This window comes from Trachurus trachurus, assembly GCF_905171665.1.
Source record: "Trachurus trachurus genome assembly, chromosome: 11".
Lineage (NCBI taxonomy): Eukaryota > Metazoa > Chordata > Actinopteri > Carangiformes > Carangidae > Trachurus > Trachurus trachurus.
In genome coordinates, this window is record NC_139904.1 from 21112813 (window position 1) to 21171299 (window position 58487).

The 58487-nt window shown below is 42.6% G+C and overlaps 6 protein-coding genes across 6 annotated transcripts; 2 read left to right on the forward strand and 4 right to left on the reverse strand.

The window, feature by feature from the left end:
• Positions 1-2672: 2672 nt before the first annotated feature.
• On the reverse strand, positions 2673-6218 carry txnl4a (thioredoxin-like 4A). Its single transcript, XM_083981801.1, has 4 exons — positions 6094-6218; positions 5685-5864; positions 3642-3745; positions 2673-2975 (listed from the first exon to the last, which is right to left on the reverse strand). Exons 2-4 carry the CDS (start codon positions 5835-5837, stop codon positions 2804-2806), a joined length of 429 nt encoding a protein of 142 aa, XP_083837927.1. The 5' UTR covers positions 5838-5864; positions 6094-6218; the 3' UTR covers positions 2673-2803.
• A 991-nt stretch (positions 6219-7209) lies between these two features.
• LOC310993677 (E3 ubiquitin-protein ligase znrf2-like) lies at positions 7210-12923 on the reverse strand. Its single transcript, XM_083982106.1, has 4 exons — positions 12195-12923; positions 10523-10618; positions 8678-8783; positions 7210-8131 (listed from the first exon to the last, which is right to left on the reverse strand). The coding sequence occupies exons 1-4, from the start codon at positions 12520-12522 to the stop codon at positions 8074-8076; spliced, it is 588 nt and encodes a 195-aa protein (XP_083838232.1). The 5' UTR covers positions 12523-12923; the 3' UTR covers positions 7210-8073.
• Positions 12924-14039: 1116 nt separating this feature from the next.
• On the reverse strand, positions 14040-21242 carry mturn (maturin, neural progenitor differentiation regulator homolog (Xenopus)). The gene is made up of 4 exons (XM_083981600.1): positions 21044-21242; positions 20676-20915; positions 16765-16887; positions 14040-15589 (listed from the first exon to the last, which is right to left on the reverse strand). The coding sequence occupies exons 2-4, from the start codon at positions 20838-20840 to the stop codon at positions 15482-15484; spliced, it is 396 nt and encodes a 131-aa protein (XP_083837726.1). The 5' UTR covers positions 20841-20915; positions 21044-21242; the 3' UTR covers positions 14040-15481.
• A 1416-nt stretch (positions 21243-22658) lies between these two features.
• Positions 22659-35132, forward strand: sh3bp5a (SH3-domain binding protein 5a (BTK-associated)). The gene is made up of 9 exons (XM_083982725.1): positions 22659-22999; positions 23430-23492; positions 25841-25969; positions 31085-31249; positions 31404-31534; positions 31837-31879; positions 32023-32239; positions 32374-32757; positions 33865-35132. The coding sequence occupies exons 1-9, from the start codon at positions 22916-22918 to the stop codon at positions 34035-34037; spliced, it is 1389 nt and encodes a 462-aa protein (XP_083838851.1). The 5' UTR covers positions 22659-22915; the 3' UTR covers positions 34038-35132.
• Positions 35133-37637: 2505 nt separating this feature from the next.
• LOC310993486 (digestive cysteine proteinase 1) lies at positions 37638-46733 on the forward strand. The gene is made up of 11 exons (XM_083981842.1): positions 37638-37830; positions 38452-38511; positions 38609-38701; positions 39437-39609; positions 40271-40529; positions 40617-40812; positions 40980-41173; positions 41271-41362; positions 43232-43393; positions 45707-45896; positions 45990-46733. The coding sequence occupies exons 1-11, from the start codon at positions 37785-37787 to the stop codon at positions 46175-46177; spliced, it is 1653 nt and encodes a 550-aa protein (XP_083837968.1). The 5' UTR covers positions 37638-37784; the 3' UTR covers positions 46178-46733.
• Positions 46734-48179: 1446 nt separating this feature from the next.
• On the reverse strand, positions 48180-53773 carry LOC310993227 (solute carrier family 22 member 6-B; the record flags this gene model as incomplete). Its single annotated transcript, XM_083981542.1, has 10 exons — positions 48180-48282; positions 48596-48808; positions 48895-49003; positions 49092-49303; positions 49382-49488; positions 50195-50309; positions 50462-50630; positions 52273-52427; positions 52913-53016; positions 53435-53773. 10 exons carry the CDS (start codon positions 53771-53773, stop codon positions 48180-48182), a joined length of 1626 nt encoding a protein of 541 aa, XP_083837668.1.
• Positions 53774-58487: the final 4714 nt, after the last annotated feature.

Consider the following 58487-nt stretch of genomic DNA (forward strand, 5'->3'; position numbering starts at 1 on the left):
TTTAGCCCCAGATTTCATATGGTTATGCTTAAAAAATGAATGGCACTCTCGAAGAAAAACAGAATTTTTCTGGTTTTCCCGAAAAGTTGATTTTTTAGAGATTATGTGGGGTTTTTTTGGCTCCAGAGCAGCCAAGTGTGGTCAGAGCGTTTTGTTTTTGCAGCAGCCGCAGTAGTTCCTGGACACCTCTCCCCTCTTCTCCATCGTTTCCTACAGACGGCCAGCTGTTGTGCTTCCAATCCCCCGTCTCTGGCCAGCCCTCTGGGGCAGTTGGAGAGCCAGGTGGGTCGGGGTGGGGGTGGGGGGGCAAAGAGCTCAGGGAGGGCATTTTAACAGCAGAGATACACGGCACACACACACACACACTGACTCTGAGATTTGAGGTTTTATCCCAAATGACTCCCAACTTGTCTCACTCAGGGGAGGTGAGGAGGTCAAGACTATTTACCCCTGTGTGTGTTTGGTCCAAACTCACACTCACTCTGTGATATAGACAGAGACAGAATTTGTCCATTTCACCTCATCCATCACTCAACAAATTGGACTCAGTCTCCCATGCAGTGTGGCATCTGATTATAAGGAGCTGTAAGAGATGGAGCTGACAGCTAACGGATATTAATGAGACTCATCTACTGATATTTCTCTCACTCTCTCCAGCTCCTTTGCCTTCTGTTGTCTTTGTCTTCCCTTTCTTTCTTCGCCCTGTTCATCATTACTCTCAGTGTTTCTATCATCCTCGCTGATGGATAACGACTGGCAGGCTGTGGGCTGATGAGGGAAACTGGTGGGGGAAAACAAAACAAGCAAGACTGAAAGGCTGTATTAATTATTCTGCTTTGTTATCGTCCTACAGAGGAGTGTTTTACATGGCTTTGTCGCTGCTTTTTGAAGTGTGCAGAGATTGTGGGTTGAGAAAACACATGGTGGTTCATTCATATGCCAGTAGTTTCTAAACTTCAATGCCACTGATGGTTAAATTCTGGGCTTACACCGGTGAGAATAATACATGTTAAATCCTCTGAAATCTCTAAAAGATAAACAATAAATAACAGTGAGATAGAGTATACGGTGTAGCTCACACATCTGGTGCTTCTGTCAGATCTTTGGAGACAAATAGCATAGTGGATGTCCGCTGTTCATCACGCACACTTCACGCCTCGGCCAAAACTTTCCTGAATTTCTTTCCCTCTGGCGCTCACTGTGTCAAAGAGCAGTGAACGCCAACACAAGCAGACGCACGAGCTGTTTCTTCCCACAGGACATCACACTCATGATCACTTCTTCACGTGAATGTCTCCCCGCAGCGTTTGAACGGCACCCAGCAGTTAACTGTGAAATCACTATTGTTATAGCTGTGTGTGTATAGAGTATTTATATAGTTTACTGTACATAATATTCCTCTATTCCACACTGACTCATAACACAGCTTGTGTACACATTACATAGACTGTACACACGGAGACCTCCATATTTAATTTACAGTAGGCTACCACTAACTTCATCAACTATTTATTCCAATCTGCTTCATGCTGCTGCACTTCCTTTTACAATTTGCAAAACTACAAATCCCACCACCTCAACATATTTAGTCTTGTGTTTGTTGTTGCCTATTTGTCTGTTTAATTTTTACTTCTACATGTAATCGTGTATTCAGCCTTTTGCTGTATTTGTTTTGGCACTATATAGCTACTGGGAGCAACTAAAAACCAGTTGAACATTCTTGTATGTGCAAGCATATTTGTCCAACATTGTTTGCTCTGATGGATCACTCACTGGAGCGTTCAGTCATCTGAGTCTTGACTATTACATTAGTGCAAACAGGCAGACTGAGAAACCACCAAACCTGATGAATACCTCTGGCTCCATCTGTTGGAGATTATCTGGCATTGCATTCTGCAGCTAAAAGAACAGATAGTGTGGGGTGTTCACACACAAAAAACATTAATTAATAGACATTTCACTGTTTCTTTTCAGATCAATATGATATGAAATATAATTTTAAAATGGATTAATTTCCATAAAAGATAACCAATTTGTTGTCTTTTTCTATTAGATTATTTCTGACTTTCTGACCTCTTTGCTAGGTGGTGTTGTTGGCATCACCTGTGGCCCTGTGTTTGCAGATGTAAGTACCAACTGCAACCATCAGCTCCTTCCAGCTGATTTAATGCCATATGGTGCTGTGGAGTTTGTTCTGTACACTTGAGTGTACTTCTGCAGCCCTCACCTGTATATTCTTCCTGGGCTTTATGATACTAGTATGGGTGGTTAGGGAGTTTAGTGGTGTTTAAGTCTGTTGATGGGTCCATTTTGTGGTATGGCACAATTTTCAGGTCCAGGTCAGACATTACATACCCAGAACTTATCCACATGACAGACTCCTTTAAGTACAAGCTCTACGTTTTGTCACCTGCCCTATAATAAATGTACAAAAAAACGATTCAATACAATTAAAAATATCAAATAAACGAAGACTTTTCTATGTAAATATCCATGTTTATTACAACATTAACTATGAAGACTTGTTGAATGCGTCTGGTTTGCTCAGCACTTGTTTGAAGAGAAAAGAAAGCAACTCAATGTCAAACAAATCTGATAAAATATTCTACACACACAGAAAAACACAAATGGCACAACATCACACAATCAGGACCGTTCATAAGAATATTGTCTTGGTTTGCAAGTGGAAACAAATAAAGTTGCGAAAGGTCTTCCTTGACTTCTGTAACTTGTAGTCTCTGTTTTTTTTATGTCACAAGAATCAAGGACAAAAAGACATCTCAAAAAAGTTGAAAAAAAAAAATCAATATCTGTATTTTGTGGAATAATCCTTAGGCGACACCACCAGACCTCGTCCTTTTCTTGCGCCTCTGTAGACTGTTTCAACAATGTCTATCATCTCCTGCTTGTCCTCCATGGTCCAGTTGATCTTGTTGTTATTACCGGTGCCCAAATCAATCATGATGTGTTTGTTCCTGAGGAAAACAAAATGAGAAGGTTAAACTGGGATAGTAAATAATGGTATGACTAAACTATGAATGGTTAAAGCGATAGTTCAACATTTTGGCACATTTTTTGGCAGAGCTACGCTACGGAGGCTAATGGGATTTCTTGGTTTCCCTCATCAAACTCATCAAATACACAATCCAACAACTCCAAAACGCTCTGGTGGACAAGTTGTGACACATTCACCACGCTATGAGATGATAACGGAACGTTACGAGACAGAGTCGTTTCAGAGGTAAATTCGTGAAAAACTGCCTTCAGGGACAATTTTTCAGCAAGCAGTCTCTGTATTTACCTCGATAACAACTCTGTCTCGTAACATTCCATTATTATCTCATAGCGTGTTGAATGTGCAGGTCACAACTTGTCCACGAGACCGTTTTGGAGTTGTTGGATTGTGTATTTGATGAGTTTGATGAGGGATACCAAGAAATCCCATTAGCCTCTGTAGCGTAGCTCTGAGCAGCTCGCAGCTCTGCTCCGCCGTTCTAAAAATAGCTTGCACCGACAATTAAAGGTAACGAACCTACTCCTAAAACTATAGAGATTATGGCAATGGGCCAATTTGCCAAAATGTTGAACTATCCCTTTAAGATAGCACCATTGTGAGGGCAATGCCGGACACTCAGTCTTACCTGAAAAAGAACATGACAGTGCAGGGGTCGTACAACTCGTACATTTTGTTGAAGTCAGGCACTTCAGTGATGTCCACCAAGTAAATGACAGCAAAGTTCTTTACCTGTTAGAAGACACGTAGACAAGCACAATGTTATAATGGTTAACTATGAACAGCAAAGTACTTTCAACATAAAAGGCACAACAGTGTGACGAGGAAGGGTCTGCTGCTGCTGAGGTAAACAAAACAAGTTTCTTGGCCTGTGGATTCAATACAAATTACAGATCCTGGTTTGTCAGTTCATTCATTGCGTAACACTTTAACTGGCAACTTCCTAACCAACATTTAAAAGTTACATTTTAGCCTGAAGCTGATGCTAATATGCTTGTCATTGAGAAAAACTTCCTCTGCCTTTTCACAACTTAACAGCGAGAAATTTGTAGATATGCATAAAGGAGAAGTGCCGTTTTTTACAACCTGGACCTTATTTCAATCGTTCAAGTCAAACGATAAAACTGTGGTGCCCATAAACATAATGTGTGAATTTCACAGACTATTATTATTTTATTATACAAGGTGGGTGTAAAAATACTAAACCAAGAAAGACTAGGTCAAACATAGAAGGTGACATGACCGCCTATGGGTCAAATGATGATTTTATAACTGCAAATGAGAAGAAAAAGATTGAATTTGACTTCAGCTGTATTAACTGTAAAATGACCCCTCAAACCTTTGACATGATTTTCAGGGTTGGCCATTTTGCCATGTTTTCACTTAAGTCAAGTGAGCATAATGACTCCTCTTTCCCCCTCACTATGAATGAATGAATGAAAATGTGTTTATTTCGGTCAGGTCATTCAAAGTTAAAAGTCCAACAAAACAAAAAAAAATCAGCTCAACTAGAAAAGAGCCGACCGAAAAGGAATAGGCTGAAGCTCTCACTTATTTTTGCCTACCCTTCTTACATGATCAACTTCATCAGATCACATCATTCAAAACATCAAACAGAAATAATATTGTTTTGCACAATATCCCAAAAACATAATTCCATAATAGTGTCAGTTACGTCAACCACATCTCTCATATTTATCAAATACCTTTTTCTTGAACAAACGTTTGAATTCATACATTGACCGGCACATTTTCAAATCATCGTCTAGTGCATTCCATATATTTACACCCCTTACAGAAATACACTGATCTTTTATTTTAGTCCTGGACTTTGTTTTTTCCATCATACGTTTCCCTCGGAGCTCATATTTACATTCCCTTTTTTTAAACATGATTACAATTTTACAAGGTAACAACTACTGTCTCACATTCAGTTTTTCCTCTGCATCCTTGAAATCATAGGGCTGATGAGGTCCTGCTAAAAACAACTAATAATTCAGCATTTAACATCTAAGGTCAATTACTCCCTGTGGCAACAATTATCCAAGCTAAGAAACTCCCAGTGGAGTTTCAATAGCGCCAGACAGAAGCCTACACATCATTTACAGTCTTTGCAGCTGGTAGAAGTATTTTCTGTGACTTTTTCAACTTGTGGTCACAATATCCATTATATTACATCAATGAAAGGTTCCTGCTAACTGTTTTTACATGTTCTGATATTTTGGTTCTAAGACAGGCATGTCCAAACTATTCCTCAAAGTGCTGTGTGGTTGCTGTTTGTTCCAACCGACCAAGAGCACACACAGTTTGACCAATCAACTTCTTGAAGATCGGTGTGGTGCTGCTACTTGGTTGGAACAAAAACCTGCAGCCACACCGGCCCTTCGTCGGATAGTTTGGACATGCCTGGTCTAAGAACTCATTTCTTAATGAATGAGCTGGATGAGTTTTACTGAGATATAAAGGTCTCGGGCTGGTCTCTGTTGCTGTACCTACATATTTGACTCAAATGACCCCCTGTAAACAACCAGAGGGCCTCGTGTTTACATTTGTTTTCTGACATTATTGTGCATGTGTTACTACAGACCAGCAGGTGAAGCTATTCAGCGCGTTTACACTGTTTATACGCGGAGGGAGAACCAATGATAGTGATGATGGATAGTGATCAAACCTTTTCTGCAATGCTGTACAGGACTTCGTCCATTTTCATACATGTTGGGTCCCAGTCGTGTCCGAAGCGGATCACGAGGACTCGGTCCTCCTCAGACAGGATGGCTTGGTCAACCTGCCAGCCATTGTGCAGATGTGGGAGCATGTACGACATCTTGACTCTAAGTTGTCGTCCCCCAAGCTGAAATTAATGACATTGAACATTAGCTTCACATAAAACAAAGGGTTAGAGCAACGTTAACACCCAGAACAATCGGGACTTCGGCTTGTATTAGCCTTAGCTAGCCTGCTGATACTAGCAAGCAGGAATTAGCCTTAGCTAGCCGACGAAAAGTCTGGATAAAGAGAGAAATAACTTTACTAGACTGGAATAAACCATATGTCATATAACAAAGAGACACTTATCTTACCCAAAAGTACAAAAAGAAGTTGGTTTAATGGCCAAGTAAATGTCCTATGTAGTAAAAAAGGTAGATTCTTGGTGAAACAACCTCGTTCGTCAATGGTACGTTGCGGTACGCGCGACGTCACCGACGAGAGACGTCGACGTGACGTGATGACGTTGTTTGTGCGTACAATTAATGAACCATAAAGTTTGTGTATGCTTCAAAATCTAAACGTTGTGGATTCATAAGATCGAGTTACAGTGAGTGACATTATGCATCAATTTTCATTCAATAACATTACATAACAACATTACAAGACGAATATTGACAGCAAATACACAAGGACCATCATTTACTCCCTTAATGTTCTTTAAGGGAGTGAAAGATTCTTCAATTGACAAGAGATAGGCCTAAGTAACCTATACCTCCATGGACTCCAATAATTCTCCAATGGAACAATAGAAATGTATTTCTATAAGATTGATTGGAATGAAGACAGCTTGTTATTGACAAATGTGAGGTGATTTTTAGTTTCTAACATTTGTCAAGTGAATATGACCTAAAAAGGTTATACCCATATTACTAAATTCATCTCCTTAATGAAGCGCACAATGAAGTTCATGTCATTTATTTTCAGGTAAAAGCTATCCTACAAACACTTCCTCCTCCTAGAGTCTTTCCCATTTGCCATTAGAAAAATACTTACAAAAAAAAATACAGAGCTATTATCTTTGTAAATGCTCAAGTAAGTTGAAAGACAACTTTTCATAAGACTGCTCATTTTGCAACATCGAGAACATTTGAACCACTTCATCCATGTTCCTGCATGCCCAGTGCCCACTCCTCGGGAAATGTTACTTCTCTTCACTCCTCTCTTCATAATTTTGGGGATCAGCTGTTTTGCTTGCATTGTGGCCTACTTCCTACTGGAAATATGTGACACCATAGGTTTCTGTGTCATGTTGGCTTGATCTAAATTCCTTGCATTTCCTCATTCCTCGTTCCTCTCATCTATTACTGCCCCACAGAAACAGTGCATAAGTCATACCATCAGTTAATTGTATTTTGAAGGATGTTTTCTTTTTGATTGGCATATTGATATATAGAGAAACATGGAATCATTTATGCAGGAAAGACACATACGACAAAACATTTATTGTTGTGCAACTCATTACAGTACAAATACACAGTACAATGACAACGGTTCAAAGGTTATAGGAAAACTTTCCAGTCTATCACATAGCAGCATATTATGGCACTCCTTAGAGAGAGTATATGAATCATCATTAGATATGTCTCAACCTATCCTTAATTTTACCACTACACTACACAATCACATGACGGTGGTTCTGAATGGCCAAATGATTAACAAAGTCCAACTATTTCATGTTAGACTATTTGGTCTAGGACATATGATTGTTTAACAAAAGATAGTGAAAGCCAATTTTTGCACATTTTTGCAATGAAATTAGGATCTAGTTCCTGACTACCATCAACACTGTAATCATCCCTTAAAGCTGATATGGCGTCTCTTTTATTCTGTATGGCTGTTTTCACATTGCACAACATCAGCCTTCAGCCTTCTAAACAAGTCTTTGAACAGGCATCCACCTTAATCTCTGCTGAACAGAGACTCTTCCACCATGCTGCTTATGCAGGTCCTCTGCTTTAAAACCACACCCTGTTAAGCCAAACAGTTCAGTTCAGATCCCTCTTTAAGCCAGCAGGTGGCAAGAGAAACATTCACATATTTTCTGGAGACAAAATGACTCCACCAGTGGTTCTTTGAACATCCACACGACGTCTAGGGAAATACGTATATCCAAAGTCCATCGCAGTTCCATGAGGCAATATGAATAATCCTGCAAAATAATGTCTCACAATCCCTGAGGAGCGCTGATGCTCGGCTGGAACAGACAGTGTTGGGATATGATCAGGGCACACAGTCGACAGCAATGATGCACAGTTGATTGAATCTGTACGTTAGCTTCTGTACTGTAGCTTCTAGTCGGCAGGATGCTCCGGACATGAGCGATTCACACCGAACCACTCATCTATACACCTGAAACAGGAAGCGGAGAACAGGGACTTTACCTCTTGTGGTCAAAGGAAGATTAAAAAAAAGGGCATAGGCAAATTTCTCTGTACTCACGTTATCTAAAGATAGTGGCAGTTATTTACTCTACTTGTCAAACCATTCCTTTAAGTAAATAGTTAAATAGGAGGGTTTTTGTAATAATTATTGCAATTACATATTCTATCACATATTTTTTTCTCATTGCGGTTCATCTGTTTGATTTGGTTTATTCACTGACTGTGGGTTCTCTACAAAAAAATTGGACATGTTTTGCATTAACATATTTTATCTTTGGTAGGAGTAGTGAGAGACGGACAAGTCAGGGCTTTGGGAAAAGTTTCAAATGGACTTTACAATGCATTTTGGCATCACCACCTATGGTCAGTGGAACAAACAGGGAACAAACACTTGTTTGCTTTCTTGAACAGTGTGATGAGAACATAGTGTTCCACAATAATTTCAAGTTAAAATCTGTTAATTTGTGATTTGTGTGTGTGTGTATGTGGGAGCATGTGTGCATCTGTTAGTTACCCCTTATGGTAGATACAGAGGCAGGGCAGTCTGGCAATGGTGTCTCCCTGCTCCAGCTCTTCTAAACAGATGGCACATTCCCCAGAGTTTCTGGACAGGATGTCCTCTGAGAAAGACAATACAGAGACAAACTGAGCAAAGGGCTGTCTCGCACACCAAACCCTGTATCAGATGTTCAGTCCAAGCACTAAGAGCAGCATAACCATCTGTTTAACCTTTGGTACCAAAGGTGTTCGGTTTGTGTGTTTTTATGGAGCACAGTTTCACTTTTATTCAATTGTGTATTTTAAAAACAGGAAGAGAAAACTGAGCCTCCGATCAGATGAAACTGAGAACAGGTAACAAGGCACATGTTTTTTCTGTGCCATAATCTGCATATTCAGCTTTGACAAGCTCTACAGTCAATACCTGAGGCCAAAGAGTATGAGGGAGTTTGAATATCTATATGCTGTATATCTATGTATATGTTGTTATGCTTCTGTGCAAGTCGTGTGTGTGTGTGTCTCTCTCTGCACATGCATCGACACTTGAAGACAAACAACAATCTACTGTTTGTATACTTGCAAGCACAGGAAGCCTCATCAAGCAGAAAGTGTGTGTAGTGACAACTGTATATCTACGGAGAGGATGTGTTTATCTTTCCCGGTTGTGCACATATAGATGGGTGTGTACTACACAGGTGCTCACACAGCAAGTCTGCACGCCTATGAAAGGCTGCATAGATGTGCAGCTGCATTTGCTTTGATCTTTTCATACTGCTTTTCATAACATCCTGGTGCAGATGCATTTCTATGGATAATAAGTTCTGCAAAACTTTTTTAGTCTATAATCTAAGACAAGACTTTTAATGCGTTTTAATATATATTCATTATCATTCTCATGACCCAGCTGCAGAAACAACTCGGCAAAAAAACTTGGGAAGTGAAGAGAGACGTGGAACATAAATTAGTATATTTTTATACTGCACTTTTTTTAAGGTTCATGTGACTTGATAACTTCCTGTCTGTGCAACCCTCTACTTCTCCATGATGTTTACAGAGGAAATACTGCAACTTCTACTCCATTATGTTTATTTGAAAGTTAGAGTTGACTAACTCTCAGTTAACTTAAAGATGAAAAAACTATCATAATCTAATGAAATGAATGTTACACTGCTGCATTTCGTCCCTCTTGCACTATATTGTTTTTTTTGTTTGTTTTTCTGTGCTAAAAGGCACACAGTACATATTTTGGAATTTGTGAGGCACTTTTGCACTTTAATACTTCTTTGCCAGATGCTCATTGCTATGGATAACTGTGTTATTATGACAATAACAATAAAGTATTGAATTGAAATCTGATTTAACTACCCGACAGTAAATATAGCAGAACGTATGGCAACATAAACCAACCATTTCAAGTAATATTCATTTGTAATTATAGAATGAAATATACAGACCCTCAAAGAAGTCCTTCAATGAGTATGAGGGGTCATAATAGTGCATGAATAAAAAAAAAGAAAGAAAACAAAACAATTGTCTGTCACTCAAAATCTACAGTATAATAATCTAGTATAAACATAAGACATCTGACCTGTGTTGATAAGCTGCAATGTTGACACCCATTTATTTTATGGGGTCATAAGGGGTCAAAAGTTGGAAACCTCTATAATATTTAATGATATAATCATTGTGGTATTGCTACCCTCTGAAGCAACTTCATTTATATAAGTCATTGTTTATTCTCACACGCTGTTAGTGGATTCATTTTTAGCCAAACAAACTGACTGAAGACTGAAGGATGCAACAGGTCACTGTGTCTAAAAACCAAAACCATACACCTCAGCTTCCAGTGCAGATTGCTTACTGTTGTAGGTGAGCCGTGTTTTGCTGAAACACATCAGAAGGTGCTTCTCTATTTCATCCGTCGCCATGAACTTGGAGCAGACAGGACAGTGGAAGCCTGGGAGGAAAAACACAAACATGAGGACCCAGATGTCTCCCAGCGTCACTTCACATAATCATTTATTGATATGTACACAAGAAAGGGCGTGGGACTGTCTGCATGATCTGTAACAGTCTTTAACCGTCCCACAGGTCCTAACACCTGCATGCACTTAGCAGCTGTCTGTCTGCTATACACAATCTGTAACAATCTGCTTACCTAAACATATACAATCTTAACGTGTCATTGCCATGAATCCATCCTCAAACTGAGCTGCCTTAATATTTATTGCCCCTTATTTGTGATTGTGTAAAAAATAAAATTCAAAGTAGATTCATTAGTTCGACCCAGATACACTTAACCTCACAACCCTCTGCATTTTCTCAGCTGCATCAAGATTAATAGGTCAGGAGCTGCTTGACCTGAGATAAGCTAACCTGCTGTTTAACGTTATAACACAGCGGTTGAGAAAACAACAAATGCAACCTATATGCAGGCAGTCATTATCTCTGCTGCTTGGCTGCCTGTGAACCTCATGTTTGTGTCATGTGTTTGTAGGGGAGGTGAGGACTGTAAAGTCAAGATCACATGTATCTAATGAACAAAGGTTATTGATGAGGTTACTTGTGATTACGCACGCTCGTCAAGGAAATGACCTGTGCCAGTAATCAGACGAAGGGTGGGGTGGGGGGGATTCTGGGAAAATATACAATACAAGTTCAGATCTGTTTTACAGAAGTGTTTTTTTTTTTTTTTTTTTCCAATAACAGGGGTGTTAGATGAGTCTACTGGCCCTGTTACGTGAGTTTGATCTTCTGTTGTGGTCTGGTCTGGAGACGACCCACCAGTTGTGAAACAGCTAGACTTGTGGATTCAGGAAGTTGTACATGAGTGTGTGTGTGTGTGTGTGTGTGTATGAGTGTATCAGGCAATGTGTAACCAGCAGGAAGCTCTTATCTGCTGACCTACATAGTGCACTCTTCCCTCTTAGCTGGAGTGAAAAACAAGTCAGTTTTGCAAGACACAAAGAAGAAGGAGAAAAAGAAGAAGAAGAAGACGACGACAAAGGGCTAAAAAACAACAGATCAGTGCAGCAGAACCACCTGTGGCTCCATGAAAAGTGCAGAAGTGCTAAACAAAGGACTCAGTCATCAGACAGTTACAAGTATATGCCAGGTATCACATGTCAAATGGAAAAATACTAAGCAGCTCTGGCAACTGATGTGTTTACGCTTTATGGGAACTTGAAGCAATGTCATAAACATATGGTAGCAAACATTCAGTGACATGTCAACGCTGAACAAACAGAGCTGAACAGAGCAGAAATATTACAGCTATGCCACACGAGGTTAAAAATGGAAGTGGAATGAGATAAGGGCAACAGTCAGAAGCCTATTAAGAACAATGGGCACTATATTGTAGAGGAGTATGATATGAAGTCTCTATTCGATATACTCTTGTGTATTTCAGGATCAATAAACAGGAGATTAACATTATCATGAAGGTATTATAGACAAGAGTCTAGCTTATTACTCTTTTGTGATGTTTCCAGATGTTTTGTAGGTGATTTGCCACCCATGCGTTATACCCTTACCTCCCAGCAGGTGAGGGGAAAGGTGGGCTGGTAACGACCCTATAAGCAGTCTGTGGCCGTCGGGAGGCAGCTGCTCCTCATCGTCACCATCTGTGCCATCGAGACTCTGATTGTGTCCACGAGACCCTGACCTGCCGCCGGTCGGTATACTGAGCCCGGAGCTGGTCGGTCCTCCGCCCGTGTACCGAATCCGGGGACCATCGGGTCCATTTGTGTACCTAAACCCAGCAATCCTCTCCCCGCCGCTGGAGTTTGAAGATGGGAGGTCGGAGCTGGAATAAGCCCGAGTTCTGCCGTCAAATACCTGGCTGCTCTGTTTGGCCCCCATGCTGTCTCAGGCTTTCCTCCTCAAGGTTTTTAGAGTGCGCTTTAAAGTTTTTAGCCACGGCACATGGTCGCAGTGAGTCCTGAAGATCTGACACCAACAGAGGAAATAAAACCTAACGCACGAACAACAATGCAGGCGAGCTGATCCAACATCTCAAACTTTCATACTGTGCTCTGTGCGTAATGTGCGCACTCACTGACGCACAACTTAATTTCCAAATGGTTGTTTTTCTTTTCTTGTCAGAGCCCTTCCCTTTTTTTCCAACAATGAAGAAATAAAGAAGGGTAATAATCTCTTCGGTGAAACGTCCTCAACGCCTCCGCCCCAGACGAGCACATAAGCTCAAGTGTTGACCCAAAGCTCGCCTGGTTCAAGTTTGTTTTTGTGCTCAACTGTGTTCGTCTGGAAAGAAAAATAAAAGCAGGGATTGCCCTCCTCCCTCCGCGAGACAGCTCCGTCAATTTACCCAGAAGTCCGCCAGAATGAGACCTATTCGCCTTCAAAGTAAAAGTAGCCTATTGGGGACACCATATAAAACTGTCCATAATATCCAGTAGTATCCTATACTGAGAAAGATATCTTCTCCAGCAGTTTTTTCCCCATAGTATCTCCCACAATGTATTTGCAGCAGCAATGTGTAGCCACTCTATAGTTTATAGCACTGTCCTTTCTTCGGCTTTTTTGCATTTAATTTTTAATAACCTCCTGGTGGCGAAGAAGATATTCAGACCTTTTCAATTATGTTCAGTTATACCAGTACTACCATACAAGGACACCTCTTTAAAAGTAAACAAGTAAATGCCATTAAATTATGGAATAATGAGGAAATGTAGTGAAAGTCATAGTAAATGTCATAGTATTTTATATTAGATTCTTCAGTTATTAGTATTGATATATCAATGTGCAAATAACATTTTACTGTTGTATGGTTGAGGTGGATTTGATTTTAACTATTTTCTGAACTGTTGCCGTTTCTGTTTCATGTGTAAAATGCAGATCGTTATGGCGAGGGACTAGTTGTCTTGTCCAATCAACAGAGTACTCTTAAAAATTGCAGAGTAGAGCCATAAAGTTATATTATATGATCTCAATAGAGTAGGTACCCCAGATTTGTACTTTAGTAACAGATAATGGTACAAACACTACAAATGCATCCTGCTGCCATCTGCTTGTGGCCAGGGAACAGCTGCCCCCTGAAATTCAACAGGCACCTTTCATGCTTTTACTTTGAAACACCAATAATTGCTTCCTGTCCAGGCCTCCCTCAGCCTCATGCTTGACGCAGGCTTGAATGGGCGCGTCAGGTGGCGCGTGACGTCAAGCCCAGTAACACCAGCGGGGCTGTTGGCACAGCAGCAGGTCACCAGTCCACTGTGTGATATGAAAAGCCCTCCATGTTGAACGCCTTGTGTCCCATTAACTCCAGGCCATTAAGACAAAAAAACACACACACACACACACCACCAACACACGCCTGTGGAGCACTGGCTCTGTTCACACGGTTTATTGAACAATTTCACACACATCGGAGGGCAAACGGAAGATACACTGCATGAGAAACATTCAAAGAGACAATAAAAAGACAAAAACATTTACAAGCCAAAGTAAACGGGCTAAAGATATAGATAAATCTGATGCAGTCTGGTATGTGGATCGAGTGGTCGAAGGCGAGGTGGGGGCTGGGGGGCTGAAGCATCACAGTGCACTGGAGGTGACATACAACAACACACTGTCAGATTAGAAATAACAGGGTAGGCGAAGGGAGGCTGATGATAATATTTTCTCTTCCCTGTGATAGCACTCGAAGGGGTGGGGGGGAGTTTTGGGTGTGCACTCATTAAATTTATGGTCAGGCAAAAACCTTGAAAGAAGCAAGTTCATTCAAAACAACACGCGCGAAAGAGATGTGGGCTAAATTCAGGAGTGTGTATCTCATCATTGAGAGGCTAAACTGTGAACCACCAGCAACCAGGAAGACTACAAGAACTAAGAGTGTCATGTGACAACGAGATACCCAAACCAGGAAGGGCCTTAAGCTGCAGCATGAGCCTTTGTTGTGATGGTCATGTGATCGTAACACTCATTAAAAACTTCTTTGTTAAAGTGACTTCTAAGTCTTGGAAACACTAAAGAGACACGCCTCCAAAATATGACCCATGCTACTGTAAAGCTGAACACTTTCCACATGAGGAGCCAATGTGTGAGATGCATTTTGACTGTAACCTATGCAACTATTGGAACAGTGGGTTGAAAACAGGTTTTAAGGATGAGAGCTGCCCCACCTGACTCCTCATCACCGCCACACATCCTCCGTCCCCTCCTTTCCTCCCCCTCTCTCCCTCTCTCTCTCCGAATGAGACGTTGTACCGCTTTTCTGTTGCCACAGCAACCCTCCTTCCTCTCCTCTTTGCGTCACCCCTGTTTGCCTCATGCTGGCCACAAACCGTCAGCTTTCACCCATTCATCTCTCATCTGGCGCTCACGTATCCTCCGCGCTAACAGACACGCGGGGAAAGTAGGTTATCTGTCACATTCATCTCCAAAGCCACGGGGGGAAGTGTGTATTGCAATAACATCGGACTGTATTTCTGCATAACAAAGCCAGCTGAGGCTGATGTAATATTGCTGTGCTGTGGAACTTTAACTAACCAAATGGTGAATGATTATGATTCTTGCATTGTACATGGCTACAGCTCACGTAGCCCTAATGTGTATGTGTGTGTGTGTGTGTGTGTTCATGTGTGTTTAGTAGGGGTCAACAAAGTGCAACAGAGTGCACTCTTTGGGAAGCAAAGCCACTGAGACATTCAAGAACATGGTGGTGCATTTTTTTTTTTAGCAAGTCGACTGTAAGTATGTGTGTGTGTGTGTTTGGATAAGAGTGTTTGGGCTGATGAGTGGAGGCCCAGGGCTCATAGGCAGCACTGCCCCGCAGCTGCAGGCCTCCTCGTGGGCCTCATCACTGCTGGCTGACCCCCATCTGCTGTTGGTCAGGCCCTGGTTCCCCCTCCATGTCAGTGTGGTAGTGCTCGAAGCTGTCGTCGTCTAGGTCTGGAAGACCCAGCAGCTAACAGAGAGAGAGAGACAGAGGAGCTGCTGTTAGAGACATGGATGTATCATAATGTGTGCAAATGGCCCTAATATGGTTTGGTTTTCTTATTTACTCCTGAAAACACACTTTCCCTTTCTTGCTGAGAGCTAGGTCTAGATATTGATGGTAGCTACAATATGAAGCCGCAGCACATTTTAAGCTCACAGACAAACATGTTATTGTTCGATCAACACAAATCAAGGTTAGAAAAAAGGGCGTCTTGTGGTTTTATATGGGGTAATGGGTGAGACTTTTGTTTGTTGGCTGGGTGAAGTGACTTCCTGGAGTCTCGCCATTACTGTGTGGCTGCCAGACGATCAGCTGAGACCCAGGGGGAGTTAGTGGGCCTCTCATATAATGTGTGAGCTCAGGTAGGCAGCATTTGTAACCTTAGAACAGAGCCGGGCTAAATGTAGCCCCCTGTCCACAGTCCTTATGCTAACATTGATGTCTTTATTTAATCTATATTTGGTATTCGGAAAGTTATTAAAGGTCCCACTACATTTAAGGGATATATGACTTTCCTTTCCCTTTAATTTACACATTCATATGATATTTATAAGAAATGTATCAATTATTGATTTGACAGATTTGGTATAAATGATCTCATTAATGTAGTCACCAAATGAGGAAATAAATGCCTAATAACCTTAACACTAAACATAACCCTTTCATAAATCTATTACTATTACAACGCATTAAAGGTACATGCTGTCCATTATAACATTATCCCATAAAAATTACATCATTATTGATAGGTACATGGGATTTTTATTGTAATACAATTTAGTTCCTTCATGATTTCATGGTGGTATGTGTACAATGATAACTTCAGGCAGAGTAAACCACTACCTCTCCTTGAGGTTTGTTGAAAATAAAATTACAGTAATATTACCAGATTGGAATATTCTCAGAAATAACATCACAGTCTTTTTATCCCATTCTAGTGTTGTATCATTTGCTGCCTGATAAGCAGGGCTACATGAAAGTTTTCAGAGTGGAGTTCAACACGATGTTTTGTCTGTGCAGTACCACCGAGAACAGAATGTATCAGGACTGTAAAAACTGCAGACACAGCAAGCAGAGGTCAGTGTGCTGCTCATCGTGCAGTGTGTGGCAAAGTAAACCATAACTCTGTGTTGGTTCCTTACAGGCCTGAAGGACGTGAAGACCTTCTCCAGCACCTCCAGGAGGGTCTTCTTCCCGCAGGAGGAGATGTAGTCCTGGGCCAGTTGTAGAAAGGGGAGGCAGTCCTCACTCTCGCTCCACACATGCTACACACACACACAGACACACACAGAAAAACACAACTATTAACAAACATCACTCCCGTTGCAGTTTCCAAGCAGCGATGAAAGAAACACCACATAAACTACTAAATGGGTGGAATTATACCACCACACCTGCTTCACCTCATGTGGACACAACTTACAGCAATAAGAGTAAATATACATAGAAAAGCTGGGTTACAGGCGATACTGCACAGAAAAACTAGAGCAAAGCAATTTAACCAGTTGAAGAGCCATTTGTTCAAGGAAAGGCAGCAAAGAAAGGCATGAAAACTGAACAAACACAAAATCCTGAATATTTACTAAGAAACAGATGAGGAGCAGACCTCTCAATAACAAAGTGCTCAACGAAGTCAGTAGGTCATTGATACACTGGAGTCAAGTTCCTCATGTTAGATAATGATAAATTACACAAGATGGACTGTGACAAGGGATGTTAATGAGCCGGTGTCAAATGATTAACAGTTTCTTCATGAATCATTAAATCAGAGACTCAATAAAGCAAAAGCAAAACTAATCACGACTTCCCTGTGCCACAGATATAATACAATAACTGTTTAAGAGAAGAGCACCGTTACTTCATGATGACTTCACTCCATTACTTATTGTCAAGGAGAGCAGACACAAGCACCACTCCAAACAAGAGGCTACTGAGCCTGGGAATCCACCATTAGCTCATGAATGACACACTTAGTCAGGATGTCTTTGTTCAGGACTTTGTGTTCCTTGTTGTAAAGTGTGAAACAATAACAACAGCTGCTTCCCTTTGCATTCATTACATAAATGTCTGTACACATATCACACATGTGCCAGTCAAGTGCACTGCCATTGTAATTCACTGTAGCCACGATAACTCTTTCTTACTTCAAGGTCTGTGTAATCTGATGGATGCAGCCAGTATGAGCCCTAAAGGCCGGTACAGGGAGATTATCTACATCTTTATGACTAACAACTAGCAATATTAAATAAATGACCTTAATAATAGACATAAAAGATCCAACCACACTTACAGGAATTGTTAGATAAACACAGGACAGGCCGCTGAGGCAATTCCACTTTGTTTTAGTGTTGTTTAATTGAAGTCTAAAGGCCAAACTGTTTGGTTATGTATTAAGTAATGTTATTAGGGACACCTGGCCAAGTGTGCAGAGTAGACTGACCTAGAGTAAATAACTGGGATGTGTAAAACATAGCAGATGCTCTGCTTTGTCAAAATGCTTGGGTGAGGCCGATGTAATACTGTTTTAATGATTTGAATATAACATTAAGAATCTGTGTGCACAGTTTTGAAAGGTTAGGAACCCACACAACATAAAAATGACATTACATGTATCAACTTTATCCTAAATCTTCACTTTAACTCATTGATTAGGTGATAAGTTAAGGTGTTTTAATACAATTGGATCCACACAGGATGGACTTTCTGTTTTTCTTGTCATCTTGATAATTTTTACTATAAAGTTGTTTTAAATCCTTTTAATTATTCATTGAAAACCTCCATTCAAACACTGTTAATAGGTAAACTAATGGAATTTAAGGTTTAGTTTCATAGGGTCACACCAGAGTCATGTGAAAAAGGCATGAAACAGTGTTGGGTAAAAATGTTACTAGCGTTGCAGAGAGGAGTAATGTCATGCTATCCTGCCCTGACTGTTCAGGGATGGCTGCTCCATGGACGGACTCTCCCACGAGGTTGCATCTCAGCACACAGGCCGAGCACACTTCCCAGCAAATCCCAGGTGAGCAGAGGAACGTCTTCAAGGCCATGTTGCAAAATCTAGTTGTTGTTTTCACTGTAACACTGTATCGTCACATGACCTGGATTACTGAAAACTACTAAAACGCACCCTGGGAGGAAATTACAGAGTTTAGCACAGTGATGTGCAGCTGTACTGTTGCAAGGGTGGGTGTGAGCTCACAGCACCCTCTAGTGGACAAACTCATGTGCTGGGTAGGTACACACCGCTCTGGGAAAAACAACATAAACTGACAAGGAATGCGTGTGTGTGTGTGTGTGTGTGTGTGTGTGTGTGTGTGTGAAAGAAAGAGAGAGAGAGGGGGAGAGAGAGAGAGAGAGAGAGAGAGAGAGCGAGAGAGAGAGAGAGAGAGAGAGAGAGGGAAGAGGGTAGGGGGAGACAACATGTGAGACATCCTGCTGATAGCAGTATTGATTGAGTGTAACCAGATCTCTAGCGTCCTACAGAGAGACAGAGAGTTATTCTAGCTAATTTGAGAGAGCATAGCAGACAAAGAACTTGAACGCATGTGTGTGTGTGTGTGTGTGTGTGTGTGTGTGTGTGTGTGTGTGTGTGTGTGTGTGTGTGTGTGTTAAAGCAGATAGTTGAGAGGAAGATACAGTGAAACAAAAGGAAGAAAGACTTTCAACAATTCACATGATGTACTGTATTTATACACTTGCATCTTGTGTGTATGACTTTGCTGTTTAACCCTTCGGTGTGCCGCCTCTCGGATGATATCCGTCTGTGATGCTTTGTCTGGTTTTATATTTTTCTCATTTTGATCATCAGCCATGGAAAGCCCCTGCTCTGCTGTGTGCGGGACAGTCCGAGCCAGGGCCTGCGAACACACAACGTTGGCACGCGTTGTGTGACATAATGTGTTACTGACTGAACAGACGCCCTGGCTCCTGGGTCATCTCCATCTGCTCCCCACCCCTCTTAGCCCCTGTCACTGTGCAGGGGGAGGGAGCAGGGCGGGGTCTGGCCTCCAGAGCTTTAGGGCTCATAGCACCACCACTGCACCACACTGGTATAGGATGGAGCCAGTGAGCTGTGTCAAGACAGTCTGTGGATGACTGGAGCAGCAGGGCTACAATGAGCTCATACAGTATCTCACTATTGTTTCTGGGAGTGAAGGGAATTTTAATCAAGTTGCAGCATTCGTTTTCAAGGCTGCTTCTGATAGTGCTTAAGGTTTTTAATGTGACCGTTTTATGCAAAACGAGTCCAACATGAGATCATTTTTCCAACTCTTTCCAAGTCTCTAGAGATAAACTATGAATTAAAACCACATTGTGCTATAGAATTATAGTATGATATACCAATACAGCAACAATATTACAAGTGGTGTTTCTCTAGGATCAGTTGTCCTGGTTCAGAGCAGACAAGTGGCGCCAATTCCTTCAAAATAATGTGATGAAAATGGGTTCCTTGTTAAATATTCAATCATTACCTGCATTACTCTTAAACCTTATAAATCAGTGACTTAACTGTGGAGAGAAGTGGCCTTCCTGAGTTTGAGCTTTTTGGCAACGAGTGTGTTTGCCTTCATGGCTAAAAATAAAACTGACAGTAAAGGAGAAAATAGTAACTGATCTTTTTCTTAGATCTCCTCAATTTTTTTTTATTTTGTTAGTTTGTGCTCCAAATTCAACACAGAACAATTGTTTGTGCGACTTTTATTTTGAAAGTTATAGGCCTCATGCATGGTTTTCTAACCTAGCTAACGTGGTGGTGTAGTGGTTCAGAGGGTTATCGCATTTGATAATGATGGAGGAAAACACACCACAGAGGGATTGAATGTTGTTGAGGAGGGGGGGCACTCAAACTGAGATGACATCATCGCCTCCCCTCTTGCCAAAAACCCCTTCCCCTTCCCCTCTCCTCCCCTCCCCTCCCCTCCAATGTCCATCAGCTGAAAAACCGGGACCTGCAGGCGCAACCCCACCTCCACCAACACCTATAAGAACACGCGTGCACGCGCACAAAATGCGCGCGCGCGCACAGCTAGAGGCCCTGCAGAAGCTCACTTACGAAACTGTCGGTGCCGCCGGGACACAGCACGTAGAAGGAGACGCCGGGCTCTGCGTAAAAGTCCAGCCGCCTCTCGTCGTCCTCTTCGGCGAAGATGAGGTCGAACGGGTTACCGTTACCGGAGCACCACTTCTCCGCCGCCTCCACCAGATGCTTGAACTCCATCCTCTGTTATCTGGTCTGCGGTGTCCCTGGCTCCGGAGCTTGATCTCGATCTCTCTGGCCGTCACGGCGATGATGCTCAAGACACAAATAACAGCTGATCGGACAGCAGCATCAGCAGCCTCCACTACCGCATCTCCTCTAGCGCACCGTCTGCATGGCCCGGGAATAGAGATAGCCTAACGCTGTGGGTGCATAGAGCCTACCTGGTCTGGTGCTCATTCGTTCTCAAAGCCCCATTCCTCTCTTCCTCCCCACGTTATGAAATCAGCCCGTCGGTCGCATACATGCATACGCAGGAGGACGCTGGAAAAAACGCGATGACGAACAGTGGAGCCGGGCAGCCGTCCATATCTGAGGCGCTGTATAGGCCTACTCCCAACTTTCTCACTGCAGGCTACATGGCTGTAGATATCATATAATTTTAACTTACTGACATCACGAAGGAGGCACGACATTATACTAGAGACAGACTGCTACAGGAGGAACATAATACAGCACCACATGGACATGGAGTATAAGGTCAACTAATAAATGAGTCTGCCATGGCATATTTTTATCCTCAGGAGTCATCAAAGAATCAGTTGACCCAAATCACAGAAGCATCTCCCCATGTGTGTTTAATTATTATAATAGGATGATCTATTTGCCAATTATAATTTTAGCAACAGTGATATTATTATCCTAGATATTACTGGTGTTAAAATAATATGTTACATGGTTACACTGCTGAAAAGCATCTGATTATAAATGTCACAAAATCTGAGTTCATCTAGTGCTGAGAACAGTTTAATTTCTAAAGACAATAATGATCAAGATTGTAATCCTGAATAAGCCTTATTTTTATGTTTTGATATTATAATAAAATGTTAATCTCTGAAAATGTATTGATAGATATGATTGAATCATATCTAAATGTAATGATAGAAACCAACAGCACTTCTGCAGAATCTTCTGTATTTACTTTTTGTGCGAGGAGCTTTGAAAATAGACACAGCAACTTCATGGGAACCACTTCTCTACATAAACAGTCACTGTCTACAGTGTTTACAGGAATTTAGGCTGCTGCCATTATCATACTTCCAGTCTGACCCTCCCTGCCTGCTCCCAAGAGTCCTCGCCACCAGAGGGCGAAGGAAACCAACTCTCAGTCCCGGGTTGGAGCTGCGTCAAGCTAGAAGCACAACTGCACAGAGACCGGATGATTGGAGCCGGTGTCCCGTCAAAATAAAAGCGCGATTTACTGGAAAGTAAACGTGTTATATCAACCACATTTAGGCTAATAAAGCTACAGACCACAGAGTAAATGTGTCAATCAAATCAAAGTCTATACTAAAGCTCCTACCTATTAGCACTATAGCACCAGACAGAAACAAACATCTACTGTGTGGGTGCTTCAGTCATTTTGAAAATGTTTGAATGCTACACAACGTGTAGCTACATATTGCACATACCGTAGATTTATATAGACCTATTTCCTGTACATGGTTTCAAACTCCGCATCACGTGAACCATTAAAACTGTAGTGTATAGGCCTAGTGTGTAGCTTTATGTTCACATCTGAGAAACTGACTGTCTAATTTAAAATTGACATTAACCATTGCTTGATTATCAAGACGATTAGGCTACATGTACATTTCCCAATAATTTGATGTACTTCTTTTTAAGTCTATCTGTTGACATACTGAACTGAGATATAAACCTGCTGTGCAGGCCATTTCACCGAACTTTTATTTTGAAAGTCTCGGCCAGAAGTAGTCTGATTGATGATTACAGATACTTTCACGCTGTCTCCTCCACAGCTCTTGTAGTGTCGATACCAGAGGTTGTGATCCTCCACAGTCAGAGTCAGACCTCCCTGCGGTCGGACGCGCTCCTGCTGACAGCGGACTCCTCTGCTTCTCAAAACCCACTGACGCATTTAAACCGCCTTAAGAATGAAATGCGCCCTGCGTAAAGGTTAAAGAGGGCGGACCACCGCTGGACACCCTCCGCTGTCCGGCACCCCGGGGTCGCGCTTTGTTTCCAGAGGAGACCCTCCTTTTTCTTTTGCCACAAATCTCCAGAAACCCCGAAAAATGGATCCTTTGCGAAGTGGAAACAACTGTGACGAGGACTCACAGTGTGCTGAGGAGGAGGAAGAAGTGGACCCAAGAATTCAGGTGAGATTCATTTTTATTCATGAGTCCAGATGTGGCCACCGGTGAAAGTGACATTGAAATGAAAAAAACAAAACAAAAAACGTGAACCCTAATGTGAGGGAAGACAGTGCTTGACAACACATTAAACCTCAAATATTGCACAATGGTATCATTATTGTTCCATGCCAAGTAATAGTGTCATTAGAAATAATTAGATGATAATTACATGATAGACTGTGGCTTCTGTTCATGCAATCAAATGTGAAGTGGTCACAAATTGATTTAAGAGAATTTGTCCCTTAAACATTTTTTCCAACACACACTGGAGGCTGCATGCTCAGTAATTTGGTAAACTGAAGTCACACAGTTTAGCCTCCAGATATGCAATCTGTTTTAAGCACTCTCTCTCCCTCTCTTTTTCCATGTTGCACACCATGTTGTCTGTAAACAGGGCGAACTAGAGAAGTTGAACCAGTCCACAGATGACATTAACCGCTGGGAGAGTGAACTGGAGGTAAGTCAAAACACTGCTGCTGTCATCATCATTACTGCCTTCTCCCTTCTGGGGTAAACACTTGCAGCCATGGCTGAGCTGTTCCACACAAACACCCATCTCGAGGAGCCATTAAACTCTCACTTTCACACTTAAAATCCTGCATATGACTGTGAAAAGTGTGAAATCCAGACAGTTCTTGGAGATACAGTAATTCATCTTGTTTCCAACACGTCGCAGGAATTTGCCTAGCAACGAGGTCAGTGCTTTGAGAGCTTTGAATGGAATGTCTTACAAAGATGGAAATTTTTCTAAAAGCAGGAGCTGCTTCTGAGGGAAAAAGTGAAAAGACTGCCGCCCCACCTAAATAGCACTGTACTTTATGAACTCTTGGTGCTGCAAGTAGCGTGTGAGCTGAATGTTAAATATAATATTTGAATAGCACATTCGGAACAGTCTATATCAAGTGCTCTCCTTGACCACCTCAGTCCTAAAAACAAACAAAACACTACTAACGAGGAAAAAACAAAAAAGTGCAGCAGGAGGAGGGACGATAGGTACATGTTTTTTTCCCACTGCTTGCTTGAATGTAAATGTGTGCCAGTGGGGTTACTGTTCACCAAAAGTCAAAACATTCCAGAAACAGGCCACAGGTTTTCTTTTCCTCAAAGTAGGCCTCCTCTGTTTCTCATTAGACCTTCAGTCCCATCCAAACTCCACAGACCAGAGCCAGTATGGATATAATAACAGATAGAGTCAGTAAGAGAGAGAGAGAGTGGACTGAGTGACTGTGTGTTGGAGCTTGTTATATATTCTTATTTCATGTTTTTAAGCAAATAACAGGAAACAAATTATAGGACCGTCCTTGTTATTTCTACATATTTGCGTGAAGGAACTACCTGCTGTTTGTTGTTCTGCATTATTTCTTATATGAATATGTCAGTAGAGTCAGCATATACTATAAATACATACACAGACAGAGAAGAAGGTGCTTCATCAAGAGGCTGAGATGAAAGTCAGGAGCTGAAGAATGTTAACGTGCCGCTGGCAGGCTGCAGGCTGTTTCCCTGCACAGTCTGGAGTTGATTAAGGGGCGATGTAGGCTACAGTAGATTCAGGGGATTCAGGAAATCTGAGGTTAAATCCACGTTCAGATATGAGGTTCTTCACTCTGCCAGCATGATGTTAAACCTCTTATGTGCCCTGGCAGAGATGAAAGATTGTGTGTGTTAGAGACAGTGGTAAACACAGCAAGTCTAAGATGTGTCACTATTAACTATGAGCAATAGCTTAGAGGCATCATTTACCTCTTTAGACTACGTGCTACGTCACTATCTCAGTACAGGAACAGGAAGTCAGGAAACGCAGTGATGTCACAGGAAGTGTACTTCCTGTAGGGGACTCTCCCTTTCCCCCCACCATTCAACCTCTGTTTTATTCCTCTGTCCATTTAATGAACAGGATGCAGGTGCTGCTGCACTTAAAAACCCATACTACGCAAATTATAACACATACTGTATAGGCCAACAGATACAACAATAAACACACACACACATCGCTGTATGTTTACATGTGTGTGAGTGTGTAGGCTACACATAAAAACAGATGGCCGGCCTCAGTTCTCTGCTATCGTTCAGAAGATAACAGAACTCATGTATGAACAACACAGATAAACTGCCACTCTGGGCTTTACGCCAAAACGTGCACACACTTATGCACACACACACACACACACACACGCACGCACACACACACACACACACACACACACACACACACACACACACACACACACACACACACACACACACACACACACACGTTGCCAATTATACTATAGCTCACATATACCTATCCATGATTTCACCACTAAAGAATATAAGGTTTGCTCAGAGTGTAATAAGACCCACTAAAGGAGAATGCCACAGCTGTGTACTGTATGTACTTGTACGTGGGAAACATTTTAGTGATGACTTGAATTAGAAGAGCCGTGATGAAACCACTTTGGGGGCAGAGGGCCAAATAGATCAGGAGCAGCAGGGCAGTGCAGTGGACCCACGTCTCTATGGCTATGCTAGCAGCTAGTGGTGCTAAGGACACTCTCACCTCCACAGTGCCACCATGCAGTTATGTAGCAGATGTGATGTTTATGCATTTCATTTTGGGGGAAATAAGGAATGTCTGAACCAAATTTCACAATAATCTATTGAACAGTTGTTGAGATATTTTGGACCAAAGTGGTGACGGGCCAACATTGCCATTCACAGAACAATGCAACTAGACAAGTTTATTTATCCTGAGTGTTTCCAACTTTGTTGTGAGGAGTTCATGACCTCATCATATCGTTGTGTGTGCTGTGCTGTGTGTAGGACTGCCGTCAGAGGTTTCGTGCAGTGCTGGTGGAAGCGACGGTGAAGCTGGACGAGCAGGTGAAGAGGATCGGCCGAGCCGTGGATGACTCCAAGCCGTACTGGGAGGCCCGCAAAGTAGCAAGACAGGTACACACACACACACACACACACATGCACACACACTTATTCACAGAAGGGACCTGGTTGACTCCGAGGTCGGCAGACAGAGAGTGAGGGCAGGTTTACTGAGGATTAGAGATGAGAAGTTTAAAGAGCTCAGTTTATATCTACTTAAAGGAAGCTCAGTCACGTGCTGTCTATTTATAAACACACTCACACCTCTGTATCCTCAAGCTAATGTCACACACACACACACACACACACATACACACACCAGCTCATTGTGGAGAAGAGGAATTATCCGAGTTGCACTGAAAATGCTGTACGTGCCATATTTTTCATAATCTTGCTTCCTCTGCTGCTTCACTGAGGTGTCTGTGGCTTCATGCTTAGTTGCTGCTCTGTTGCAGGTTAATGCAAAGTAGGGCAACTTCACTAGTGGTTACAGCTGTCCCCTCTGCGCTGGGACACGTCCTTTACTGTCTTAACTTCTCCAGCCCGTTGACGTTTCGATTCCAATTGGATGGCACCAGAAATTCAGAAAGCCAGCGCCCCCCTGTCCGAGCCAATGAGGAAGGAGCTTATGAGTCATTTATCAGAAGCCTGACATTTGTGTGTCAGAGCTGAGCTGTCCAACTGAAATAGATTGTGTATTTGTGTGTGTGTGTGTGTGTGTGTGTGTGTGTGTGTGTGTGTGTGTGTGTGTGTGTGTGTGTGTGTGTGTGTGTGTGTGTGTGTGTGTGTGTGTGTGTGTGTGTGTGTGTGTGTGTGTGTGTCCTTGCTATATGATACACTACTGTACCTGCCAGTGGCGCCTGCTTCTGACGGAAACACGTGGCTGGAAGGAGATTACTGGGGGGTTTTGAATTTTGATGGTACCTGCTTTCACGTGAAAGGATCAGAACTCCTCCCTACTTGTGTGTGTGTGGTTGTGTGTGTGTGTGTGTGTGTGTGTGTGTGTGTGTGTGTGTGTGTGTGTGTGTGTGTGGTGTGGTTATGTGTGTGTACACTGTGATCAGTGGGTTTATACAGAGCAAAGCCGATCAAGCCCTCGGGTTAAACAACAACATTGTCTGGCCATGATTTATGGATGAATATTTAATATTTGATACATGACCCATTTTAAAGGGATTCAAATGCTTCCCCTCGTTGACCCTGTCAGATCATACAAATATACACACACACACACACCTCCCCCCTCCTCACACTCACACACACACACTCACGTTATTGCACCTACCCCCATCTATAAGCCATCCTCATGCCCCCCAACCCCCCCTGTGTTTTCCCCCTTACATTCCATCAGGCTGGGGGGTGGGTGTATAGGAATTTGCCTGTACTGTCCTATCCTTTGTCCTTTTTACCCAGCATTCTCTTCTGCACCACTGCCTGCCTGTCTGTCTGTCTGTCGGGCCGTCTGTCTGCTGTATCCCCTCCGTGACCCCCACCCTGTCTGCTGCAGCTACCTCTGTTTACCTCTTCACCCTCTACCTCTCACCCCCCCCCCCCCCCCCCCCCCCCCCCCAAAAAAAAAAAAAAAAAAACTGAAAATGGGGCGAGTTTTTAGAGACGGATGGTGTCAGACAGGGTGACAGTGTCTGGCATATGAATTAGAAATGAGTTCACATACACACACACACACACACACACACACACACACACACACACACACAGATGTCAAAAACACCCTAGTGAGATAGACAGTCAGTCATGGTGGGTATCATGAGGTGATGCTGCAATTTCAGGCTTAAACCATTGTATTGTTTGCTCAGATAATGTGGTCTCCATGACATCAAGCTAATAAACTGGTGACAGAGCCCATCATTTGTATGCTGTCACATGCTCAACAGGCTTTTGTTTCATAAAGATAGTGACAAATTTTGTGCTCCATCTATTGATGTGAGTTACTCACCAGTGTGTCAAATGATGTGTCACCTTTGGAAATACTAAAAAAAAAAAAACCACGGTGACTGTGTTTTGTCAGTTGAGGTAATATAGCAACAGTCTGGGTTGCCACTGGAAGTTTTTTGGATACACACTAACCCTGAGAGGAAATGTGCGCACAGGAAGCCCTGTGGAGGACGGCACAACATCAACGGATGTAGCGTTGGTTCCTTCTCTGTTCCTCGCTCATGGTCGCTCCTTGTCATCAGATATCCATCACCTTCCTTCTGTTTTCCCTGCAACCCCCTCCCCTCCCTTCTCTGAGCCTGGGAAATGGGTCATAACAAGGGACAAAGAGTAGGGGGACTCATCTTTGCCGGTTTGTCAAACTAACAGATTACACTCAAAGAGCAACCATTATCTTTCCCCCATCCTTTCCCTCTATCTCCTCAACTCTTGAAGGAGCCTCGACAACCATTGATAGCATAATCTAATCACTGCAACATGCAGATTTCAAGCTAATGACGGCGCAGAAGATAGCACTGTTTGTGTTTGCTACCTTTGTGAGACGATGCAGACCCCTGCTTGCTTGCGTCACTGTTGGACCCCTTATCGTAGACGTGTCTGTCAGTGGCAAGAGGTCGTGTTACAGGGGTTAATGTAACAGGGAGTCAGTGAGGTCTGTGAGAAAAATGTGCAACAGCTGAGAGAACCACGCTGTCCTTTTGCCAGAGTGTTGTAGTCTCACAAGACGATCGGGTTGAATTAGCTGCTTTTACATATTCGTAGCAATTTTTCACCAGGTAAAACCAGATACACACACTCTATCGCTCCTATGAAATGTGCCTTAAAGGGATAGTTCAACATTTTGGCAAATTGGCCCATTGCCATAATCCCTATAGTCTCTGGAGTAGGTTTGTTACCTTTATTTGTTCGGTGCAGGCTATTTTTTAGAACGGCGGAGCAGAGCAGCAAGCTGCTCAGAGCTACAGTATGCTACGGAGGCTAATGGGATTTCTTGATTTCCCTCATCAAACTAATCAAATACACAATCCAACAACTCCAAAACGCTCTGGTGGACAAGTTGTGACCTGCACATTCACCACGCTATGAGATAGACAGTAACAGAACGTTACCAGACAGAGTTGTTTTGGCAAATGCAGACTGCTTGCTGAAAAACTGCTCTCGACAGGAACGCGCATCAATGGTTTTGCATGAATTTACCTTGAAAACGACTCTGTCTCGTAACGTTCCATTTAATGGCTATTTATGCTACTTGACTGTTGAATGTCCCCAATATCTGCAACTTTGAATTACAATTGTTGAAGGCTGATGTGAACAGCTTTTCCTGTTGGCTGCTCTTAACTACACTTGAACAATTAGACATGGGCACACCATGAAGTATTTGTACTAACATCTGTCTACAACAGACAGGGAGCAGGTGTAAGCCCTCTCATCACACTCTGGGTAAAGTGTTTTATTTACCAGATTCTTAACATTTCAGTTGGCTACCATGCACAGACAGTAAATACAGTGTATTAATAAGTCTAATTTTCAGTGTGTCCAATATGAAAACACCAGTCAAGAAGAAGTACATAGGTAGTGTATATGTTGACAGAAGAGTAGCCAGGTCAGTTGAGGTTTCTCATAAATTTGGCGGCTACATTTACTGTTGGTATTCTAATTATAGACATAATAAATTTAGTGACTCCTTGAAATGAAGTGTAACTGATGATCAATTCATAGTTTTCTCTCTGGTAAGTTAGTGATATTATAAAACGCGCCAACAAAAACATCCATTGGAATTTCAAACAGTTTATGTTTAAAACTGTGAAATGCTAAAATTCAAACAGAAATGAATTGGTTTAGTTTGGAGATATAAATGGCCATTGAGCTGCAACAATAATCTTTTCAAATTGCTCAGGAATAGAAACACAAGTGTGTTTCCATTGGAGCGCTACAGTATACAGTCAAAACACAGACACAATACAAGTTACAATACAAGTTAAACAGGGCAACTGGCACCGACACACTACTCATTACAGCTTCTTTCAGAAAGAGGGCATAGGAAAGTTTCTAACCACAGAGTGGGAGTGTCTTTTGAGAATGAAATTATACACTATGTCATGTTACTTGGGGCAGAAGTGTTTGTGCTTCATTTACTCGAAATGAAACCTGCAAGATGGGTACAAGGTCAGTCACAAGTTGTTTTTTATTTTATGAAGAAAGGTTTTTCCTGCCTTTGATGATATTATTTACACATAAATCTAATGTGAATGTTATGAATGAAAGACACATCCCTGTAGCGTCCTGTACATCCTCACCATTGTTTATTTCCAAATCCCGATGAAGTCGACAGCTCAGTTTGATCTTTTTCCAAGATAAAGGTTTTCATTAGATTGACAAATATGAATTATCCAGTTTTCCAGATTTTCATGATTATATTTATCTTATTAAAGAGAAAATAAACATACATACTGTGACTGTTCAATCTTGGTATTTATCCAGTAAACTGACCTTTTAATCATTCCCATCAGCAGGGAGAGAGTGGGTCCAAAAATGTCCAGCGTGATGTGAATAATTCTCCTCATTGACCGTCACTGTGGGCAGGAAGTGTTGCAGATTTTCTTAGTGACAAAGCTTGTGTTTGTCTATTGTATCAAGGCATGGATGTGTGTGTGTGTGTGTGTGTGTGTGTGTGTGTGTGTGTGTGTGTGTGTGTGTGTGTGTGTGTGTGTGTGTGTGTGTGTGTGTGTGTGTGTGTGTGTGTGTGTGTGTGTGTGTGTGTGTGCGTGTGTGTGCGCTTGCGCATGTGTGTGGTTGGGTGTATATGCGTGCAAAGCAAAATTTTTGTGTCCTTCCATGGCTGTCAAAAGAAATCAGTCTTGGTGCACCAGGAAATATAAGTCAGAAATCACAAGCACAATCATGCACTTGAAGCAGCACAACAACGACTGCTGCATTCATACCATGTAAGACTGAGAACTGGACTGACTGGCATGTCAAAAATCACAAACAAAAAATCTATTTTACAGGTTTCAAGCTGTGACAATACAATGATTTAAGCTTTCCATCAGCTTTTTCACACTTGTCACCTTTCATGACATCAGAGCTGTGTGAAACCTCAGTCACGAAACCACAAGCTTCACAGCAGCAATGTTTTCCACCTGAAGGGCGGATTTAAATTTATCTTCAAGAATGAGCGGCCTTGCTTTCACATTTGATGTGATTATAACTTCCCCTCTCTTTGAACTTTAGGCCCAGGTGGAAGCCCAGAAGGCCACTCAGGAGTTCCAGCGGGCGGTGGAAATCCTGCGGGCAGCCAAGGAAACCATCGCCCTCGCTGAGGAGAGGCTGCTGGAGGAGGACAGCCGTCAGTTTGACTCGGCCTGGCAGGAAATGCTTAACCATGCCACACAGAGGGTAGGCACATGTTGCAAGACGCACAGCGCTAAAATGTTGCAGCAAGTAATTTGTTCCTGAGGTTAAGGTTTAGACTGCAACTGATGCCGCAAGTCCAATTAGTCAGCATGATTACTATATGTTAATATAAACTGTCTTTCTTGGATCATCTCAGGTGATGGAGGCAGAGCAGGCGAGAACGCGCAGTGAAGCTGAACACAAGAAAACAGCAGCCAACTACAACTCCTGCATCAGCCACATGAGGCAGTTGGAGAAGAAACTCAAACGCTCTATCAACAAATCCAGGTCTGTGCTTTTGTTTCTTTTGTGATTAGGGTGGATGTGAGCTTTCCCCTGCTCTGGCCTCTCTGGAAATGAGTGTGTTGAGAGCGAGAGAGAGAGAGAGAGAGAGAGTGAGAGAGAGAGGGAAAGAGGGGCTTCATTTCTGTCATCTGATGCAATCCAGATGTTTTGTGTGTTGGTTGTGCAATGTTGGGGTGTACTCCCTATGTCAGAGCCAAGGAATGTGACTGCTCATAGAGGAGTATTATTCCTCCTGCAGTTTCTTCTCCCTCTTTCTTAGTGTTTCTTCTTTTTCTCCCCTACAGACCATATTTTGAATTGAAAGCCAAGTACTACTTACAGCTCGAGGTATGCATTAAAAGTCATTACTCAAGCATAGTTGCATAACACCTTTTTTTTTGCCAAAAGCTGTTCTCACTTATTACTGTACTAACTGTATAATTCATATCTACTCACAGTTTTACAAAAAAGTTGTGTTTGATTTCTCACAGCAACTAAAGCGCCGTGTGGATGAGCATCAGTCCAAACTTGTGATTGCTAAGGCCGAATACCGCGCAGCACTACGCAACCTAGAGAGCATCTCCGAGGAGATACACGCCCAGCGACGCTCCCTCGCCATGGGAACCAGGGAGCAGGGTGTTGGTGCGGAGGGAGATGGAGCCAACGACGACATCGCCAACTTCAAGATGGAGTCGGACGGTCTGTCAAGTGAGTGTAACCGAAGCTCGTCGCCATCTTCATTCATCATCCACATTATGGGTTTGTTCGTTTAGTTCAGTCGGTTGCGTCTGTTGCGTCTGCATGTTGTAATGTTCATATCTGTGTGCGTGTGTGTGTTTCAGTGGTGTCAGTGTCAATCGACGAAGAGGGCGGTCACAGTAGCACCTCAGAGGAGGAGACCGACACTCACTCCACCTCCTCAGCCCAACCCGTGCCCTCCTCACCGTCCTCCTCCTCCTCCTCCCATCCCTCCACCTCTGCCTCCACCCCCCTCGACATGCCCTGCCCCTACCCGTCCTCTTCCCTCTACACCCCTTACTCCTACATGTCCAGCTCTCCCTCGTCCTCCGTCCTCTCCGCCTCCTGTCCCGGAGGCCTGGAGTTACTGAGCCCCTGCAGCTCTAATGACCCAGACTCGGTGTGTGGTTCTGGGCATGCCTCACCTCTCCTGGGCCCTCGCAGCCAGTGCAGTGGAGCTTCCTCTCCAGACTGCGACCAGGAGAGAGGTGTGTGTTCATCACATCAGCGTGTACATCTGTGTTGACTTCCGATGCGATGCTTCATCCAATATATGGGAAATGTCTTGTATCCTTGTAGTGGAGCATGATAGGAATAATAACACTTTGGGAAATATGTCTGTTCACTCTTCTAGGAATCAAAACATCATTGGCTTAGCTTAGTTCAGTGGAGTTTGGCTTATCTTAGCTCAGCATAAAGGTTGAACAGCTCGCCTGGTTGAACAGCTCAGAAATCTGCCTACCAGACCCTTTAAAGTTCAGTAATGAACATGTTACAGTATCTCCTTTGTTTATCTATACACACACATGTTCAAACGTCATTTAGCAACAGCACTTCATAGTGCTGTTGCTTGTTAGGTATGATGATGGGCAAGCTCAGGCTTTGTTTTGGTCTCTGCACAAAGATGGAGGCACTTAAAACCTACAAAAGGTCATTTTTATATTTCTGTTTTTGCATTAAACAAACTCCATACACCGGGCTAGTTGTTTCCATCTGGGTTGCTAACTGACGCTAAGCTAAATAAATTTGGTCTCCATCTCTTGTACAGTAGGCTATAGGACACAGAGTGAATAACAGAATTACCCAAAATGTTGAACCTTTCCTTTACATAATGTGAATCTTCTAAATGTTCATATTGTAGCCTACTTTCATTGTCAGTGTTATCAGTACTCCATCTAAGTCAAATATTCATGAGTCTTGGTTGGATTTGATATCAGACACTATAACTCAGAGCTATTATGATTAGCATGACTTATTTTATACTTTACTAATTTAGTAAGCCACGACTCACTCATTTTAAACAAATTTCCTTGCAGTAAATTTCTTAATAGGTTCAAGGTCAGTTATACCTTTACCTAGTTACACCTTTTGGCCCATATGTTTTTATGAAGTCTTGATCACCATCAGGAAAATTTCACAGAAAATTATTATTATTATTAAATCCTCCATAATTCTATCCTTGGAAATATGTTAGGCTAACCTGACTATTTGTTCATTATCTGTTTTATATGCAGTTTCATCTGCCTATGGACAGTGAATCTGTGCCCCAAGTCTACATGTGTTAACTGACCCCTCTGTGTGTGCGTGTGTTGCAGGTGACAGAGCAGAGGGAGCAGAGGCCACGCTGGAGGCTGGTCTGAATAAGCTAACCTTGACTGTTACACACAAACAAGGGGACTCTGGGGATGAGCAAGACCCCCATTATATTAACCCTGAAATCTCCTCTCCCAGCTCAGCCACTACCATTCTGTTACTCAACAGTGTCTAATGAACGTCCGTCGTAGCTAAAACACTCACCGTGCCCAGCTTCAAGTCTCGAACTGGACTCACCGAAAGAAGAGTTGGAACAGAGCAGGACGAAGTGCCGACTGTAATCAATGAGAGGAAGCTGCACTCTCACTGCTCCAACCAAGCTGCCATTATGTCCGTACATTCATCAGATGGTGTCACATTAAAGGTGCTATATGTAATGTATCTGAACATCAGTATATCATTGGTAAACAAATTGTAAAACCATGTGGATGTATCGTATACAAATAAGAGCGGGGACAGGGTGATTGGTGGTCTCTATTTCACACTATAGTGCAGGGGTTCTTCAGTAGACTACATTTCCCATGCATCCCAATCTTTCATGTTGCAAAACTACCATTAGCTCTGTTTCTGCTCAAAGACAAACACCTTCTTTTTGTGCCATGAAGACATTTTCCTCTTGTGATGTACAACAGTGCAGCAAATCTCCTGACTGTCCATATACGGTAGAGGCTGCCAGTCCTCTCATTAATGGCGTAGCTTTATAGTGACATGTCAAAGTTCATGTGGTTAATAACTTTTCTTGATGTAAAAAAAAAATGCTGCACTCAGCACCACTAAGAAACCTTTTGTATTAATGTGAACTTTGTGAGCTTTTTTCATCTTTGAATCTCTACATGTGGGACAAAATTGTACTGTCTCCTGTTGGATTATCTCTTTTTTCTGCCTTGATTTTTAAACTCCTCCTGTTACGCTTGTTATTTCGTTATTTACGACTTGGAGGCTATTTTGGAGGTGTTTTTGTCAAGGAAGGAACTGGAGTGTAAAGCAGTACTCTGAGCACTAAACAATGAAGACTTGAGATGGGACTGAACCTTTGGAAACAAAATGGTCTTCCATGGATATTTGTGTATGAGTGAGTGAATGAGTGCAAAATAAAAAAAACACCGTCTGAGGTGGTTTGTGTGTGTGGTTGACTGAAAACGTTTTGAGTGTCTGTTGTGTTTTTGATAAATGTTCAAATACTACCCTGTAGTACAGATATTCTATATTTATACTCCTGTATTCTTGTATATGAACAATGTTTTGTGGTTACTGTTGTCACTGTTTAACACAGAATAAGCAATAAAAATGTGCTTCATGTAAAAGTGACTGTGTCTTTTTGCCCTTGAGGTTCTTACAGTATTTCACAATCAGTGATTTGTCCCTTTAAGCAGGAGAATGTGGTATAAAATGAGTCTTCAGGGTAAGATCATTTTCCATACTGTGTGAACTTATATTTGTGTTTGTCCAGGGTGTCGGGGGGAGCTCTTACGCAATGAGTGGGGTTAGAGGAACCTGAGGCCTTTGACCAAACACACACAGCTGTCTGGCATTGCCACTGACTCGCCTACTTTGTACTCGAAATAGCACTGAATTATTACACAGTAACAACTTGTTCGGCTGAATGTGAATTACAGCAGCAGAGGACACTGAACGCCTGAACCTGTAACAAGATTTAAACTACAAAGCACTACTGTGCCTCAGCTGTGGCTGGACACACGTTCACCCTCCGCCCCACACAATTAACCCACTGTAAACAGCACATCCTGATCCAGGGAAGGTTCAACAGTTATTTTGGGCACTTACTGAAAACATTTAAGCCTGTTTTTATTTTTTATTTTAAACCATTATTTTTCCATTGGGAAGCTCAGTGTGGCATGAATGCCACAACCACAAAGTTACATTTGTGAATTGATTCCTTCCTCAAAAGCAGCCTTCATGTCATGTCATGTCATAATGTTTAGTGCTGTTCACCACAAACATCCTTTCATGAAAACACACCATTAGAAAATGACCTTTCCTGCTGACTGTTTCTTTTCCTCTGTCTCTCAGCTGTTATTGTGCTTCCACACTGACTGTGTTTATGTCCTACTGCCTGCTCAACTGTTGCACTGTTATCTCATGACTTCAGTTAGACTCCCACCTGACAGAGTTCAGAGCAACACAGCTTCCTCTCTAAATCCTGTCTTGCTGGTCTTCTCTTTCTTCTGCATGTCTGCACATGTTCCTAAAATGCTGCTTTTCAATTACGGTGTATCTTGTGATTTCAATATCTGTCAGGGTCCCTGTCAACTCACAAAACAGATTTTGTCCACATTCTGTCAAATACTGACACCTAGTGGCATGTTTAGGTTCTGTATTTTTGCAGGGTCTCTGTCAATTTATCCATTGATTGTTGATAAGTTAACGTGTTTATCCATGCAGGGCAGCTACAGCCATTCCCAGCTGAGAGACGGTAATGGTGGACAAGTTGCCAGTCTGTCATGATTTTAGTTGATGGGAAACCACACATTATGTTATAGTGACAAGATATGTCCCCAAAGCTAGACATGCATTAAAGATCATATGTGTGAATTTTATCTTTTTTAAATAGATGTTTATCATCATTAATAGAATAAAACAAATGTTGTTGCTGCCCAGGATGCAGCAGGGGGTAAAAAGAGACACACACACTGGGCAGTCAAGCCTGCTGCAAAAACAAAACTTTAGAATGGTGTATAGAAGGATTTGGTGTTGAATTAATCAGATAACCTTAGAAATCTGAAACTCCATTCATGTGTTGAATGAGTTTCTATTCTGTCCCATAGAACAACAGGGCTCATCATAACTCAAACTCTTTGCAATAGGAAACAGGTGAAATACTCTCACATCAGATACAGTTAATTTAATACTTTCAGAATAACTGATCAAGTGTGAGTTTACTGTGGCAGCACATTGAACTGTCCACTCAAACCTATAGTCCATAGATCCAGAAATTTTAATTAAAAATCATCACTTTAGCCTATCATAGGAACTTGTATCAATTTGCATGGTTCAGTCAGTGAAGATTCATCTCACAGGTGATAATCTCCTCCAAGCTTAGTTGAAATGTCTTCTCTAACTGACTTGTACACTGGTCTGGCCAATCTGGACTTGACTCCATCTATGACAACATTGGTTGAGAATGGCTTTCCACCATCTTTCTTGTGTCTTATAGGAACATGTTTTTATGCACTACAAATAGTGTGGCAAATATGGGTTAATGGCTGACATATTGCAATCTCATATAGGCCTATATAAATACATTTTCACAGCACTGTCAGCAACACAGTCATCATCAACAGGTTTGCTCAGTTGCAACTGAGTTAATCTGTGAATCTTTGAGTTCAGTAGCTGTCATATTTCCATCCAGAAAACACACAGCGAGCAGATATCAGAAGTCTTAGACACATGTCTCAACAAGCACAAACTAGTAAAAAAAAATAGGCTATGGACACTGCTAGTGCAAAGGGAAATTGAGAATTGGGTGAAGTGTTGGTTATTATTAAATTAGGTTATTATTATACTTTGGTTATACTATTTACACTTTTACAGCTCCCCCTACTTCAGACCAAGTCTGTTTTTGTTTACATGATTATCAAGTAGGCTAGGTCTATATGAGAAGCATAACAGCTGTTTCCTGAGGTTTGACTGGACGTGAGATGAGTAATTTCAGTAGAAGCGGAGGTTTAGTCATATGACACAAATCACATGGTATCCTAACGAACGAAACCCACCTCTCGTATCTGATTGGCCCAAATCCTCAGCGCCAGGATTTGATTGGTTGAGAGAGGACGTCTGTATCTTGCGTCTGTTATTTAATAAGTGTTTTGGAGAGGCGCAGCCTGCAGAGTCATGGGGTTGTGTTAGAGTTTGGGCCGAGTATCTCTCTTTTTCTTGTATTTCTTTACAAAGAGCAGAAGAAATGCGGTGCTGGTACATTGCTGCTGCTCTGTTTTGGGCTGCCATAGGTAAGGGACGATATTTCCTCTGTTTATTATGCCTGAATTGAGCTAGCTAAGTTACATGCTAGGAGAGGAGCTAGGTGTTGTGCCAGCTACCTTATCGTTCAAGTTGCTAACTTATACTTTATCTTACAATAAGCTGTGTAGCATCGGTGAAAACTATGTCAGTCTTGTTAAAATACAAATAAAGCGGGTCTTCCAGGTTCAGAAATGTGCTGGTTCGTGTAAATCACGTCAAACTTCTGCCAGAAATATAAATTAAGACTGAATTTGCTCATCAGGATGACTATGTTCTGCCTAAAACAAATGATCCAAATCGAAACTATTACATCAATTCTTTAATTCGTCTTTCATTTAATATACCATGCAATATTTGATCGACAAAAACCTCATGAAACCCGTCTCAGAGGACTTCCCTCTCTCTGCCATATGTGTATAACATTGGCTGAATTGCCGCATTTTTATTTTCCTTTCAAGTGTTAACGATAGACTGTCTTTCCAGTTACATTTCAGTGTAAGAATCGGATTACTGTATGCCTGTGTGTACTCGTATGTAAATAAAACATGGAGGAGATCCATACCATGCCTGAGAATACACCTGTCAGCATTCCTTGTGTTTGTTTCCAGCTACAGAGGGGAAGGCAGTCCCCTCCCCTCCAGATTTCGGGAGCAGCTACCATGTCAAAGGTAACCAATGCTTGCACCAGATGAGGATTACAATATCTGGGCAACTTTATCTCAAACCGTAGCCTCGTTTCTTAACACTTTGACATTTCCATTGCAGGAGTGATCTCTCTTCCCTACGCTGAGATCAAGGAGCCATTTGAGGCCTGGTTCGACCTCGCATCAAAGTCCAGCAGAATAGACTACTACCATGGTGCGTCGCCTCTTGACCCCAGGGCTGTTTTGCTTAAACCCGACTCTGTATTTTCCCTACTTGGTTGAATTACTGATGTGAAACTGAGAGCTGGTTGTGTCAGACCCGAAAGGACCAGGGTGGATCATAATCACTCAGTGTATCAGCCGAGAAGTGAAAGAAACTGAATAAGCACTTTCATCAGGGAACCTGCTCTGTTGAGTCATGTTACATATTCATGTGACTGGTCTGAACTTTGATTTGCAGTCTAAACAAATGCTTATTTTTGACAACCTCTTAGTCAATGACCTGACCAGTCTCCAACAGTGTATGGACAATGAGGTCTGATTTAATGTTAAAATGTGTTTTGAATGCATGGTAGTACCACTGGTTCAACAAATGTGTTTTTCTCTAAGAGGACTGTGTGTCAGCTCTCTGCCAGTGAGGTGTGGTGTTGTTGTTTGGAGACGGCGACTGCGGGACTGCAGATGGAAATTAGCTTTAGAGCTAAATCTGGCATATTTACATATTGTATGTTCATGAATATGCAGAGACCGTTACAAATAAATGAAGTAACTTATAATTCAGGATGATAGTTATAGCCTCCAATAATGATGAATCACATCACCTTGTCATTGCCTTGTAGGGATTGTTTCATGTTGCAGTGTCAGTCTGCAAAACAGGAAGTGGAAACCGCTGCATTAAAAGTGTCAATAATATTGCAGCTTTTAACTTCTCTCATTTGATGATGGACAGGCCAAGTGTCGACGTATCAGCTGGGGGCGGAGGAGCAGTGGGGTGTTGCCTATAAAATCACACCTGAGACCACAGAGGTGGAGCAGAATGTGATGAAGTGCTTTCTGGCCAACGGGACGGTGAATGAAACGGTCACACCACAGGCGTCGCTGCCTGATGTGCAGGGCTTCCAGGTGTGTGTACAGTGTGCATACATTACATATAGAGAGCCGAAGCGGAAGCAGGAAGTAACGGCGGCATGGGTCCTTAATTCGGAAAAACTCCATGCAAGTGAACAGGAGTCAAAGTTTTATTTCGTGATCCGATTGAATTGTGCCATGAGAAAAAAATATGACCTCTACCTGTTTAAAACATCACGTTTCATGCCGAGAAATCAGCAGTTTATCGTAAAACGGCAATGAAAGTCATTTTGTGTGACGACACTCTACGGACTACAAATCTGATGTCCCACACAAAATACGTCACCAACTGACACGGGAAAGGGCGGCATTTGGTGTGTGACGTCACCTACGCGACCTGTAGTCTTTCTGGTTACGGATTCTTCTGAATTTTATTTTACAATAGTTTTACAACAAACTGCTGAATTCTCGGCATGAAACGTGATGTTTTAAACAGGTAGAGGACATATTTTTTTCTCATGGCACAATTAAAACGGATCACGAAATAAAACTTGGACTCCCGTTCACTTGTATGGAGACTTTTTCCGAATTAAGGACCCATGGCGCCGTTACTTCCTGCTTCCGCTTCGGCACTCTATAGTGTAATCTTTGAACACCAAACCATAGAGATCATCTCCGTCTGTGCTCTTGAGTCAATGTTGATTCCCCTCCACAGTTCCTGAGGATGGAGTACTACGGCGGTTCGCTGTGTGAAGTCTGGCAGAACGTGACCACTGTTGGTTACAAGAAGAACACGTACACGCTGTGGGTGACCCATTCAGAGAAAGGTGCAGATGTCAAAGAGCCCGCTACCCCCCTCCACTATGAGATGATGGGATACAACACACTGCTGGGGTCCCACTATGACAAATACTTAGTGGACTATAAGGAATTCAGCACTCACGTGGATCCCAAAGTCTTCTCCCTGCCTGATGGTTTGTTGCCTCCTGCTGTAGTTGCATACAGACCAGTTAATTAATTAAAGGAAACTTATTTTTATCCTTTCAATTTCAATTTGACAGGCATGACCTGTGGAGGATTTCCTGGTCCAGGAGTGGAGCACCACATGTTGGCCAATCCCATGAAAGATCTGATCCACACCACAGCTGCAGGTCACTCACAGCGCATGTTCAGCCACTTCAAGGAGAAGTTCCAGCGTCAGTACAGTGACGAAAGGGAACATGAGAAGAGGGAGCATGCCTATGTTCATAACCTCCGGTGAGAGGAATTTAAAAAAATTCTGAAGAGTTGTGACACTGCACCATCACCACCTCAATCTTTTTTTTTTTTTAAAGACATAGCCGCATTGAATTGAGTCCAACATGGATTTAGATTACATTTTAGTAGATGACCTGGTATCTGTGTGTCTTTGTTTGTTACTGTAGGTATGTTCACTCCAAGAACAGAGAAGGGCTTCCCTTCGCTCTGGCCCTGAACTCTCTGTCAGATCGCACCATGTCAGAGCTGACCACCATGAGGGGACGGAAACGTGGAAAGACTCCAAACAGAGGGCTTCCCTTCCCCGCCAAGGTTTATGAAGGGGTGGAAGTACCTGATTCACTTGACTGGAGGCTTTACGGTACATACATACAAACATAGGCATACACATGTATACAGTATATAATGCTTATGTGGTTGGCAGGATGTATGAATTTACATTGGCTCTGTACTTGCAGGTGCTGTGACCCCAGTGAAGGACCAGGCCATATGTGGCTCCTGTTGGAGCTTTGCCACCACTGGAGCAGTAGAGGGCGCTCTTTTCCTAAAGGTAAAGAATAATAAAGAGGACGCTTGCCCCACTTGTCACTGGCCCCAGAAGGTTGTTTATCAAGTGTCTGGGTTTCTCCTCTATGCTCTTTGAAGCCACAGATGCTCAGCACGGGGCGATTAATATGCATTGCAGTTATTGGCATTGATGATGTAATGGTGGTGAATGAAACTAAAGTTGAGATAGGGTTAGTCCTCCCTTCTGTTGCTACATGGCAGATGAAGGAGGTCAGATTTGACACTGTATCATCAGATAAACACCTGCTGTAATGGAGCTTCCCCACAAAGTGCTGTATAATCTATTACTGTGATGTCAGATGTGAATAGAAAAAGGTCATTTATTAGTTTATTTGAAATGGCTCTCTGCATATTCATGAACATACAATTATTTGATGTAAATATGCCAGATTTAGCTAGAGAGCTAATTTCCATCCGTAGTCCCATGGTCCACAAACAAATAAAATTACATACAAAGACAAAACAAATGGTGCTGTACATCATAGATAGTTGCATTCTCTCAGATAAGAGGGGGTTATCAGGAAATGCTAAATGTTAAGTTGAAAATTTAGACTAATGCTGAATTAACTGCATGGCTGAGGCCATCATCTGAATGAATGTTAAATCAACCACTTTAATGACTTCATCTGTTATGAGAACTATTGAGATTTAGATGAACTGGATCCAATATACTGTATATGAGATGAAATGCAGACAGACACATTGCCAGTGAAAGAAAGGTGACGTTGTGTGAGGCTGAGGACTCGGTCATCTTCTTGAGATCATTTCTTCCTTCAGTTAAGGTGTCATTGTTTTGCCTCCACAACGCTTAAGAAAAACATGGCTGTGAGTGGAGCCATTGTGTGACTCTCGCTCACATTAGACAGACTCCATCGTGTGTGAATACAGCTGAGTGAATGTCGGCTTTGGCCTGCCTCCACCCCGTGGACAGGCGAAGCTCAAAGGCATTCCTTCTCCAGCGTTACTAAGCAACTCGATCCCAAACATTGGACCTGTTTGTCGCGGGGTTTGATGGCACCCCATTGGAGTGACCAAATTCTTTGACTCCCTTAGACACAGACACACACTGGGAGACTGTGTGATATCTTGTTGTAAACAAAATAACTTTAAAAACATTTGGAACATGGATGATTTTTTAAAATATTTTTTTGAGTTAAATGTCCTATTAGAGTTAGATTTCATTCCTTGGTTACATTTCTACTAATATTTGACCTATAATGACAAAACATGAATGAAGAAAATTCTTAATCCTTTCGTTTTTCTTTTTTTTTGTGCTGGACGTAAGTCAGTTATCAAATATAATGAGACCACAGAGGTGAGGCTTAGTGTATGAACCTTGCGTGTGCGAGTTCTCCACTTGTCTCCAAGTACAGTCTGATTTAGCTGTGTGGAGGTACTTAAAAGAGGACCCAGCAGTTTGTCTCTGGCCTCTGCTGACACACAGCACGGCAGCAGGAAGTGACCTGTGTCCCCGTCCCCACGGACAGGTTCATAAACAGAGCCATTCCCCCAGGGGCCAATTGTAAATGTACCTCTTTGTGATCTCACAGCGACTGCTTAGCAACCTGGAGGTAACCGTTGGTGTAATGATTAAATGGTACAAGCAGGATTCGCAGCCTTGTCTTGTTATTTACTCAGTGTGTCTTCTACGTGACCTTTAACCTGATTTTCTTCCTCAGCCCACGAACGTCTTTTGCTGTGTGATCTGTGTTTTTTGAATCCGTCAGTTTATTTTACAGGCTTTGAGCTGCTGAAACTCTTGTTGTCGTATGTCAGAGTTAAAGTCATACAGAGCAGGGACGTGTTATTGGTGTTTGTAGTATGATCCCATAGCCTTCCTCTTGTCTTGCAGACGGGCTCCCTGCAGGTTCTGTCTCAGCAGATGCTGGTGGACTGTTCCTGGGGCTTCGGCAACAACGGCTGCGATGGAGGGGAGGAGTGGAGAGCGTACGAGTGGATCATGAAACACGGAGGCATCGCCACAACAGAAACCTACGGAGCCTATATGGGAATGGTGAGACTATTTCAAGATAGGATGCCTGTACCTTATAACAGGGGTTCTCAACTGGTCTCACTCTGGGACCCACATTTTCCCATGGTCATTAAGTCACGACCCACTTTTATAGAATTCAAATCAAGATTTTTTTTTTAAGCCTTTAAAAACTAATTTTGCTCTTTATTGAGCAAAGTGCATTTCAGAGCACATGAATGAAACTGAGGAGGACCATGACAACTGCATGTATGGAAGTGAATAAAAAAATATCAAACTGCACAAAATGGAGACCAACAAAACGATATATTTGACTTCTAATGCATCTCTGCCTTCAGAGCATGTTCACAAAAATGAATAAATATCAAATTGCACAAAATAAAGACCCACAAAACAAAACAAGATTCACTGCATTCAGGCCACATTAATAAGAAACTGATATCTTTGCATTCAGAGCAAATAATAAGAAACTGAGGAGGACCATTACAACTGCATGTGTTCACGTGTCTCGTGTGCCTTTCAATATAAGTTATTTTTCAAAATAAAAGACATGTCCAACATCAGATGTGCATTAAATGTTATTTACGTTTTTGACCAGCTGTCCGCGACCCATCCAGAACGGGTCCGCGACCCACTTTTGGGTCCCGACCCACCAGTTGAGAACCAATGCCTTATAACACGTGTAGTCATCACTGAACGAGACTGAGTTTGAAATCAGTCCTGTTCAGTATTTTACTAAACGTTTCAAAGATGGAAGGAAAAATGAAACGCATGTTGGCAGCACTACTTTTTGCTAAACCTGGGGATAACTGCCAAACTACAGACTGCTAGAATTCCTATAAAATGTGAGTCCAACGCACTGCATCTAATTATGTGTAGGAAAAACTGGCAACTTGAAACACTTGAGTACAATGAGCCTCTGTAACTGTGGCATTATAATCTTAATTCCACTTTTACCTTCAGATTCAAAGTCAGCCTAACATACAGACAGAAATAAGAATATAGGTGTTTTCATTTTATTAAAAATGATGTGTGTGGCCCTAGCGTGCAGCTCAGTCAAGTCTGGTCAGTGACTCATGTATGAGGCGGGAGAGACAGTGTGATTTCTAAGAGAACAATGTTGTATGTTTTTTAAACAGATGGTTCAACATTTTGGCAAATTGGCCAATTGCCATAATCGCTATAGTCATAGCAGTAGGTTACCCTTAATTGTCGGTGCAAGCTAATTTTACGAACGGCGGAGCAGAGCTACGCTATACGGTCGGAGGCTCATGGAATTTCTTGGTTTCCCTCATCAAATACACAATCCAACAAGTTGTGACCTGCACATTCACCACGCTAATAGAGATAATAAAGAAACATTATGAGACAGAGTTGTTTTCCAGTTAAATTCATGCAAAACCGTTTTTTCGGCAAGCAGCCTTTACATTTGCCTCTAAAGCAACTCTGTCTGGTAAGGCAAGGCAAGGCATCTTTATTTATATAGCGCATTTCATACCAAGGCAACTCAATGTGCTTTACATAAAGACAAAACATTAAAAAAAGAAGCATAAGACAGAATAAAAACAAACAAAACACTGAAAACAGAGTTAAAAGCAAGAGCAAATAAAAGTAAATGTTCTGTTATTACAGTATCTCATAGCATGGTGAATGTGCAGGTCACAACTTGTCCACAAGAGTGTTTTGGAGTTGTTGGATTGTGTATTTGACGATTGTGTATTTGACGAGTTTGATGAGGGAAACCAAGAAATCCCATTAGCCTCTGTAGCGTAGCTCTGAGCAGCTCGCGGCTCTGCTCTACCGTTCTAAAAATAGCTTGCAACGACAAATAAAGGTAACGAACCTAAACCTATGGCAATGGGCCGATTTGCCAAAATGTTGAACTATCCCTTTAGGGTTAGGGTTAAGGGAAGTACAACAACTATCAGTACAGACAATTATCAGCCTGATATTGGCTGATAATCAATACAGATAATCATAGTAATTAGCCAACATTGCCTTGATTTCACTCATTTTCAGTCCTAAATTGATTTGAAATGTTGATTTGTGAAGAAAAACATATAACATATAAACATGACTTCTTGTTGTGATTATTTGGTTAAGTCAGAGGCAGACCTATAATATTCTATTTATCTTTACTCACTACATCTTAGCCTTTATTACCTTCCGGTGTGTGTGTGTATACAAACTATTAAATACGTTATCGGCATTGGTTATGAGAAGCAGATTGTTATCGGTTATGTGTCATGTGAGTCACTTCAGCACAATGATGATGTTTGAATGTTCCTGGTTTCTGTGTACTGTATTTTAAATGTTTTTGTTTCCCTGTCTGAGCAGAATGGGTTTTGCCACGTGAACTCAACCCAGCTCACTGCGCATATCAAGAGCTACACCAACGTCACCTCCGGAGACGCAAACGCCCTGAAGCTGGCTCTGTATAAAAACGGGCCTGTGGCCGTCAGCATCGACGCTTCCCATCGATCCTTTGTTTTCTACAGCCACGGCGTCTACTATGAACCTGCCTGTGGTGAGCACACCTCTCACTGATGTTCACAGTTCTTCCAGCCACCACTGTCTTCCCTCTTCCCACAGGCTCAGTGTGTCTGTTTTTGTTTTGCAGGTAATACCACTGATGATTTGGACCATGCTGTGCTGGCAGTGGGTTACGGGACCCTGGACGGGGAGCCATACTGGTTAGTAAAGAACTCGTGGTCCACCTACTGGGGCAATGACGGCTACATCCTCATGTCTATGAAGGATAACAACTGTGGAGTCGCAACTGATGCTACCTATGTAACACTGGCATAGGTTTGCTTTGTTTCCCCTTTGTGAAAATTTAAATAGGCCCTTTTCCACTACACAGTACTCGACTTGGTTTAGGTCTTTTTTCTATTACAGTTGAGTTCTTCATAGCCCCTAGTACCAGGTACCAGCTACTAGGGGCTAGTGGAAAACCAAAAAACTGAGTAGAGCCATGGCGAGTCGAGCTAGTGGAATAGGGCCATATGTTACAGCCACTATGAGAGTGTGTGAGGATGAACGAAACCTAATATTGGAAGCGTTGTGATGTAGATGTCATCAGATTGAACTGCTAGATGATGATGTATCAAATGTTGCTGTTGAATTGTGATTGAGTGAATGGAGAAGCCGCACAATTCACACAAAGCGCACATCTGCTTCTTCGAACATGGTTTTGATGAGTTTATTGCTCATGACACAGGCACAGTGCCTTTCTTTCAGTTGTACAAAATACATTTTGTGAGACATTTTTCATTTCTTGTTCATAATTGGTTTGTTTTTTGTAATTTGCTGCATTGTTGCAAATGCACTAGGTTGGAATCGATGCAATAAAAAAAAGAAAAGAAAGAAAAAATGTTCTATTTTCTGGCTTCAGTGACATATCTGGTTATTCCAATGCACCCAAATGCTTGTGCAGCAGTAAGGCATGCTTTACAAAAATCATGCAGTAAAATAACAGACCCCCCCCCCCCCCCCCCCCACATACATGCTTTCCACTACTGGCCTCATATTTCTTTACTTTATGAATAACAGCTGTCGAACATATAATGCCACATGATCTGTCCTTCTCATCCATGCTAGGTTTTTGTGCAACTGTCTAATTCATCATAATAATAATAATAATAATAATAATGATTATAATTTTATTTATATAGCACTTATCAAGCAAATGCACAAAGTGCTTTACAGATAAAACATCACAGAAAAAAGAACAAAAACAGAAGAAAAACCCATACAAACCCCCCTCCCTCTGAGGTCACATGACCCACAATCAATCAAAAAATACCCCATAGTCAACAGCAGTGCACCCACCAAAATAGTCAACCAGTAAACAGCCCTTAGATGTTTAAAAAAAAAAAAAAAAGCACTAGATAATTCACAGCTCCAAGTCACCATGGCAACTCCAACGAAAACAAACTTCTACAAAAGACGGATTAAGTCAAATAACTCTTCACATGCTGATCACAGTCACATCCCAGTTCTCATAGCTACAAATGAACTACAGCAGTCTAACAAAAGGCTACATTAGGCATAATTGAGGGTAACTAGTGTGCATGCATTCGTATTGGACTAGCTTTCTTCTCTCTCGGCTTGAGGGCGTATACAGTAATAGAAAACGAGGCAGTTGCTCGTTCAAAACGTTGCATAAGATACAACAAAGATATTCCACAAACAGTCCACAGATGCTTTTATACAAAAATATTGTAAACGTGTTTTTATGAAACACACAAAATGTATTAAAATGTTCCTAAAAACTAAAAAATAGAAAGTCCTAAAAAATGGCTTCTCAGCAGGACTGTGTGCTGCATTAGAGTCTGTTCAAACTCTTTAGAGTCTTTAGATCAACACAGGATTTGAAGTTTGAGCTGAGCTGATGTGTGTGGATTTATAATACAGAAATACCGACATACAATCTGTGTGTCTGCAAAGTTTTTATGGGAACTATTTATTCCGCCTCCTTACGTAATGAGTTAGAATAAGACTGTTACCTCTGAGGAATAACACACAATTGCTAAACTGCACTATTCCTGACTTCGATTTGTGTTTACTTGCGTTTGTTAAAACAGTAGGCTGTTGATCAGACCTGGCAGCAGAACTGAATGCCTGCTTTGTGTGTATGCGCATGCACCTGCATGCTGGTCTGGTGGAGTAAGATGTGTTTGGTTTGCATAGAGCTCTTAATCCGAACCTGACATGTTATTGCATAGAGGACGATTGAGGAACTGTACCTGAGTCGGAGCTGAGCCTGTATAATGTGTGAATAATAATGTGCGCATCCATGTGATTATGCTCAGGTCTGGGTTGCTAAATGCTGCAGCTCCTGCTCCTCTGTGCTGCAGGGCGACTGGCTTAAGTCTTCACACATCCGAGGGTCATCCGTTTTGGGAGTCGACCTGCGGGAGACAAAACACAAAGTACACACTGAGCCAGACACAGAGGGTAGGTTTTCTCATAGGAACAAACAGGACAGTGAGATTTTAAGTCCTGCTCAAGTTCATGGAGACTAAGCAGCAAGGCCACAGCAGCAAAGCTCACTGAACACCCGTGACTCAGAATAAGCAGGAACTGTGATAAGCAAACACTTCTCTCATTTTTTTTGATGGAGAAACTGCAAATCAAGTCATATAATTCACCTCTACTTCCCTCAGTATTCAAAATAAGCAAAGAAGTCCCCTCCCAGTGAAAACAGGGGTCATATTAAAGTACCCCATGTCCCAGTTCTCTGCGTCCTCCACCGTGTCAGGTAGCGGTCTGTTGGCAGTCTCCGGCAGTCCCAGGGCCAGGACAGCGCCGAGCAGCGGCGAGATACCGAAGATGACCAGAGGCGTGGTGGGGCTGTGGTTATGGAGCATGTTGATGATAGGCGCCAACACACCACCCATCCTTGCAAACATGCTGGAGACACCTATTCCTGTTTGTCTATGGGGACGTAAGGAAAAGATGATTATAGAGGAAAAAAACCAAAAAGACAAAGAGCTAAAATCGTACAAAGAGCGATGTCTCACCGTAAAACAGTAGGAAATATCTCAGCAGTGTACACATAAATTACAGCAAAGGAAGCAGTGATGCCAAACTTCCCCGCCATGGCGAGACCAGTCAGGACATTGGGATGATCTACAGAAAGATGGTCAAAAAAGGAGAGAAAGTCTTTCTGCGCAGCTCTGTTTTAAAACCATATGGACGGACACTGTGTCCAAACTACCTGCAGGGACAGTGAGCATCAACAGACAGGCGAGTCCTCCAACAGCCAGGAAGCTGCTCTGGGAGAGTCGGCGGCTGCAGGGCAGGACGAGCAGGACCAGAGAGCGAGCCGGGATCTCGATCAACCCGAACACAAACTGGGTCAGATAGAGGTTTGTCCCTAACCTGGACACACCCAGTGAGAGGCCGTAGTAAACGAGCACATTCACAAACCTGGGGTTGGAAAGAAGGAACAGGGTTAAACGAGAGAGAGAGAGAGAGAACGCACACAATAACACAGACCAGATTTACCAGAGGTAGAACAAGATGAGAGCCCTCTTTCTCATCTGAGGTGTTCGCACCAGATCCACTGCAGAGTGACTTCGCTTCCCACCACCTAAAATGTCACACTTCTCCACCTGATCACACACATAAACCAAAAACCTTAAAGGAGACACATTATGCCCACTTTCCACAAATTAAAATAGTTCCCAGGTGTCTTAAAGACATTTCTGTGACATGCTTTGGTCAAAATCCCCCAAGGATCAAACATCACAGCTCTTTTCATCCTCTCAAAACATCCCTGTTCAGAACAGCTGGTTCCAGTGCCTGTCCCTTTAAATGCAAATGAACCACTGCTTGCCCCGCCCCGCCCCGTCCCCTCTACCGGTCCCAGGTAGGGGAGGGGTTTATGCAAATTCGAATCCTAGTTAAATCACTGGAAGACAACTGAGGGAGCAGCTCATAAAACCACATGGATTTCAACCCAGGGAGCCTGCACATTACTTACATATTGCACATTTTTGTCAATTCTCACATTTTGGGGGCTGGAAGGCAAGACAAACACCCAAATATATGTTAAAGAGCCTTCAAAAAGTGATATATCCAAAATATGTCCCCTTTAAAGGACAATTCTGGTGATTATCAATTTCTATCAGATCCCACAGTGAATTGATCCTACTAATACGAACAGTATCATACACTTTTTAGAGTTCCATTCAAATCCAAATCGTCACTAGCACATCCAAATGTGTATTCATCCACAGCTGAAAATAGTCCGCAACAAATCATTTGAATGGCCTAGAGAGCATGAAAGTGTCTGGGGGTAAACGCAGAGGGACACACCTGTGCTGCCGGAGGTAAAACGCGACCGTTAACAAGAGCGGCCTTGCGGAGGAGTGCAATGGCTTCCTCTCTCCTGTCATTGGCCAACAACCATCTGGCAGACTGAGGGACCACCCTGACAAGAGATAGAGGAGCGTAAGAAACAGTGGACAGAACTGAGAGAGTGCCAGAAATAAGAGGAAATGAGGATTTCAAAGGAGGTATTCGTGTCCAAGAAATGTACGACTACACAGTGGATCTAATGTCCAGTGGATGTGAATCTCCCACCATATGTAGAAGATGAGCAGGAAGCCAGGGGCGGAGATGGCCAGTTGTAGTTTTCTCCAGTCTCGTATCAGGTACGCAACACCTGCCAGCAGCATGTAGCCCAGGCCAAAGGCATAGTCTGTCATGATGCCAGCCAGCATGCGTCTTTTGGTGCATGTCCACTCGGTGCCTTTGAAAGAAAACAGAGCAGGATTGAGGAGATCATGGGTTGGACCTCTTGGTGGTTTGAGGGTTCAAGGTAGGGGAAAGAGTGGCAAGGGTTTGTGCTCTGGGACTGGACAGGAAGTAGCACAAAACAGTATGAGGCGTAATTATACACATGAAGTCAACTATCTGAAGGTGTGAGAGTTGACTCATCCACTACATTCCTTGGATGATACTGAACAGCTGTAGCATCTGTTTGCTCTTCAGTTTCTATAATACATGTGCAAGGCATCCAAACGTCTGCAATACAGCCCCGCTTATCAGTAGCATGTTTTATCTGTCCACTAAATAGACTGTAAGAGCTATCATCAAACCAGTGGCTTTGTGACACTGTATTTAGTCGTAGCCCACACAGTGACATTTTAAGCTTAATGCTAATGCCGAGCTAACATTCTCACACTCACAATGCCAACATGCTGATGTTCAGAAGTGTAATCTTTGCCTTGTTCTCCATCTTGGTTTACATCTTAGTATACACGGTATGGGACTCATTAGTTGTGCATCAAAGTGGTCTTGAACTATTGCACAAGTAGACATTTTGATCTGATGATAGCACAATAAAAGTTATATCACAAAAGTTGGAAGAGTTCATCCTGAGGGGAACATACATGACTGTACTAATTTCCCATAAACCTTCAGAGTGCTACCAAAGAAAAATCAGGCGCTTGTTAAAACCTGAAGGTCTGTGTAAAAAAAAACAAAAAAAAAAACTGCTCCATCTGTGAAAGGTCAACTTTTTAGATAGTGAGGAAAAACAGCCTTGTCAAGCTTGGTGACTTCTGATTGGTTAGTTCAACCTTTTGACAAATTTGACCACGCTATGAGATAATAACAGAACATTACGAGTAGTTTTCCGGGGAAATGCAGAGACTGCTTGCTGAAAAACTGCCGCCGGCGCCGTTCCATTATTGTCTCATAGCGTGGTGAATGTGCAGGTCACAACTTGTCCACGAGAGCGTTTTGGAGTTGTTGGATTGTGTCTTTGATGAGTTTGATGAGGGAAACCAAGAAATTCCATTAGCCTCCGTAGCGTAGCTCTGAGCGGCTCGCGGCTCTGCTCCGCCATTCTAGCTTGCACTGACAATTAAAGGTTAAAACTATAGGGATTATGGCAATGGGCCAATTTGCCAAAATGTTGAACTATCCCTTTAAGGCATAAATCACATGGCTACAACATCCAACCATTTCATTCCCGGGTTGTCATACATACCCTTCTGTAAGACATTCAAGAGAGAGGCCTATTTACTTATTGGGAAGGTGGTCTCAGGGGTTTGGGCCCCACTGAGTAAATTTCATGGGTTTTGGAAAGGAACTGTGATCCTGAGGGATAGGTGCTATTCCATTTTACCATTTACCCCCCCTCCAAAAAAAAAAAAAAAATCCACAAGACCATAATCCATTAAAAACATCATGAGCTATTTGAAAATGATCAATATTAAATCTGATACGAAATAAGGTAAAAACACAAACAAACTCATTAATCTTACTATTTTCTCAACATAAATAATCAATTCAAATCAGGTGATAAAAAGACACTGAAAGCCACTATTTTACAATCTCCACTAATAGTTTAACTGTGCTTGTGTTTGTGTGTGTTTGGTTAGTACCAAGTACAAAAGCATTGATGATGACTCCAGATATTGTGGTGCCAACTAGAAAGCGAAGAGTCACATAGACAGGGAAGTTGGGTGCAAAGGCCACAGCGACTCCAAACACAGTCTGAAGAGCGATGGACAGCAGCAGGATGAAGCGTCGGCCATACCTTGCACAGAGAGAGAAGAGGTGGACATGACTGTGCTCTCTAAGCGCATGCATAAATGAGGGCATAAGTGAATCACTGTGGCTGTGACAGAGTGAGAGCAGTAAATACAGGCCAGTGTGCAGTACAAGGGTGTGAAAACCACCACTCGGTGCCAACACCCCTTCAGGAATTTCACTCGTATGGTAGAGTTTTAGTGTTTCATGTACATATAAGCTGTTTCTAAAAATGTTTCAATGTAAGAATTAGATTATAATTAGCGTATTTTTTAATGTGTAATTTTATTTCAGTCAGTACGAAGTGTCAACTGCCCTACTAAAACATGGATACTATCAGCGGATCCAGTTGTGCCTGCTCCTCCAGCCATGCTTTGATGCTGGGGATCTGGCAATGTGTTGTATCTGTACACAGTGAGAGGTTTCAGGGCTTCAGGCCACCAGCAAGGGGGAGATAGCAGGGAGCGCTGGGAAAGCAGCACACAAGCCTACCTGTCAGCCATGGCTCCAAACACCACAGATCCCACCAACAGGCCAGACATGTAGATGGACGAACCCAGACTGTTGAGTCCAGCTTTGTCGCACACCAGGTCCCACTGGTACATTGATAAAAGAAAGAAAAATGTTTGTTTTTTTTGTTTTTTTAGATTGCAGCACACAATCTGCAGGACTGGGACATTAATGAGGGCCAGGCAGTTCATTCTAGCTCCACACCCCCCAAGCAATTTATCTATCACATAAGGAAGAGCCTTTGTAATTTCATCATGTCCTATATGTGTAATACTGCTCAGTCTTTAAGATGGTGGTACTTTCAGATATTGTGCTGCTGTAATGTCCCTAATTCAATTTGCTCTATATTTGCATTTACTTAAAAAAAAAAAGAAAAAAAAGGCTCCAAACTCATGTCATTACAAACTGTCTCTAATTGTGTGCAGTAAAGCAGTCCCACCTGTGTCCATGACCTGACTTGTTATGACTTTGATAATGATTAAAGTGTTAATTGCCCTTTGGTACCTCAGTGACTGTGGTGCTCTGGAAAGTCTCGTTGCTGTACACCCATCCCCGGCCACACGGGACGCGCACGGTTCGGTTACCCTGCAGCAGGACGTCGGAGGAGAAGCAGAAGGAGTCCGAGAGGCTTAAATTGAAGCCAAGTCTGCCAGGGAAGGAGGACTCATTCCCGGCTACTGAGCTGGAGTTGTCCCGGCAGTGATGCGGTGGCGTGGCTCCGGTGAAGATGCTCACCATCATGTGGAAGGCGAGGAGGACCTGGGGTAAACAAATCCATATGTACAAGATTTTCTGATATTTACCGAAGCCTCCGATGGCAGAGAGGATCTGGTCGAAATTCATTTTGGGGGAATCTAGGCCAGTTTATACAGGGTGGAGGGTCTTCTAGTGGATCAACCAAGGGGAAGGAGGCGGAGGGGCTGATGATAAACCAAAGAGGCGGTGAGAAGCTGTTCTCTGTTCAGGAGGTAAACAAGATAAATCAATTCCCACGTGCGACCACGGTCAGTCCAGCCGCAGTCTGCCAACAAGACCCATCTTCTTCTTTGCCAGTCCTGAAATGACCCGAGGAGAAAAACTGAAACTAATGTCACATCCTTGACCCTGCACTCTCTCCAAATGTGGCTTCACGCATGCTGTTAGACGAAAATGCTTCAAAAAAAAAAAAGAAAGAAAGAAAGAGAGGAAAAGGTAAAAGATCGAGTGAAAAGATCTCTCAACTAGTTTGCATGCATGATAAATCCCCTGCAGAATATGAAAAGCAGAAAAGTAAAACGCATCAGCTTGATGAGTGGGAAACTAGAGGGAAAGGGGTCCTTGGTGAAGAAAAGTGCAAAACATTGCGCAGCCAGAGATGTTTGGATGCTCTGCGTGTTTTTTTTCCATAGCGCAACATCTAAACAATCCCACACACATTAATGGCAGCTGGGAGCGCGTATGGTGTGATGCATCCGTTCCTGATAGGGCAGGGCTACAACGTTGTTACAAAACCTCATAATAATAATAATAAATAAAAAAAAAAAGACGCTCCAATGCAAGAGTCACACACCAGCACCGACGCGCCTGTTTGCCTACAGACCAGTGGATTCAGTGTTTGTCTAAGAGATAATCACTGAGGCGTCACTCACACATTTAGCCATTGTTTATTTGCAGAAGACTGTGTGTACAAGGTAAACATCTATACATTTAACAATAACAGTCTGTTGTCCATATTGCACCTCTGCTGCCATCTGCTGTTGGGACATTAAACTACAGGTTTAACGAGGTCCTCAGTTTGTGGTTGTATTACACAATAGGTTTGTTAGGATACTGAGCCAGGAGTTGCCTTCAGGTGCATCAGCCTTTACAACCTTTGGCTTCAATAAATACTGGACAGTGTTGGTGAAATAGTGCCATTATATGATGACTGAGTGTATGAGTCTGTAGTCACTGTGCATTGACTAATGATCAGACTAATGACACTGTTACTAAAAAAGGTATGTCTTCTCTGGAAAGTCTCAAGTCCCAGTGTCCAAGTCCGAGCCTGAATCACCGAAGAAAAATCAGAGTTGAGTCTGAGTTGTGTCTTGTGTCCCCAGCGTTCAGTCCAAGTCAGTCGAGTCCTCATCACCACTGTCTGAGTTTCAAGATTGGCTCCAGTGCTCAGAGTCAAAGAGCTCACATACTAATAAAAATGTGACACAGTTGTCAAAGGGAGTTTTTTCATTCAAAGTCCTAATGCAGTTCATGCTCAACAGTCTGAGTCCAAGTCATCAGTATAGGCTACTCAAGTCCAAGTCAAGTTGTAACCCATTAAATCAACTGATCATAGCAAACACTAAGCATAAATAGATCTAATAATAAGAGGAAAATACAAGACAAAGATGATGTAGCCTCTACAAATATCAGTGTTTAACTTTATTGTTAGAATCAGCCACATCCCTCCTTAGACTTATACTTAACATCGAACTTGGCAAAAATGATAATAGCCAATGACCAGCATTGTTTGGTGGTGGGGGAGAGACTCAGTTATGTCTAGTTCTTCACTGGAGAACAATGGCTCCTCTCTGTTCAGTCCAGCTGGTCAAGAGGGAGCGAATCGCTGTAGGTTCATGGGAAACAAATTCCTGTTTGGCCTCTGTTCAGAATGTGAAAATTCTTGTTTTCCATGCAGGAATAATAATGCATCTTGTGTTTATGCTGCAAAATCCCAGTTTGTTTATAGGCTATATGAAAAACAAAGATGCCTCATCATACGCTTCCATATCCTATAGCCGACATGTTTTTGATACAAGGTAAAAATGTTCAGGCAATCCAAAATGAATAATTATAATGGTGTTTGCCCCCCCAAAAAACATTAATGTGTAGTGGTGTCAATAGTTAATTAAAGAGATTAGAACCTAATATCCTCATTAGATAACCTAGAGTTTATAGGACGACTTGGAGTCAATGTTTCTCCTTTTCTCTCTCTTATGTCTCTGTCTCTGTAAATCGTGTGCCTCGGGCCTTTTACCCTCTTCCCCTCTTCCCTTCCTGTTATGGGTGCTCGTGACGTCAGCGATGCTTGGTCCAGTACGGGTGGGTCCTTGGTCTGGGTGTCGGGATGACAGCAGGGAGGAAAACTATCAAGTTAGTGATAGTAATCCAGGATACAAAGAGAAATAGTGTGCTGCCTTCAAATTAAAAGCATACATTTTATTTTATACAGTAGTATTTTATAGAATTTGTCTCTAAAGTTGTACCCAAATGCGGTAGATAAGATAAGAGCATTGATTAATGTGCAGATTGTTGTAAATTAATAATTATAATATTGTTATTAATTCTGTATAGAAACCGTCATCCTATTGTTCGTGGTTAGCCTACTGGCTGTGTCTTTCCATACAATCCTGTTTTCCCTTTTAGGTTTTCAGGATGTCAATATGGCTATAGAAAACATGATATATTTTTAACGTGTCAGTTTGATTTTGTACAGCCCCTGACAGAGAAACCCTACATTACTTCTTTTGTTTCAGTATAATGGCGAAAATAGGATTTTATTTTGAAGGCGGCCGCTAGAAGTTGTATTGTTCTTCTGTGGTGCGACTTGACAGCGGTGAGGGAGGCTCCGGAGAGAGTGAGAGACAAGAGGAGAGAGACAGGGGGAGATGGCTGAAGGGAAGGAGGAGAGGACCGGGGTCAAGAGCGACTTTGGAAGACAACCTAAGGTGACCTTGATCATCCAGCGCTGAGGAGAGAAACCACACCAAGGAAATATCTCAGCGCTCCTCTCGGCCTGGACACACACACATACACACAGGCACACACACCGTCTGACAGACCGCCTCTACCTGCTCATCCGAGAGGGAGGACATCCAGCCATATCTGCACTTCTCCTCCCTGCTGGGTCACCACACTGCCCCGAAGTCGCCACTGGATCTGTGGGTTTTTATTTTTTATTTTTTCCACAGTTTGGATCAGTCACCTGAGTGTGTGTGAGTAGATCACCGCTGCTTTCACCAGTGCATGATGTTTTAATGGCGGTGTCATGCATCACGAGGTCAGCTGATCGTGTTTTTCTGCTGATCATTGTGCCATTATTATCACTAGTGCGAGCACACGGTTAAGCTACTGAAAACCCAGGTCCTGCATCCGTGACGTGACCTGCTGATGTAGATGAGGCCACACCCTCAGTCCGAACTCAGATGACATTGTTTGTGCCACACGCATGAATGAACCCTGTCCTACTTACCGGGGGCACTGCCAGCAGCAGCAGCAGCAGCTTTTTGCAGCTGCAGGACAGTAGTGTGATGTTTCACCATGGGACATCCACAGAGCTGCAGGGCCCGGCACCAGCCCTGTCGAAGACTTTTAATTTCACTGTTACTGATATTGTTATCAGTTACTGGCTAATAGCTCATCCCTTTGGTCTAATACCACGGATCTGAGGTGGAGGAGTTTTCACAAGTTGACATATGTGCTTAAGTGGATAGGGGACAGTGGTTCTGCATGACTTTTAACTGCATCTGCAGTGTTTTAAGTCTGAATCTAAAATCATCTGTCATCCACAGAGTGTGTAATTACTGAAGAACGCAGAGTGCAAAGCTGCTGCAATGAGAAAGACATCCCAAGGTTGTAGCGATGCTCTGCAGAGACCACCGTTATCTGTTGGTGTGCTCATGCATGTGCTTGTTATTTACAGAAAAAAAAATCTATGTCAGATGCATTCAGCTGTCAACGGATTTCTCTGTTTTCTCATGCAGTTGCGCAGGCAACCACCGATTCCTGCAGCTGGCAACAAATGAGACACAAACGCTCATGCATATGCACACAAGTTGGGTTATTTCCCCTGCCCTGATTTACATTCTGTTGTGTGTCGCTTTTTGATCTCACACAGGTGAATCTCCTTATCCCGATCTGTTGTTTTGCATCTGCGCTGTGACACAGATCCATGCAGATTAAAGACAGGGTGCTGCAAGGTCACTGTGACTTCAGAGACCCAGGATCAAAGGTCATGCTCACAGCGCTCCCCCCAGTAGTCTGGGACTGTCAATAAGGCGCTCTCAGGGTGACTGTCAGTGTCAGGAGATGTGGGTCGCAGAGTTGGCCCGTGATTAAAAAGTTTGGCGAGCATCCTAGCTTTTGAAAAGCCGGTGAAACACTAATCCCCTCACAGCCCGAGAGCTCCATGATGGGAGAACAAGAAAAAAATAATTTCCCATACCTGGATCCATGGAGTCTGATTATACTATGCTATTAACAAGAGCTGCTCTTAACCCCCACCTGCCTTCTTATGCATTTCCCGACAGATGAAAAGTGGCGTCTGCAGTGGACAGGCACTGATTTATGCAGCTGGCTGGCAGGCAGCACACTGCAGAGTCAGCAGCACCACTTGAAGTTAAAGACTCTGTAGGGAAAGAGAGAGACGCATTGATCACGGTGGACTTTGAGGTTATACCAACACGAATGTCTCTGCCCCTCTCCTTTACTCCGTCCTTCCTTCTCCCTCCTCCCCAGGTGTCTTGCGCCTGCTGTCTGCTCTCCATCATCTGGACCTGATAACCCAGTGGAGCTCCAGCTCCAGAGGCCCATGGCCCCTGTT

Excerpts from the sequence above, each read along its gene's own strand:
- txnl4a (XM_083981801.1), bottom strand. The coding sequence starts at position 5,837 with ATGTCGTACATGCTCCCACATCTGCACAATGGCTGGCAGGTTGACCAA. Across the intron at positions 3,746-5,684 it reads TGTACAGCATTGCAGAAAAG|GTAAAGAACTTTGCTGTCAT; the intron begins GTTTGATCACTA and ends GTCTTCTAACAG. Across the intron at positions 2,976-3,641 it reads ACTGTCATGTTCTTTTTCAG|GAACAAACACATCATGATTG; the intron begins GTAAGACTGAGT and ends TGTTTTCCTCAG.
- LOC310993677 (XM_083982106.1), bottom strand. The coding sequence starts at position 12,522 with ATGGGGGCCAAACAGAGCAGCCAGGTATTTGACGGCAGAACTCGGGCT. Across the intron at positions 10,619-12,194 it reads TTCCCCTCACCTGCTGGGAG|GCTTCCACTGTCCTGTCTGC; the intron begins GTAAGGGTATAA and ends TTTTCCTCCCAG. Across the intron at positions 8,132-8,677 it reads CTCTGTATCTACCATAAGGG|GTGTATAGATGAGTGGTTCG; the intron begins GTAACTAACAGA and ends TTCCTGTTTCAG.
- mturn (XM_083981600.1), bottom strand. The coding sequence starts at position 20,840 with ATGGAGTTCAAGCATCTGGTGGAGGCGGCGGAGAAGTGGTGCTCCGGT. Across the intron at positions 16,888-20,675 it reads CCGGCGGCACCGACAGTTTC|CATGTGTGGAGCGAGAGTGA; the intron begins GTAAGTGAGCTT and ends GTGTGTGTGTAG. Across the intron at positions 15,590-16,764 it reads TCTTCACGTCCTTCAGGCCT|CTGCTGGGTCTTCCAGACCT; the intron begins GTAAGGAACCAA and ends TCTCTCTGTTAG.
- sh3bp5a (XM_083982725.1), top strand. The coding sequence starts at position 22,916 with ATGGATCCTTTGCGAAGTGGAAACAACTGTGACGAGGACTCACAGTGT. Across the intron at positions 25,970-31,084 it reads CCCGCAAAGTAGCAAGACAG|GCCCAGGTGGAAGCCCAGAA; the intron begins GTACACACACAC and ends TTTGAACTTTAG. Across the intron at positions 32,758-33,864 it reads AGACTGCGACCAGGAGAGAG|GTGACAGAGCAGAGGGAGCA; the intron begins GTGTGTGTTCAT and ends CGTGTGTTGCAG.
- LOC310993486 (XM_083981842.1), top strand. The coding sequence starts at position 37,785 with ATGCGGTGCTGGTACATTGCTGCTGCTCTGTTTTGGGCTGCCATAG. Across the intron at positions 37,831-38,451 it reads TCTGTTTTGGGCTGCCATAG|CTACAGAGGGGAAGGCAGTC; the intron begins GTAAGGGACGAT and ends GTTTGTTTCCAG. Across the intron at positions 40,530-40,616 it reads AGTCTTCTCCCTGCCTGATG|GCATGACCTGTGGAGGATTT; the intron begins GTTTGTTGCCTC and ends TCAATTTGACAG.